This window comes from Bacillus rossius, chromosome 8 (assembly GCF_032445375.1).
Source record: "Bacillus rossius redtenbacheri isolate Brsri chromosome 8, Brsri_v3, whole genome shotgun sequence".
Classification (NCBI taxonomy): domain Eukaryota; kingdom Metazoa; phylum Arthropoda; class Insecta; order Phasmatodea; family Bacillidae; genus Bacillus; species Bacillus rossius.
Window position 1 is genome coordinate 23,197,401 of NC_086336.1, and position 72,089 is coordinate 23,269,489.

Below are 72,089 nucleotides of genomic sequence, written 5' to 3' on the forward strand. Positions count from 1 at the left end.
TGACTCACTTAACGTACTTGGATAATAGTAGTCTTTCAATGTTCCACGAAATGCAGACTGCGCCAAGTAGAAGCCATTATCGTTCACTTGTAATGCTCCGATCACAGTCTTATGTTTATTTTCATGTTCAGATGCCACAGCAATCGGTTGCTGCACATCAGTTTTTTTACTTGTACGCTCACGAGTCACCAATCTAAACTCAGGAGTCGTAATTGCTGCAGGTAGTTCAGCAGTAGGCGCACTGACTTCACCTTTACAGTTTATTGAATGTTGGCGCAAATTATCAATTCGAGTAAACCATTTATGACACTCGTCACAGCGAAACTTCATGCGAGAAGGATTCTTCGTACATTTACTCCTCTCATGCCTCCGTACATCATGTGCAAATGCAAACGTCATGTCGCAGTAGCCACAATGATGCCTAGTTGAAGACAAACCCGAACCAGATGTCGCTGTTACTGCAACTGAATCATTTCCAGGCATACTCTTATGCACATCAATGCATCGTTGTTGTATAGAAACCTTTACTTTCTGCCGCACTGCAGGTCCTTTACATGTCTCCAAGTGATGCTTCAAATTAGCATTTCTTGTAAATTGCTTGCGACACTTAATACAACCAAACATTTTACGATAAAGGTTCTTGGCACATTCTCTCTTCTCGTGTCGACGAGCATTGCTGATGTTTGAGAAAATCTTGTCACAGTAACGACATCGATGTTCGTTAGTTGACGATTCGCCATCCATTGAAGTCTCCATCGAGGGCGAAACAGCGTTCGTCGAGGTTTCCTGTACAGTCAGCACTACCGGCATTAAAGTCTCTTCTGCTGGTGGTATCACATCTGTTGAAATCCCCTCCAATGTTGACGTCATCGTTACCAACGGAATCTGCTCCTTCTCCGTCGTAGCTGTCGATAAGGTTCCCGTAGTCGATGGTACAACCTCCGAGTTCAACGTTAAAGACGGTAAAGATGCCATCGAGTTCGCAAGAACAGGTAATTACGCGATTTATGCACCAGATTAAACAATCTAGGTGATCCTTACACCGCCGTCGTCAGAAACAAACTGAGCGTCCTGCTGTCTAGGACTCGCTTATATACATGCACCGGATGGAATAATACGCTAGTCAAATCAAGAACAATTTATTATAATACTAGAGTCAAAACAACATTAAAAAAATAGAAGCACCATCAAAAAAAAGGAAGCACACTTGGAAGCACCGACAACGAAAAGGCAGCACATTTGGAAGCACCGACAACGAAAAAGGCAGCACCATCATCGAAAAGGCCGCACATTTGTCATTGGCTCCATTATTCATTGGCTCCAAAATTCATTGGTTCCATCAGTCTATTGATTCTATCAGTCTAGTGACTCCAACAGTCATTGACACCAACGGCCTTTTTCTTCATCAGCTCCAATGATATTTGGCTAGAATGCTACGAGTCTAAGAGACCATGAGACTACAATTCTACGAGTGTACAAGACTTCTCCAACTACCTTCAAGTGTATAAAGCTCCAAATGCTCCAACAGCTCCAACACGCAATGTACGCGCAATACATGCAATTTACACGCAATAAATGTAATGATTACACAGTACACACACACAGAAAACGGAACGTACACACAGTACACACAGGAAACGGAACGTACACACAGTACACACAGGAAATGGAACGTACACACAGTACACACACAGGGAACGGAACGTACACACAGTACACACAGGAAACGGAACGTACACACAGTACACACAGGGAACGGAACGTACACACAGTACACACAGGAAACGGAACGTACACACAGTACACACAGGAAACGGAACGTACACACAGTACACACAGGAAACGGAACGAACACGTAATATTCACGCAATTGACACACAGTACACGCAGAGTACACGCAATTTACGCAAAGTACACCCAATGTACGCAATGTACGCAATATATATGTAATGTACACACAATGACTACGCTTCGTTCGCGCAGGACAAGCATTTAATGAAAACGAAGCACGTTTGGACGGAAATTCTATAAAACGAAAGCACATTTAACGAAAAGGAGGCGCATTCTCTCGTTCATTCAACTTGGTAGGATACGATTTTCAATGATAAGTTAGGATATAATCTCTCCAACAGTCTATGAATCCAACAGTTTATATTTCCATTAGCCATCGACTCCAACAGTCATTGACTCCAACAGTCATTGGCTCCAACAGTCATTGCCTCCAACAGACATTGTCTCCAACGGCCTTTTGGTTCATCAGCTCCAATGATATTTGGTTAGAATGCTACGACTCTAAGAGACTATGAGACTTCAATTCTACGAGTGTACAAGACTCCTCCAACTACCTTCAAGCGTACAAAGCTCCAACTACTTCAGCAGCATTATGTTATAATACTACAAGGCTACTTGACTACGAAGCTACAAGTCTACATGGCTCCAATTGCGGCTTCTGTCTTCGTCTGAATTTTCTCTTTGACTCCAACTCCGCCCGCCAGCATCTCTTCGATCTGCACCTCGATTATGTTATAATAGTACAAGGCTACTTGACTACGAAGCTACAAGTCTACATGGCTCCAATTACGGCATCTGTCTTCGGCTGAATTTTCTCTTTGGCTCCAACTGCTACAGCAGCATTATGTTATAATAGTACAAGGCTACTTGACTACGAAGCTACACATCTACAAGGCTCCAATTATCACATCAGTCTTCGTCAGCATTTTCTCTTTTGCTCCCACTGCTCCAACAGCATTATGTTATATGATTCCATGGATACTTTGTTACATAGCTACAGGTCTACGAGGTTCCAATGCATCATGTTTACGAAGCTTCCAGAACACAGGGTTACGAGACTGCGAGGCTACAGGACTACGAAGCTTCCAGGACACGAGGCTACATGGCTACGAGACTACATGACTCTAACTGATTACAATAGCACCACTCAGTGGTGAGAGTTAGGTTATCTCATGCAAAAGTACTTTATGCATGTAGTTCTGCTTTTCAACAACAGATGTCGCCACATGTTGCTTGCAGGTAAATAATATTTAGTTATTTTATGCGGGATGCGGGATGCTCACTAACGATCGCAAAAGAAGGATGGCTTCGTTAGACTCCAAGGAAAAGGAAGTTCGTCTTGCATGTTGGTGCTCCACAGATGTCTCATGGCGTAATATTAATTTGACTGAGTAATGATATTTGTCAATTCCACCTGATAAAAATATTGCAAGTTTTGATTTAGTAGCAGAAATTATCGAATTAAATGTAACTCCAATTAAAATGACATGTCTCAATAGGCAAAAAAAATCCATGCAGAGAGTGGTTCCTCAGAATAGTCAGAAACACTTGAAGAAACCACAGGAATGATTGCAAGAACACGGGAAAAACCATCAAATTATTGACATTAATAATCAGGAGCACACGGAGAAAACCATCATAATATTGGCAAGAAATCAGAAGCACACGGAGAAAACCATCATAATATTGACCAGATTAATCAGAAGTACTCGGAGAAAACCACCACATGTTTTCCTTGATATCATAAAATTACAGGGAAAGAAATATTAAAAAAAAATAAAAATAAATTAATAAAAAAATAAAAAAAATAAAAAAATGCATAAATTTCTGGCTTGTACAAGAACTCTATCTTTGCTCAACAATGATAAGTTTACAAGCTAGCAGAAACTGTTTATGCATTTTTTTATTTTTTTTATTTTTTTATTAATTTATTTTTATTTTTTTTTAAATATTTTTTTCCCTGTAATTTTATGATATCAAGGAAAACATGTGGTGGTTTTCTCCGAGTACTTCTGATTAATCTGGTCAATATTATGATGGTTTTCTCCGTGTGCTTCTGATTTCTTGCCAATATTATGATGGTTTTCTCCGTGTGCTCCTGATTATTAATGTCAATAATTTGATGGTTTTTCCCGTGTTCTTGCAATCATTCCTGTGGTTTCTTCAAGTGTTTCTGACTATTCTGAGGAACCACTCTCTGCATGGATTTTTTTTGCCTATTGAGACATGTCATTTTAATTGGAGTTACATTTAATTCGATAATTTCTGCTACTAAATCAAAACTTGCAATATTTTTATCAGGTGGAATTGACAAATATCATTACTCAGTCAAATTAATATTACGCCATGAGACATCTGTGGAGCACCAACATGCAAGACGAACTTCCTTTTCCTTGGAGTCTAACGAAGCCATCCTTCTTTTGCGATCGTTAGTGAGCATCCCGCATCCCGCATAAAATAACTAAATATTATTTACCTGCAAGCAACATGTGGCGACATCTGTTGTTGAAAAGCAGAACTACATGCATAAAGTACTTTTGCATGAGATAACCTAACTCTCACCACTGAGTGGTGCTATTGTAATCAGTTAGAGTCATGTAGTCTCGTAGCCATGTAGCCTCGTGTCCTGGAAGCTTCGTAGTCCTGTAGCCTCGCAGTCTCGTAACCCTGTGTTCTGGAAGCTTCGTAAACATGATGCATTGGAACCTCGTAGACCTGTAGCTATGTAACAAAGTATCCATGGAATCATATAACATAATGCTGTTGGAGCAGTGGGAGCAAAAGAGAAAATGCTGACGAAGACTGATGTGATAATTGGAGCCTTGTAGATGTGTAGCTTCGTAGTCAAGTAGCCTTGTACTATTATAACATAATGCTGCTGTAGCAGTTGGAGCCAAAGAGAAAATTCAGCCGAAGACAGATGCCGTAATTGGAGCCATGTAGACTTGTAGCTTCGTAGTCAAGTAGCCTTGTACTATTATAACATAATCGAGGTGCAGATCGAAGATATGCTGGCGGGCGGAGTTGGAGTCAAAGAGAAAATTCGGACGAAGACAGAAGCCGCAATTGGAGCCATGTAGACTTGTAGCTTCGTAGTCAAGTAGCCTTGTAGTATTATAACATAATGCTGCTGAAGTAGTTGGAGCTTTGTACGCTTGAAGGTAGTTGGAGGAGTCTTGTACACTCGTAGAATTGAAGTCTCATAGTCTCTTAGAGTCGTAGCATTCTAACCAAATATCATTGGAGCTGATGAACCAAAAGGCCGTTGGAGACAATGTCTGTTGGAGGCAATGACTGTTGGAGCCAATGACTGTTGGAGTCAATGACTGTTGGAGTCGATGGCTAATGGAAATATAAACTGTTGGATTCATAGACTGTTGGAGAGATTATATCCTAACTTATCATTGAAGATCGTATCCTACCAAGTTGAATGAACGAGAGAATGCGCCTCCTTTTCGTTAAATGTGCTTTCGTTTTATAGAATTTCCGTCCAAACGTGCTTCGTTTTCATTAAATGCTTGTCCTGCGCGAACGAAGCGTAGTCATTGTGTGTACATTACATATATATTGCGTACATTGCGTACATTGGGTGTACTTTGTGTAAATTGCGTGTACTCTGCGTGTACTGTGTGTCAATTGCGTGAATATTACGTGTTCGTTCCGTTTCCTGTGTGTACTGTGTGTATGTTCCGTTTCCTGTGTGTACTGTGTGTACGTTCCGTTTCCTGTGTGTACGTTCCGTTCCCTGTGTGTACTGTATGTACGTTCCGTTTCCTGTGTGTACTGTGTGTACGTTCCGTTCCCTGTGTGTGTACTGTGTGTACGTTCCATTTCCTGTGTGTACTGTGTGTACGTTCCGTTTCCTGTGTGTACTGTGTGTACGTTCCGTTTCCTGTGTGTGTGTACTGTGTAATCATTACATTTATTGCGTGTAAATTGCATGTATTGCGCGTACATTGCGTGTTGGAGCTGTTGGAGCATTTGGAGCTTTATACACTTGAAGGTAGTTGGAGAAGTCTTGTACACTCGTAGAATTGTAGTCTCATGGTCTCTTAGACTCGTAGCATTCTAGCCAAATATCATTGGATCTGATGAAGAAAAAGGCCGTTGGTGTCAATGACTGTTGGAGTCACTAGACTGATAGAATCAATAGACTGATGGAACCAATGATTTTTGGAGCCAATGAATAATGGAGCCAATGACAAATGTGCGGCCTTTTCGATGATGGTGCTGCCTTTTTCGTTGTCGGTGCTTCCAAATGTGCTGCCTTTTCGTTGTCGGTGCTTCCAAGTGTGCTTCCTTTTTTTTGATGGTGCTTCTATTTTTTTAATGTTGTTTTGACTCTAGTATTATAATAAATTGTTCTTGATTTGACTAGCGTATTATTCCATCCGGTGCATGTATATAAGCGAGTCCTAGACAGCAGGACGCTCAGTTTGTTTCTGACGACGGCGGTGTAAGGATCACCTAGATTGTTTAATCTGGTGCATAAATCGCGTAATTACCTGTTCTTGCGAACTCGATGGCATCTTTACCGTCTTTAACGTTGAACTCGGAGGTTGTACCATCGACTACGGGAACCTTATCGACAGCTACGACGGAGAAGGAGCAGATTCTGTTGGTAACGATGACGTCAACATTGGAGGGGATTTCAACAGATGTGATACCACCAGCAGAAGAGACTTTAATGCCGGTAGTGCTGACTGTACAGGAAACCTCGACGAACGCTGTTTCGCCCTCGATGGAGACTTCAATGGATGGCGAATCGTCAACTAACGAACATCGATGTCGTTACTGTGACAAGATTTTCTCAAACATCAGCAATGCTCGTCGACACGAGAAGAGAGAATGTGCCAAGAACCCTTATCGTAAAATGTTTGGTTGTATTAAGTGTCGCAAGCAATTTACAAGAAATGCTAATTTGAAGCATCACTTGGAGACATGTAAAGGACCTGCAGTGCGGCAGAAAGTAAAGGTTTCTATACAACAACGATGCATTGATGTGCATAAGAGTATGCCTGGAAATGATTCAGTTGCAGTAACAGCGACATCTGGTTCGGGTTTGTCTTCAACTAGGCATCCTTGTGGCTACTGCGACATGACGTTTGCATTTGCACATGATGTACGGAGGCATGAGAGGAGTAAATGTACGAAGAATCCTTCTCGCATGAATTTTCGCTGTGACGAGTGTCATAAATGGTTTACTCGAATTGATAATTTGCGCCAACATTCAATAAACTGTAAAGGTGAAGTCAGTGCGCCTACTGCTGAACTACCTGCAGCAATTACGACTCCTGAGTTTAGATTGGTGACTCGTGAGCGTACAAGTAAAAAAACTGATGTGCAGCAACCGATTGCTGTGGCATCTGAACATGAAAATAAACATAAGACTGTGATCGGAGCATTACAAGTGAACGATAATGGCTTCTACTTGGCGCAGTCTGCATTTCGTGGAACATTGAAAGACCACTATTATCCAAGTACGTTAAGTGAGTCAAAGGACATTTGTAATTTTCTTGATGATATCAGACAGGACATAATCAATCAGCTTACTGATGATGTAGCAACAAACGGACCTTTGAAATATAACTTGTGGTTGGACTGTATATATGGAAAGCCTTATCCGTTCGATGACGAAGTGAAGAAGTGTGCATTCAAGACATCGGCTGCAGTAATTCACAGTTCTAACGATATCAAGCAAACTGTTAAACAAGGTATCCAGAAACTCTGTCAAGAAGAGGAGGACTATGTCTGTAAAGGATCTGGCTGGACTCTGTCTTGTATAAACCGATTGGAGCTAAGAATTAGTCATTTCACGCCTATGCGGACCTAAATGTTTGTAAGATTGCTAACCTTCGCAGGTGATCCTGTAGTAAAATAGAAATTATGTAATAAATATTATGTTTGTAAGAGAACTTGCAGTGTTTTTATTTTCGAACCTGTTACTATTATGTAAATTGATGTTATATTTCCTTTTTTTTGCATCGTCTTAGATCGTACCAAGGACCTTAGTCGACCTAATCAATCAGTATATAGATTACAAATTTATTTAATGAATTTTGGAATTTTTCCCGAATTTCTAGCTAAATAATTACGGATTTTCAAGATGGCGGCCAAATGACAAGATGTCGGGTGTCACAGCAATAATAAATGATTACTGCACTCTAGCGGATAAGAATTAAACTAACATGGCGTCAGCGCACTCTCGCCGACGATACACTGATGATGGCTTCCAGCAGACGAGGACAAGATGGCGGACATGACGTCATACTACCTGACGATATATATGCTTTGAAAAAAAGTGGTGGGAGTCAGTATGCCTGCAGCCACCGCGGGGGGAAGGATCGGTCGCCATTTTTATTTTTTTTGCACTCGTCGGGTTTGAACCGAGGACTCCGAGCTCCGTGTCGTTAATGTATGATTTTTAAAAAAATTTTATTGAAATTTTATTAAATGAATATTTTTATAATTTTTAAAAAAAAAATTCATTAAAATCGGATAATAAATATAAAAGTTAAAGATGGCGGCCGTAACGGAAATTGCAACGGTGACGTCATAATCCATGATGACGTCGGAGGCTTATCGTAGGCTGTAGACATGGATGCTTAAGCCTACATATGGACATTTCTAGCCGCTGGGATTTTTAAGGACTAAAAACGGGAAATTTTCCCTCGAAACGGGAATTTTTCCCTCGAAAAGAGAAATTTTTAATTTGAGGAATTTTTTGAGATTTTTTGGCGGAAATTTTTTCCACATAAATGGAAATTTTGGCGAATTTTGAGGAATTGTGGGCAAATTTTGCCCAATTTTGGCGGATTTTGAGGGTCAAAGGTCAAGGTCAAGGTCACAACCATCCAAGATGGCCGCCGTGACGTCACAATCCAAGATGGCGGACCGTCTCCTCAGGCTCCTCACCCAGAACCCGTGTCCTCGGAAATACTTTCCTATACTACTTAAATGCCAAAAACGAATCGTAATAATATAAATGTAATGATATGAATGGAAACTTTTCTTTAATGTAACCTCCACTGCAGGTACAGCTGATACAAACAGCCGCCCTGTAGTACACTGAAATCCTACTCCCCTTTTCGGCTTCAGCCCCCCTTGACAGAATGGGAACTTATCTGGTAAAGAAATGTCCTATATTAGTCACCAATGCATGTGGTAGAACCACGAGTTTGCCATGCGTGCACTATTATACAGAGGCTGCACTAGCCCACGTTTCTTTCAGCTGATCGTCTGCACCATGTTTTCTGGACACCAAAAACAATCACCGAAAGTGTTTGCTTTGTGGAAACATGTTAAAAAGACAGGTTACTATGGAAGTGACAATGTTTAAAGATGAAAATTTTAAATATTACTTATTAGTCGGGACCTGAAAAATTTGCGGTTTCGATGACCTTCAGGATTGTATTAACTGTCCCCTGTCTACTCGGGCAAATAACGCCCGTTCATTGGCTGCTGACTTGTGAATAGTCTTAACTGGTTTCCTTGTGATTTAATACTTCATTAGCCCAGAGACGTCTAGATAAAAATTGAGCCAATATAAAATTAAACTTAAAAATAAATGTATTTAAATTTTAGACTATCATAGGATAAATTCGCGAATTTTTCCAGCCTATGATAATTAGCCATCATCAGGCATGGACAAGCACCATTTTTGCCAATCCTTTGGGTAATGAAATATGACATTTGTGGGGTAAGTAATGACGTAATGACCTCAACTACGTCAGAGCATGAACTCATAAAAATAATTCCTTTGTAAATCTGAATGTCACAACAAAAAAGTATCTGGAAATCGAAAAGAACGATTATTTATATCAGGAGTTGAGTCAAGTGTCCGGAAAAGTCCGTTGTTTCGCTCGACTCAATCGTAGGTTGTTTCGACTTCAGACCAGTACAGTTACTGTCATGATTTTTAAATTTCATGATTCTTCCCGCGACAAACAGAGCATGTATTAAATAAGTTGGGGGGAAGAGAGGTTCATCAATCCCTTTAAAATTTTTGTCATGTGTGGAACACTTTTTGATGTGTAACATTTATCTCTCTCTCTGTACATGGTATTTGGTAAGAGTAATTTTGTGAACGTGACGGAAGTCTCATGGCACGGAAATAATTTACCACAATGCTACCATCGGTGGCAGATGGCGCGAAACCAAAATTCATAAAGCCAAGGGAAACATTACAGTGTTACGTGTTTAATAAATTTTAACAAGATGGGCAGTATTAATATGAAATAATTGGTCGAAAATCAGGTCCAAATACACAGTTAAGAATTTTTTTTTTTCACTTTTATCGGAGCCATTTTAATATATTGTTAAAAATTTTATTCTCTAATCTAATGATTCTATAGATCACATTGATGCTCCAGCACTGAAACTACGTGTGATGTACGTCAATAAATGTAGTTTAATTAACAATTAGGGTATATTTAAAACGCTCGGCATTGTTTTCAAAAATTATACATAAAATTTGGTGTTCGAGTTTCGTATCATAAGTATATTTGCAACATGAGAAAACGTGAATTTGCTCGTTACCAAGGTTAGACGTTACAAATATCTGCCAATTACTGAAAGACTCATTCTCTTTTTTTTTTTTTGCGGCTAACAATCAGCTGCGTCTCCGCCTACACTATGTTTGCCTGTATTGTGAACTTTAACAAGATGACAGTATTTTAATATAATTGCTTGTACAAAACAATATCTTAACCCGAGATTAAGGATACATTTAAGTCTTTTTTCGTTTTTATCGAAGCTATTTACCATAGTTAAAAATTTCCGTCAGTTTCGTGCTGCTATCTGCGCATGATGGTGGCAAGCAACGCTTACGATTCTTTCTGCGAATTTTAGTGGTGGTTGCAGAAAGAACGTGTGTGATTGATATCCGGAAATTTTGGTACTTGCCAAGCTAATACTTTATTTATCAGGATGTTTATTACGGTTGGCGTTATTGTAAAAAAATACAAGTCAAAAGCTGTATTCAAATTCGGTATTGTAACTTTATCTGTAACTTGAGAACACACAAATTTGCCCGTTACCGAGGTAAGATGTTTACAAATCACTAGCGAGTACTGAAAAGCTAGCACGAATTTTTTTCTGAGAACTTGCTTCGTTAAAAATATTATTTTACTTGGGGGATAAAATTACTAAATTTCATTGTGCTACAATTGTTTCCACTGTGCCATAAGAACAGATGATTTATTTTATCAGTTATAACAGTTAGAGGTTGCTTAAAGGAATAATATGTGTTTTAATTTGTTAGATAATATCAAATATTAACTATTAAAGACTTTGCAATATAGATGGGCCGAATGGCATACTTCTTAAGAGGCAGTGGCAGGATAGGTATTCGTTGCCTAGGCATATCCTACTGGCTGCACTCCAGGGCTAAAAGGCAAGCTACATCGGAGCAAATGGTACCATCCAGGGTGACCAAGCCATTCTTTCTGGCGCATGGAAAAGCTGAATTTCAAAATTAGTCGAACATTAAATTTAAAACTCACTTCCAAAATATTAAACCAAAACTAACTATGATTTAAGAAATTCGTGTAACATGGTATGAATATAACATAACATACATAAAAATGAAAATAGATGACAGTAACTCTTCCTACAAATATTAAATTTGGATTTTGGGTCGGGGCTAAGGATGTTTTGATGAGTACTGGTTGGTGGACCGTGAGTGATCTGGGTTACTGAACAGGTCTCCTCAAGGTACAGTATGCGGAGAGAAAAGGGGAGTTTCTGTATGACCACGAAGGCGTAGGCCTACTGACGAGTCCAACCTTCGAAAATTCATTACTGTTTTTTTTTAAGGTTCGGTTCTGAAGCTATAAGTGTTAACGCCGACCACAGCAAATTGACTCGGCCTTTGTAGGAAACTAAAATGCTTAATTCACTGAACCATAATTAGAGCTATTATTTTTTGCAGAATCTTAATAGTATATGTGGAGTTATCATGTTCAATAATGTGATGTCTGCCTTAACGAAGACAAAACTCCCATATTAATAGACTAAAAATTTTAATGACATAAAAATATGTTAAGTTTATATGATTTTTTTAATACTATCTGTAATTTCAAGCAATTAATTACCACAATAGAAAAATATGTCTAGAGTAACAAACTTAATTTTCTGGGATACTACTAGTTTTAAATGAAACTCGATTTAAAAAAATTATCCTCGTCAATGGTTATCAAATTACTTTTTGTTGCACTTTAACAAATGTGTTGTTCCGAAGTTGAAAATACGCAGTGCCTAGCGAACGCTATTCTAAAGATTTAAAAATTTAAAATGAAAAAAGTCAAATGACTGGTTTTACTTTTTTAACGGAGAAAGTTTATAGTGTTTGATTTATCGAGCCTACTTTAAGGCATAATATATAAAAATTTATATTTTAATTATGCTTGATATTTTGGGTTATCTGAGTCAACTAATATTGGAAGTTTTAATATCAGAATGCCACCTAAATTAGAAAAAAAAACGAATTCTTTTTCACCTTAGGTTATCGAACATGGTGGTTGCGAAACAAAAATACTGTTATTTTCCCTTTACGCGTAACCGTAGTTGACACAGCGGTGAAAGCGCGTACGAAACACGCGCGAAGGTCGTGCTTAACTGACCCCTTCGTCGCTCTAGCAAACACACACATACACATCCTGACCTACGTGTGTACCCCTTCCTTTTTCAAAATAAAAACAAACAAAATCACACCTCTCCGGCCATTTACAAATTGTTTGGAGTTACACTTCTTTATGCTTGTTGAGAGTGAAATTATGGTTATTGTTTAGCATCATGTATCCAAATTTATTCCATGATCCTGTTTACATTGTGGTTTTATTTTAATATTTAATGAAAAAAGAAGTTTATGCAGCAAAATAACTAAGAACACGCTATTTAGTTTTTTTAAAGTTGAACTACTAACCACAACTACTATTCATATTACAACCTGTTCTTTTAAATGCTAAAACCAGCGAATAAAAACTGTTACAATTTGGTTACCTTAAGTTCATTTATAATGTGTTAGCCGAGGAAATTATCATGATAGATAGTTACCACTTTTCGGTTCTCTTAAATACGGTGAACGCTGCGCAATCTCACCCTTTTGGTCTTAACTGTATGATAATGTTAATATTTTTATCATGTAACTTAAACGCATGTACGCGCCCCTCTTTCCCTCCATTTCCCCTAAAGTGCCAACGTGATGTGAACTGAGTCACCTTAACTCGGTACTAAAAAAAACAAAAAAAAAACAGGGTGGGCTGTGTCGGAACATTGTTGCAAGTATCAAACGTGGATATTTCGTGTAAATGAGTTACGAACTAGGCACGAGGACGTCTGCACGAGGACGTCTGCCATTTTGAGTTTCTTTCTCTCCCTGCAGATTCTGGCCAGCTCGGCACCGGTGAGTGGTATTTTTTTTTGAATCTACACAAGTTTGTTTTTCTTCTAATCGTAGTTTCTTGCAATTAAGATTGTAAAATTCTCCATAATAACCTTGAAAATGTGTTATTTTCGCACTATTCTTCGTAATTTCATCTAAAAGTTTTTACTTCGTATACATTTTTTAAAGACTTTCAATAATCTTTTAAATATTTCACTACTTTCTACACAAAATGTATTCCATTTGATTGAAAATTGGTTAACGTGAGTGTCTAATATCTGTTCTCAAAGTAGTTGGAGTTCCCCCGGCATCGAACAAGCGAGAAACTTGCCTTTTACTCGTAGTGAACTGTGTATATGTATATATATATATATATATATATGACAACTATTTATGACTCACGCGTAATAGTTTAAAGTACTAATGAAAGTTTCAAATATCATCTGTTTATCGTTACTTGATTTTCAGGCTAGCATCAATATTTATAAAGCTGGACTCGCGATGATCCGTCTCATCCGTCCGTCACCCGTCCATCAATCACGAAACTAGCAGCCAATCATATGGCCCAAAAAAAATACCATACATCCGTTTGTCAAACTTTACCAAGCTTGGGCTTTCGATAGATGTTCAGAGGAAATAACCTCCAAAATGTTAGTAAGATACCTTTACTATCTTAAAATGTCTTTATAGTTGCCTCCATTTAATGATTTCACTTAAAATAGAAAACAATTTTAACCACTTAAGAGGCCACTCCAGTGTTTCAGGGGCACTACGCAACCCGCGTTAACCTCATAAGATTCAATGTTATTTTCATTTTGCTTATAACTAATTAACTAATATAGATTTCTTAATGATGCTTGCTTGATATGTAAGACAACGATGCTCTTATCAAAGCCCCTTTCTTCAAAAACGTGCATAAATCATGGTTTGAACCTAGACAATACACTTGTGCATATTAGTACAGATTAGTATAAAACCATAATTTATGCACGTTTTTGAAGAAAGGGGCTTTGATAAGAGCATCGTTGTCTTACATTTCAAGCAAGCATCATTTCGAAATCTATATTAGTAAATAAGTTATAAGCAAAATGAAAATAGCATTGAATCTTATATTGTTAACGCGGGTTGCGTAGTGCCCCTGAAACACTGGAGTGGCCTCTTAAAATATTTAAGCAAATATTAGAGCGACAAAAATGAGTTTAATTATTTATTAATTGCTTAACTTTCTTTGTTGTTAATCAAATATACCGATAAACGATACATATTCACCACTAGCTTTCCAGTCTGTTGGCAGCACCAAATTGGAAAAATATTTGATAGACGTGCGGCTCATTGTGAATCACTCGGCTTGTTACCGGACAGATGAATGGTTGACGGACGGGTGACGGATGTACGCGACGGATCATTGTGAGTTAAACTTACGACGTCTTCACATCAAAAGAATGAATGACGTCGCGACAACCGACACGACAGAGCGAAGCCGCGAGCAGCTAGCTGACCCTTACGTAACTCCAACTGCGTAAGCGAGCCACGCACCTGTAAGTGGTCAGAGGGGTCTAGCAAGCTGGAGGGGGAGGTTTTGAAGTGGTTTTTGGGAAGGGGGGGAGTGACGAGGGGCAGAGATGGTGCAACACTCGCGAGTTGCGTAGTAGCCGCCGAGCAACAAAACCTCCAGCGTCCCGCTGACCTAAATAGTTTCACCGTTAGAAAAATGCAAGAAGGAAAGAAAGTATTTCGCACTGTATATATTGTAAGGAGGGGGGGTGACTGCGGTACCCGTCCACAGCTTTAATGGCGACCGCCTACCAGGGAACAGAAACGCAATTTAAAGCTCATAAAGATTTTAGACTCACGGAACCTGCAGTATACATTTATCTTCATTTCTGCACCATATAATATTATTGTTATCGATCAAATTTCATAGTTGCCCTATGCATGACGAGAAGACTGCACACCAGAGTTCAGAGCCTTGCGCTTAGAGACGATACCGTGCTAGAAGCACCAGCGAGCGTCGCACTTACCATCCCGCCTCACTAACACAAAAAAAATCTTTGAATTGGTGGGCAACTGAATAATTTCGCACCTAAAACAAAAAAAAAATTTAATGCTAACTAACCGAAGTATAGTTACCTATAGGTATATTCGTAAACCTTTGGGTAATGTGGTTTACTTTAAATAAAATAAAATAAACTTATAATTTGAGAGCTGAATTGTATACTCAGGATTTTATATCGAAAGGAAATCTATTTAAGTATAACTTGAAGGTTAAACTAATGGTCTTGTATAAAAAAATATTTTAACCCGGGAAAACCAATTTTAATCATTTTGACCACAAAAAAGTATCTTCACTGAAATTTTGGGGTATGGTAAGGCTGTTATTCACTTCTATAACCTGTCTTGAAAATGTATGAAGAAAACCTTTAAAAACTTATATCTAGATCCATAGTAAACACTTATATATTACTAACTGCAGGACCCGGCTTTGCCTGGGATGAACATGGGGAGATATATTTTCCGCGAGTTAAAGCGAAATGGATATCGCTATATGACAGTGTGGTGGACATATAAAACATTATAATCGATCAATGGGTCATTATAAAAAGCTACATCGTGAAACAACTCCCATTTACTCATTGTAAACGTATGTCTTCTTCCTGTCTGCTGTTCAGCATTTGTAACACATCGTCTTTGGGATTCTTCAGGCATGTCACTCGGCATCTAAAACCGGACGGGCTCGAATATATTCTTAGGTCTCGGCAGATCTTTGGGCTGCGTGACACTAAAGCCTGGCGGACTTGAGTCTGTTCTAAGTTCTCGGCAGCGCTTTGAGTTGCGTGAAGCTCGGCATCTAAAATCTGCCGGGCCCGAGTCTGCTCCTCATATTCTTGGGTTCTAGCTACTTTTGCAGCTCGAGCTTTTCTAGGCACATCGTCACCAGTAGGTACCTTAAAAAGTTAAAAAATAAGCGTAGAAATATTTTTTCCTACGATGAAGCTATCTAACGGTTTACAGAAATCTCTATTCTAAACACTAAATAACAATTTAATAAGAATCAGACAGAAAAATAACTAAGTTCTTTACTTTACCTACAATCCTACTAAGCAATTACATATATGAAAACTACATAAAATGAACAATACTATTTTTTTAAGTTTAACTATGTACTAAAGTCCTGGTCAGGATCACGATATAATCAAAATTTCTAACTTTATAGGTTAAACATACAACATACTTAAAATAACTGTAAATATTGAATTAAGTACATCAATATGAGGCAAAAAAAATGTCAAAATTTCTTACTTTAAAGGTTAATCATACACTTTACTTAAAATAACACTAAATATTGGCTTTCTTTATAGAATTAAAAAAAAGTCAAAATTTCTAACTTTATAGGTTTAACATACAGCAAAAATCCAGAAAACTAAACTAAAAAAATCAAGCTAGGATTATGATTTGTCTCCATGTCAACGGGCGTTTGTAACCCAATGCGATCTATCGGGACTTGAAGAAAACTTACCAAGGACCGTGTAATGGACATAGAGAAAAAATACACATAATACACACTCACTGATAGTATCTCTATTACCTATCTTATATGATTTTCTGTTGTAAATATGAATTTACCTCTTTTTCACTCCCTTAATGATGGAATTTTATAATTATATGTAGCAATTAATTGTCTTACTCCAGAATATGAGCTAAATTTAACTCAAAATATGAAATCACTAATTTCCCACACAATCTTTAACCTCCTATTTAACCCCATTCAAATTTTATTTTCATGAAAATGAATTAGCCTATGTCTGTCTCTAAGGTCAAATCAATTTCTATACTAAAATTCATCAAAATTTGTTAAGTGGTTTAGGCGTGAAAAGGTAACAGACAGACAGAGTTACATTCGCATTTATAATATTAGTATTGATGATCGTTTCATTGTACATTAAGGAATAAAAAATATTAAATAATATCTAGTAATGATAAGGTTGTTTCTAAGAACAAATAAAATAAGGTAAATGTAGTATAATTTGGTATGTTCTGCTATCGGGTTCTGGGTGTGTTGTTGGTGTCGGTGTAAGCAATTTTGGATTCTGACGTCATGAAGTCATCTTGGATGACCTATTTCTCTGACCTTGACTTTCAAACAAAGCCAAAATGACACAAAACTTGCTCAAAATGCGCAAATAATGCAAAATCTTCCAGCTTTCGGGACAACAAATACCACCAAAATTATTTTAAAAATGGAAAATTAAAATTGATCTATTTTGAAGGAAAAATTCCGATTTGAAAAAGAAAATTTCCTGTTTGAGTCCTCGGAAAGAAAGATAAGTTATACCAGGAGTTTTGTCAGCTGTCAGGAAACAGGCGATGTCTCCCCCTACAATATATATGGTGTGATCACTGAATACTTTTTTTTCCCAGCGTAAATTAATCTAAATGTTGGCACGAATGACCCAGATTAGAAGAGGAGCTAAGTGTGCCTCAGTCCGAAGCCTATACACTCTAACATGCGGGGTTGAAACCATGCAGAAAAATGGCACGTCCATCCTGTATTTATTGGGGCTTATTGGCCAGTAATGGTTGACTCCCCTGAGGTCGAAACACTTTCTTTTTCTTGTGCACTTGCGTCCGACATAAAAAACTTAGATAACAATAGCCTAATAACCTATACTGGACAGCTCTACACTGTCAACAATGTTGAGAACTCCAAAAATGCATAAATAAATATTTAATGCATAAATAAATCTACCATTGTGTATTTCAGGAACATACTTGGTAAGAAACACATGGCGAAGAGATCAAATATTATAAATCCAGGCAAGTGTTCCAAGACACAAAAATAAAGTATATGTATTGAATATGCTACACCTGTACCCTAAGCATAGTTTTTGTTCACATTGCCGCACCCATACTCTTAATGCTGTTAAAAATATCTTTATTTAATAGACTTTCAAATCACTAAGAACTATCTCCTTTCTTCTCGGGAGTGGAAAACAATAGTTTTGGTAAGCTCCACAGGTAGTGTCAGCCTTCACCCCTTTCCGTATTCTTTCTGGTTGTTGTCAGTCTAAGACCGAGCCAGGCACCTAGCAGGGTGGAGCTTAGCAACCTTCCTTGGGGATGGCAGAGGGCTCTTGCTGGCCGCAATTCCTATGCTCTGCCCCGGCTCAATCCCTATTTCCGTCGAATTGAACAATTATACACCCAGCAATGTGTGTATCACTTAAAAAAAATTCTATTTTCTCGAAAAAACTCAGTGATGAAAATGAGAGAACCCTGAATAATGTTTTCATATACAGGTTAAATATGCTTTCATAAACAAGTTCAATGAATATATTTAATGTGAACTTGCGCAACCAATAATGATATTCGGCACAGTTATTTTATTAGTATTTTTAAATTATATCTTAACAGTAATTTTATAGCTTGAATTTAAAGTTGTTCCGCTCACTGTTACAACCAAATTAGTTTTTTTCGCCTAGATCCACGAGTCGTTCCCAGCGCAGTATCTGAGATTTAGCTGACCCTTTGCGAGTTTAGTGTCTTGCATCATATTCTCCCCCCCCCCCCCCCCCCCCCCCAACAGTGCACGACCGGCGCCTGAAATTTGGCCTATAAGTGTGATCGGGACTACTATTCCCAGCAGCTTCCCACAGTAGCTCGTTTTTCAGAGCTCGCCTGAGCTGAGCACTTACAGTCATGCCCCATTCTTATGTTCCAGGTCTGTCGAACATATATAGGCACTCCGGGTAAGACATTTCTCACGAGACAGCACCCCAACCCCTCGATCTATTCCACGAATCACCGCCCAGATCATTGACCGGTGCTTAACCCTGGCTAGCGATTGCCTGTATCAAGGACTGGCCACTGGTGTTCGAATGTACCGCATTTGACCTCTAGTGGCGGGGTTGTCAACTACTTCCCCTGGGAGTTCAAATTGTTGCTCAACACACCTGCCCTCTTGTGAATCACACAAAAAATGTTCTCCTGTCTTTCTTTTCCGAGCCACCACAATTCTCCACCAGTCTCCTCCATAAGCCCCTTTCTTTTGAAGTAGTCACATTCGAGATGTGCGAGTCGACTTCGTCTCTGTTTTGACCACTCCCCATTAGATAGTGTTAAGATCAGGCGCCAACTGCAGCATCGAAATCTCAAAGCCTGTCTGTCTCGACCCCTCCCTCGGTCATCATCGGAAACTTACGGCCTTGAAGACGAAGTATTCCCTTTCAAGGCGCAGGGCCGAATTTAATTAAGCGACACCTGTGCCATACCTGTGACTTCTTGGCATGACTTTCGACTAACTCCATTGTTCTCGACCAGCCCTTAGCTAGATTCGCCTTTATTTCTTCAACTAAAATGTAGCTGCCTTGTCATGTTTTTTCAAATCTCGTTTGAAGTTACCTTTTTGTTAACTGTCAGTCAGTGTTATAGTTTTTTTTTCGTTTGATGATATTTAATTAAAAGTGCTTCTGCGTCTACTATGCTAGTTTCGCGCTGAGTTTAGTATGCACCTCGGCAAGACACCTCTTGATTTGAAGGAAAACACCCTGTTTTGGTAAGTTATCGATACCAATTCTCTTTCCCGATAATTTCATTTTTTTGCAGACATTTGTGCCTATTTACGAAATGCGAAATTTAAATACCGTCACATATTTTACAATTACTTAGCTTACAAACAAAAGAGTGTAAATTCATTATATTATGTTAACATTGTTTTTTAATTATGTCTAAATGCATTTGTGTAATCATTTTATGGGCGGCACTATTATATATTTAACCCCATCATAATCTTAAATTTTTTGATTGTTATTATTCTAAAGTTACCTTTTTATAAATTTCACTTCTGAAAGTTATTTTAAAGTTTATTATTACCTTTAAAATGATGTTTATTTTCTTTTGTAACAATTCAGACATATGAAGTAAAATAAATCCATGCTCGCCTACAGACAAAACTGCATTTTTATTTTATTTATTGATAAAACGTTACCGATCCATAGCCTCCAGTATTTACAGGGAGGCATTATCTTTTTCTTAGTTGGCCTTTATTGTAGCGTTTGGGGTTTTCATGTTTTATTAGTCTGTTTCTTTTTTATATCCCAGCCACCTCCAAGGTAAGTAGTTGGAAATAGGGGGTTCAAGCACAGGCGGAGGAGCCAGGAGCCCGCCATCTTGGATGACGTCATCGGCGGCCATCTTGGATGACGTCATCGGCGGCCATCTTGGATGACGTCATCATGACCTTTGACCTTGACCTTTGACCTTGCTAATCTATGCTAATCTATGCCAATCTATGCCAATCTACGCTAATCTATGCCAATATATGCCAATCTATGTCAATTAGTATGCCAATCTATGCTAATCCATATGTTAATCCATGCTAATCCATATGTTAATACATGCTAATCCATCCGCCATTTTATATTTCTAGAAATTTCCACCAACTTCGAATCGTGACGTCACCGTTGCACTTTTCGTCACGGCCGCCATCTTGGATTCGAATTTTTTTTTTTTCGAACTTTTGAAATTCGATGTAATCATCAGCCGCCATCTTGTTTCGTCTGCTGGTGGCCGCCATCTTGTTTTCGTCTGCTGGTGGCCGCCATCTTGTTTCGTCTGCTGCATGCCGCCATCTTGTTTCCGTCTGCTGGAGGCAGCCATCTTGCGACGTCATATAGTTCTGTTGGTCGCCACCAGATAGCAGCAGGGATTATTTTATTTTTTTTCTTTAACTAAAATAATTTCAGTGACGAGGCTGGGATTCGATCCATGGGACGTGAAAACGTCCAGGATGTCGTGGTTACGAGGCGGACACCTTGACCACTAGACCACGAGACCAATTGGGATATGGTGGAATAAATAATCTATATATGCCACGTACTGACGTCAAGTTTTATGATAAAAGGGGGGAGGGTGTCTTTGCCTTCCCAAATGCATGAAATTCAAATTATTATTATACCATCGCCATCTTTAATTTCAGCACAGACTACCAGATGGCGCCAAATTCAAATATTAGTTAGGGAGTCGGCAGGCAGGTGTCGCATGCCGCCATCTTGGTTCTCAAGTTGGCTGGTAGATGTCGCTAGTATCGCGCGCCAAATTCAAAAATTAGTTGCCAGAGGCGTCGCCATCTTGGTTCTCAAGTTGGCTGGTAGATGGCGCCACCGTCGTCATATTTTAGTTCATACAATCGATACCAGATGACGCCACCATCGCCATCTTTAGTTCCTAGTGTTGCTACCAGAGTGTGCCACCGTCGCCATCTTTAATTCCTAAAGTTACCGCCGGAGCGCGCCACCATCGCCATCTTTAATTCATAAAGTCGCTACCGGATGGCACCACTGTCGGCCATCTTTAATTCAAGGTATTGTCGCCGGATGGTGCCAAGTTTGAATTTAAAAACCTACAAGTGTTATGCAATGTGTAACCAGTCGAGATAAGTTTGGAACCTGTAGCCATATTATTATTATTATTTATTAATGTATGTTTATTAAATATGATAGAGTATTTATAAAATATTGGTGTTGTGTAGAGTCTCTCTCTCTTCTCGTAGTGGCGGAAGACATCTCGAAGGTAGTGTTAGAATTTATGTATTAAAGCAATCACTCTAGCTGAGGAGACTAATAACTTATAGTTACAATTCAATAATAGCGGCAATTAAATGTTTTGAAATTAAAGCAAACAACGTAAATGTTAAACACATATTTATTTAAATCTTATTACAAACAGCAAGGGTTAAGAACAATCGATGATTTAAAAGAAGTAAATAACGAGTAATAAAATCACATAATATTCACACACTACACATCATAGTGACAAAGGCAACATTAACTCGAGACCCAATTATACATAGTAGTATGGGTGGTCGAATAGCCAGAATTTAAGTAGCTGAACATTACAATGAGCGCAATGGAATTTGCCATACAGTTTTATACATTTATCCAGGCGGTTTCCATAAGTCTTTAAAAGTTTGGACTACCACTTTAGTGGAGCGATGCTGTGAGACCCCAGAACTCGCTCGAAATATCCTGCACAACACATTCCAAAAACATGACGTAGCCTATGGTTGACGGCACAAACACCCTGAGTGGCTCTGCGTGTTTCCTCCTGCCCGAACACGCGCTGCTATGAAAGCCTCTTCCCGAGCACAGACGTCACTCCCGCAGCAGACAAAACAGGCGTATGCTACAGGAGCTAGAACAATTGAATAGCCAAATATATATTTAGACTACCCAACTTCATAAATGACATGAGATAATTCCTGTGCGATAATCATACTTTAAATGTTGTAATGTATGTATAAACAATAATCATGACTAGTACTTGAAAAAAAAAAAATGTAAGTGAGGTGTTATTCACCTTTAGCGCTTCTCGATTTCTGTATCTGCTACCCACGAATTAAACTGAGACGGGAAACCCCACCATTTCACAAAAGACCGGCCATTTCTTCGTTTGAGAACTTTTTCCACCAAATATGTGTCCGGATACATCGTAGGCTGGATCTCTTCAGCATAGAAGCCACCACGAATAGGCTTGTGGTCCAAGTCTTCGAGGTAGTAGGTCCTGGGTTCCGATTCACGAACATGTGTCACACGGAAAAGTTCAGAACTCCAATTCGCTGTGAAACCTTTCTCAAAGACACCTTTCTGCTTGGAGATTCTCACAATGTCACCAACATTAGCTTTATGCTTGCGTGTATCTTTCTTCTTCGTGTTGGTGAATACAGTCCCAAGCAGACGATCATCCTTTACATCTTTAGGCTTCATTTTCGTGGTAGAATGCACTGTGGAATTATATTCACTTATAAGTTTCGACAAAAGATCCAACAATTTGTAATTACCATTAACTGTGAACTGACGCCACATCTTGGTGCGCAATGTTCTGTTAAACCTTTCTACTACAGAAGCTTTAACATTACTAAATGTGGAGTAGTGATTGATACCATGCTTTTTCATCAAAGCCTTGAAGGCTGCATTGTAAAATTCCTTGCCAAGATCTGTCTGTAGGTGTGACGGTATGCGCCCATCACGCAGAATGTCTGCCATAGCCTTGGTTACATCGGCTGCATTCTTCGATTGTACAGGTCTGGCCCAGGCAAACTTGCTATACACATCGATGACTGTTAGCATGTACTTGAAGCCCTTGTTTATTCGTGAATATGGAATCATCTCAACAAGGTCTGCCTGAAATAAATCATTAAGACCATACACTATAACCTTACGACGTTTGTAGTTCCGTCTTGCAGGAGCATGAAGCTCTCGGGCAATCCCAGCTTTACTCATGATATGTAACCTGCTTCACGCAGTTCTTCCAGAATAGAGAGTATTTCGTTATCGTGACCACTATGTCCGGCTGATTGTGAAGCCAGTAACAAGCGAAGTCGAGAAACTAACTCGTTTGGATCATCCCAGTAAATATAGTCTCTTTTGCGCTTCAAATCAAATGTTTTTTGCACTAGTCCACTACCTTTCCACTGCGACCCGATACCTCCAAACATGTGGTATATAATGCCGAATTTTGGATGTTCCAATGTCTTATACTGTCCAGTCAAAGCATTATTATTTTTAAAATATCCATTCGTGATTTCAAGTAAATGTCTATACTGTTTTAAGGCCATGTCGGAGTATACAGATGGATCTCGTGTGAATAGTAGTTCGTATAAGCCAGGTGCAGCCCGAAAAACTTCATCATTCACACGTACCTCACTTTTTGGGAGAAAGAATATTTCTGAATTTCCTATAAACCATCTGTTTTTGCGACGATATACTCCATATATGACATCATTTACTCTAGGGTTAAAATTACTTAGATATGTTTGTGCTTCATCGGTATTGGATTCATCTGATGTAGTAGGTTCAGAATTCTGATGTTTCCTATACCATAGATTCAGTGGTAAATCATCATCGCTGCTACTAGATGTAGCCTTAGGTTGAGGGTTTTTAAAAGTAGATTGTAAGGGTTCTTGTTTCACAATGGGCACAGGTGCTACCTTTTCAAGTCGGGAAGTAATTGGTTGAAAAATAGCTTCATTGATTTCATTACGCTCTAGGCGAGCTCGTTTTGCTAATAAATATTTAGCACGTACATTCTTAATGACGTGGTCTAGCTTATCTGCCTCGAGCGACATAACTGAAGACAAACGAGATAACTGAAGTCTTATATAGCTCTAAACCCGAACCGATAAAAGTGAGGGCAATCGCACTTGTGTACCCAGCTTTACATCCTACGATGTCTTAGGCTTAGTACGGGGAGCTATTGGTTTAGGAGTCGCAGGCTTCGGTAGAGCTATTGGTTTAGGAGCAGCAGGCTTCGAACCTGTATTGATGAGAGAAAGTAATTTATGTATATCATTCTTCATGCTATCGACAGTGCGAGCCATTTGTGTAAACCGCTGAGTGTTATCTATGCTACTTACACTTATTGTCTGGAAAGCATCTGTTAAGTTTGATGTTAGCACATCTTTAACACTAGTCAAAATCGATTCACGCAACTTTCCTTCAAATGAAAAGAGCTTATTTTCCAACACCGAAGTAAACATGTCACTTAATTTTATTAGCATTTCAGAAAGATTTTTATTCAGTTGATCCACAGAGTGCTGCTTATTCGTTTCCATAGTATGCAAGTAGTTGGTAAGCTCTAATTGTACACTTCTCATGTTAGTGAGTGAGCTATTGAGTCCAGTAAACCATTGCTTCAACTCATCCGAAATGGTTCTTAAGGCATGAGTAATCAATCCGGAAATACCGTCAACATAGTTTTTATTAACAGCATCATCAGGATCTTTAGGTGTAGCCACGCGTTTCAAACGTTTACCATCCGCACTGCATTGTCCATCATATGTAGGAATCAAACACGACTCATACTGACGTTTAAGACTCCCACCACCAAACTTGGAGACGCTATTGTTCATTCTTCAATGATGCACAACTATGAAGTGGTCGAAACCGCAACGATATCGTCCTTTAAGTAGGGGACTGTCCTTTACAATCACCAGAAACCCATGCTCATGTTTCCAGCATAATGAGCACATATCTTTAAAAATATTAAATGCCATGTCTGTGTTTACATGATCATCATAAGCGTGACGTAAATTAAGTTCGTCCATGCGGAAAAGTACTATAAAATTCGCGTTATCGCGGAGCAAATGTTTGGGTATACAGCTATATGTCTGACACAGGTATATGCAGTCTACCTTGGCATGTCTGCCCATGGAAAAGTACTCTTTAATTATGCCTTGCTTCTCGCACGCAACATCGTCGAAAATAATCACCGAATTAGGCTTCGCTTCGTCAGGGGGCACCACATTGGTATTATCGTTAAATGGAAAATACTCCACTCCTTCCACCGAGCGTAGAACATTGGCTAAGCGCAAGTACTTTGGCTGTTGTAGTGATTTCGAGTATATAAAGGATTTCTGTGTGTGACGTCAGTGAGGTCATGGACGAGTCACTAGGGTGGGTTCACACCTGAACGTTCATTTGATGTGTTAGCTATTAAAAAAAATCGAGTAAATTTATACTGGTTTCCAACACAGGTTCTAAAGATGATGACTGTTTATAAATATATATTTTTAAAAACATTAATTTTTTTTTATATGTTCAGTGGTTTAATTTTTAGTATTAATGCATACCAGTAGTTTCATACATTATAAACTAATGGTATGCATTATTGAACTTCCTTTAGACATGCGTATTACAAAATTAATTTCGGATTTGTTGGGTCTGTTCATTACGAAGGACCTCGCATGAAACCACCTTAAGACTGACCCGTCTCCCACAGGCAGTCAACAAAATTCCTTACCCCGGAAATACTTTTTCCGTCCGGTCGCTGGCCTGGCATGCTGCTCCGAACCGTTGACCTCAACCTGCGTTTCAAAGCATGCACTATTTGCTTTAGGGATTTTTACACGAATAAATATTAATTTGAAGTTATACACTTTGGGGGTTTACTTAAATTAAAGTCGAGAAATACATTCATTATTTTTATTACAAGAAAGTCGACATATACTCGTGCAACCACAGATTGCAAATAATAATAATATATTTTTAAAAACAAGCCATTTATAAAACTTTTAAAATTAAATTTCTCGAGTTACAAACATTGTAATTTTAAAACAAAAAATATTCCACTTCATAAGTAAACTGCGTATGGCTCAGAGCATACTGGTGGTACGTGGTTCATTGTATACAGTTGGCGCATGAGTCTTATTTAATATTATAATAATTAGTTTCACGATTATGACGGAAACAATGTCATACAGTTGTACCAACTTTATTGTTGTGCAACACTTTCGTTTTTTTTTTTCAAAAATGGTTCTCTTGCATGTATTTCATAGATGTCACGTGGTACTAACTACCGGGTTCGTACAGAGGCTTAAAACTATGTAGGTTACATTGCAGGTAGTTGCATGAAGCCCACCATACTTGATTACTTTCTTCCTCAATGGTGTGGTGAATAAGCCCGTCACACTGTTCCGTCCAACTGATAACCGCGCCGGTGCTACGCCGCAACTCACACTTCATTGACGCTTGTCCTGGACGCACACGTAACGTTTCGGTTGCTGATGCAGCCTTAAGTATGTCTAAGCTTGTGGGAAATTTACTGTCAGGTCGTATATGATATATAACACAGTTGACCTTACTACATGCTTGATTGCGTACATCTAGGTTGTCCTCGTCACAGTTCGACACCCAGTGATGACCAAAGTTGCAGACCTCCAGCTGGAACTGACCATCAGCTGTCACGAAGAACACACGACGGAATCCAGACGTTACCTCTGCATACTCAGCAGACGGATCAAAAGACATTTTGACCACAGTACACGGGTACTGGATGAGATCTATGATTCAACTAGCTTCTTCAGGATCGTTGTCCTCAAATTTATATCACAGTACAAAATTTCAATATGGCCGCTGGACATGTTATTAATTTGTCAACATTTAATTTTCAAAATATTATTTAACTGTAAAAATTAAATGCAATCATTAAATTAAAGATTTGTCTGTTATCAAAGAAACATGTACAGTATACTTAATGCTCTAAGATGTAGATGTTATATAGAATAAAATAATGTTTAGTTGGATGAAGAATATTTATAAATTGTATTTTATGATTTAATAAAATTTAAACAGTTGATATTAAGAGGTGTATCTTAATTTTTGTAACTTAGTTCTGTATCGGGTGCAGATGGAGAATGAGTGTTTAATTGAGTGTTGATTTTGAATATGAATGTCGAATTAAGTGTCGATTTTTGAAAAATGAGTGGAGAGTATTTATTTCCATACATTACAACATTTAAAGTATGATTATCGCACAGGAATTGTCTCATGTCATTTATGAAGTTGGGTAGTCTAAATATATTTGGTTATTCAATTGTTCTAGCTCCTGTAGCATACGCCTGTTTTGTCTGCTGCGGGAGTGACGTCTGTGCTTGGGAAGAGGCTTTCACAGCAGCGCGTGTTCGGGCAGGAGGAAACACGCAGAGCCACTTAGGGGTGTTTGTGTCGTCAACCATAGGCTGCGCCGGGTTTTTGGAATGTGTTGTGCAGGTTATTTCGATCGAGTTCTGGGGCCTCACAGCATCGCTCCGCTAACGTGGTAGTCTGCTTCTAACCACGCTCTCATCATCATGGCTTCATCCAGCGACAGTGAAATGGATGATAGTAGGGAGCGATCCCGCAGCCCTCTGCATACTTGGGATAATGTAATCGGATGGATGGTTTGTTTGTTACAAACAAATGAAAAGCCATTCCCTTGCATTACTCCTCTGGTTCCATGCTTGCCCGGTGCCAAGTCCGGGTAAAATAGTGGAGGCATAATTTCTAAGTAGTGTCGAGATGTAGTATAGTGGTTCCAAACTGACTACAATTGCTACAACTGTCTGCCACTACGAGAAGAAGAGAGAGAGACTCTACACAACACCAATATTTTATAAATACTCTATCATATTTAATAAACATACATTAATAAATAATAATAATAATAATATGGCTACAGGTTCCAAACTTATCTCGACTGGTTACACATTGCATAACACTTGTAGGTTTTTAAATTCAAACTTGGCACCATCCGGCGACAATACCTTGAATTAAAGATGGCCGACAGTGGTGCCATCCGGTAGCGACTTTAGGAATTAAAGATGGCGATGGTGGCGCGCTCCGGCGGTAACTTTAAGAATTAAAGATGGCGACGGTGGCACACTCTGGTAACAACACTAGGAACTAAAGATGCCGATGGTGGCGTCATCTGGTATCGATTGTATGAACTAAAATATGGTGACGGTGGCGCCATCTACCAGCCAACGTGCAGTGTGTGAATATTATGTACTTTTATTACTCATTATTTAATTCTTTTAAATCAGTGTTTTTTCTTATCCCTTGCTGTTTGTAATAAGATTTAAATAAATATGTGTTTAACATTTAAGTTGTTTGCTTTAATTTCAAACCGTTTAATGGTCCCTCTTATTAAAAATTGTTTTAAATTCAGAGTATTTTTAAAAAAGTTGTAACTATAAGTTATTAACCTCCTCAGCTAGAGTGATTGCTTTAATACATAAATTGTAACACTACCTTCGAGATGTCTTCCGCCACTACGAGAAGAAGAGAGAGAGACTCTACACAACACCAATATTTTATAAATACTCTATCATATTTAATAAACATACATTATTAATTAATAATAATATGGCTGCAGGTTCCAAACTTATCCCGACTTGTCTAGACCTTGGCGCCATCCGGTAGTAACTTTAAGAATTAAAGATGGCGACGGTGGCACACTCTGGTAGCAACACTAGGAACTAAAGATGGCGATGGTGGCGTCATCTGGTATCGATTATATTAACTAAAATATGGCGACGGTGGCGCCATCTACCAACCAACTTGAGAACCAAGATGGCGGCGCCTCTGGCAACTAATTTTTGAATTTGGCGCACGATACTAGCGACATCTACCAGTCAACTTGAGAACCAAGATGGCGGCGCCTCTGGCAACTAATTTTTGAATTTGGCGCGCGATACTAGCGACATCTACCAGCCAACTTGAGAACCAAGATGGCGGTGTCTCTGGCAACTAATTTTTGAATTTGGCGCGCGAACTAGCGACATCTACCAGCCAACTTGAGAACCAAGATGGCGGCATGCGATACCTGCCTGCCGACTCCCTAACTAATATTTGAATTTGGCGCCATCTGGTAGTCTGTGCTGGAATTAAAGATGGCGATGGTATAATAATAATTTGAATTTCATGCATTTGGGAAGGCAAAGACACCCTCCCCCCTTTTATCATAAAACTTGACGTCAGTACGTGGCATATATAGATTATTTATTCCACCATATCCCAATTGGTCTCGTGGTCTAGTGGTCAAGGTGTCCGCCTCGTAACCACGACATCCTGGACGTTTTCACGTCCCATGGATCGAATCCCAGCCTCGGCACTGAAATTATTTTAGTTAAAGAAAAAAAATAAAATAATCCCTGCTGCTATCTGGTGGCGACCAACAGAACTATATGACGTCGCAAGATGGCTGCCTCCAGCAGACGAAACAAGATGGCGGCCACCAGCAGACGAAAACAAGATGGCGGCCACCAGCAGACGAAACAAGATGGCGGCTGATGATTACATCGAATTTCGAAAAGTTGAAGTTTAAAAAAAAAATCGAATCCAAGATGGCGGCCGTGATGAAAAGTGCAACGGTGACGTCACGATTCGAAGTTGGTGGAAAGTTCTAGAAATACAAAATTGCGGATGGATTAGCATGGATTAGCATGGATTAACATATGGATTAGCATAGATTGGCATATGGATTAGCATAGATTGACATACGAATTGGCATAGATTGGCATACGAATTGGCATAGATTGGCATAGATTAGCATAGATTGGCATAGATTAGCGTAGATTGGCATTGATTGGCATAGATTAGCATAGATTAACAAGGTCAAAGGTCAAGGTCAAAGGTCAAGGTCAAAGTTCATGATGACGTCATCCAATATGGCCGCCGATGACGTCATCCAAGATGGCGGCCGGCTCCTGGCTCCTCCGCCTGTGCTTGAACCCCCTATTTCCAACTACTAAGGTATATTATTGTTATTTTTACTAAATATTATAGACCCAAAGACCAGTAAAATTTTAAGCAAACGAGGTTGACTATAGCTTATAAACAGTACTTTCATTATCGAATTAAAGTGATTTCAACATAAAAATTACAAAATTTTTTCCACAATGATAAATTGGAACTTTTTTCTATAAAGTGTGTTTTAGATGTAAAAATTATGAATTATTATGCAAAACATTGAGAAATTTCCGAGACACTGAAATAAAAAATATAACATGGTAACAATGAGATAAATACTATTATGTATGCGAGCTTGTAATCAATGTTTAATGCAAAGTCCCTCCAAATGATATTAATAGTAGGAATTAAATGAAATATTTTCTGACTATAATAGATATGCTTGTAAGTGAAGTGATCTACACATGTCATTTAAAGCGAAAACGGTGTTTATAACTAGCCCACTGCCCAAATTATCTCTTCACAGCACATAAAGTAAAAAGAAGGAGCATTTAACAGCTAAAACACTCAATTTTTGCACCTCAGAGATGAAGAAAGATAAAGTCATCTTCATAAATTACACATCCACCCGGTTTTTATGTAGGAACCACGAAGAGTGAATCTAATTACTCTCCCACCTTCAGTCGCAATTCATCGTCTTTCCGGTTATGTTAACCCAAATGGCTTATTTAATTACTTATTAGTAAGAATTATTCCCTGCAATTTCCCAAGAAAAGTGGAAAATTCTTGTAAATATTTCGTTAGTTGAATCGCATCTACCATATTTCAATGTATTTCCTACGTGCTGTTTTTATGATTACTGTCTTGTACTACATATATATATATATATATATATATATATATATATATATATATATTTAAAGAGAACAGATAGGAAACGAAAAACGTCATTTTCGTTGTAAAATATTTTTGACTAATCCAATTTCTTATCATTAAATTTTTTATATGTTATCATTTAAACTATCGGTATATGGTATTTGGTATGAGGAATTGCGTGAATGGTACGGAAGTCGCATGGAACACGGTGCTGAAGTCGTCAAGATGGCAGACTCATTTGTAGCAACAGAAAACCGTACGTAGTCGTTTTCTTCAATATTAGGGTACATTACAAACGTAGTGATTTGCAGACGAAACTTGTGCTAGTGAAACCACCCTGGAATATATATATATGGTAAACAAAAATATCCATAATAAAATATAATTACTATTTTTTCATTAATGCGAAAACTGGCATTACCCTTATTATAACACTTATTGGAATGACAAATCATAAATGATTATGTATCACAGCGGTAGAATGCGTGCATGTATATCTCAATGGCAAATTTTGACACCGTTCAAATCTCGCCACTGGAGATTTTTCTACATTTATTAATGTTATAATAATATAATAAAATAATAATATTGATCCAGCTAAATTAGGTAAGGTTCTTTTGAATTAAGTTTTTACATACTTATTTCAGTCTTTTAAGTAAATATACAGACGTATACTTATTGTAACAATATATGTTTTAGGTATTTAAAAGTTAATATTTTAATAACACCTTAAAGGGTTACTTATAACAGTAGTATAGGAATGACGGTCCGAGATCTGGGTTCTGGGTGTGGTGTCTGTGGTGGTTTCCGCCATATTGGATTGTGACGTAACGGCGGCCATTTTGGAGGAGTGTAACGGGACATAGCGTAACGGGACAAGTTTGACCTTGACCTTTGACCCTCAAAATTCGCCAAAATTGGGCAAAAATTGCCCAAAATTCCTCAAAAATCGCCAAAATTTACATTTCTTAGGAAAAAAATTCCACCAAAAAATCTCAAAAAATTCCTCAATTCAAAAATTAGAATTTCGAAAATCCTCAAAAGTCGTTTTGTTCTAGAAAGAACCCAAATTCCTAAAAGAGGCTTAAGCATCCTTGTCTACAGCCTCCGATAAGCCTCTGACGTCATCTAGGATTATGACCGCCATCTTGGAGGAGTGTAACGGGACATAGCGTAACGGGACATAACGTAACGGGACAAGTAGATCACGGCGGCCATCTTGGATCCGCCATTTTGGATGACATAATTGTGTTCTCGAAAATTCCGGCACTGTGTTATCCGCCATATTGGATGATGACGTCACCGTTGCAATTTCCGTTACGGTCGCAATCTTTAACTTTTTTATTTATTATCCGATTTTAATGAAATTTTTTTTAAAATTTATAAAAAAATTTAAATAATAAAATTTTAATAAATTATTAATAAAAAATGTACTTTTACGACATGGAGTTCGGAGTCCTCGGTTCGAACCCGACGAGTGCAAAAAAAATTAAAAATGGCGACCGATCCTTCCCCCGTGGTAACTTTTGGCAGACTAACTCCCACCACTTTTCTTAAAGCATATATATCGTCACCTAGTATGACGTCATGTCCGCCATCTTGTCTTCGTCTGCTGGTAGCCATCATCATCTTGTTTTCGTCGGCGAGAGTGCGCTGACGCTATGTTAGTTTAGTTCTTATCCGCTAGAGTGCAGTAATCATTTATTGCTGTGTCACCCGCCATCTTGTCATTTGGCCACCATCTTGGAATCGTGTAATTATTTAGCTAGAAATTCGTAAAAAATTCCAAAATTCATTAAATAAATCACTCATTAATTTACATATTGATTCGATCGATTCCCGTCCTTGGTTCGATACCCGATCGATGCAATAATGTTTAATTTGATGTAAAAAAATAATAATTTCATTATTCCATGTTCAACATTCTTAAAGAGACATTAAAACCTTTACTGTCATCATCCTATAAGCCACCAACACCAACATATTAGTAATTCATAATTTTAATGCTAGAGATTCGGGAAAAAGTTCAGATATCATTAAATAAATTTCCAATCAATGTACTGATTAATTAGATCAACTTAGGTCCTTGGTACGATTCTGGACGATGAAAAAAATATCAATTTAACATAATAGTAACAGGTTCGAGGAATTAAACACCACAAGTTCTTTCACAAACATAATATTTATTACATAATTTCTATTCTACTACAGGATCACTTACGAAAGCCAGCAAATTTACAATCATTTAGTTCCGCAGCGGTGTGAAATGACTAATTCTTAGCTCCAATCGGTTTATACTAGACAGAGTCCAGCCAGAACCTTTACAGACATAGTCCACCTCTTCTTGACAGAGTTTCAGGATACCATTTTTAACAGTTTGCTTCACATCGTTAGAACTGTAAATTACTGCAGCCGATGTCTTGAATGCACACTTCTTCACTTTGTCATCGAACGGATATGGCTTTCCACATATACAGTCCAACCACAAGTTATATTTCAAAGGTCCGTTTGTTGCTACATCATCAGTAAGCTGATTGATTATCTTCTGTCTGATATCGTCAAGAAAATTACAAATGTCCTTCGACTCACCGAACGTATTTAGATAATAGTAGTCTTTCAACGTTCCACGAAATGCAGACTGCGCCAAGTAGAAGCCATTATCGTTCACTTGTAATGCTCCGAACACAGTCTTAGGTTTAGTTCCATGTTCAGACGTCATAACAATCGGTTGCTGGGCATCTGTTCTTTTGGTTGTACGCTTTCGTGTCTCCAATCTAAAGCGAGGAGTCGAAATGTCGGCAGGTAGTTCAACAGTAGGAGCACAGACTCCACCTTTACATTTTTTCGCATGATGTCGCAAACTGTCAATTTTAGTAAACCATTTAAGGCACTCATCACATCGAAACTTCATGCGAGAAGGATTCTTCGTACATTTGCTCCGCTCATGTCTTCGTGCATCATGGGAAAATGCGAACGACGTATCACAGTAGCTGCAAGGATACCGTGGTGATGAAGACGATCCTTTCAGACCTGATCCAGATCCAGACGTTGCAACAGTAGTACCATTTCCAGGCATTCTCTTATGCACATCGATGCATCGTTGTTGCGACGAAACCTTTACTTTCTGCCGCACAGCAGGACCTTTGCATGCCTTCATGTGCGTTTTCATATTATCTTTTCTGGCAAACTGCTTATGACATTTCTCACAAACAAACATTTTACGATATAGGTTCTTGACACATTCGCTCCTCTCGTGTCGTCGAGCATTGCTGCTGTTTGAGAAAATCTTGTCACAGTAACAACACCGATGTTCGTTAGTTGTTGTCGATTCGGCATCCATTGAAGCCTCCATCGAGGGCGAAACGAAGTTCGTCGAGTTTTCCTGCACAGCCAGCACTACCGGCATTAAAGTCTCTTCTGCTGGTGGTATCGCGTCTGATGAAGTCTCCTCCAGTGTTGTCGCCGTGGTTGTCAACGGAATCTGCTCCTTCTCCGTCGTAGCTGTCGTCAAGGTTCCCGTAGTCGACGGTACAACCTCCATCGAGTTCGACGTTAAAGACGGTAAAGATGCCATCGAGGTCTCAAGAACAGATAATTGACACGACTTATGCACCAGAAGAAACAAACTAGACGATCCTTACACCGCCGACGTCAGTAACAAACTGAGCGATCTACTGTCTAGGACTCGCTTATATACATGCACCGTATGGAATAATACGCTAGTCAAATCAAGAACCATGTACAATAATACTAGAGTCAAATCTACAAAATTAAAAAAGAGGATCATTTGATCGAAAAAAAAATTCGATCTCTCCAATATACGCCAGGCTCCAAGAGCTACAATTCACGTCATCAGATCCATCTACATTTTGCTCCTATGCTTCAATTGACCATTAGCTGCAAGTTCTCCAACAGCTCCATCAGCTCCAACACGTAATGTACGCAATGTACGCGCAATACATGCAATTTACGTACAATAAATGTAATGATCACACAGTACACACAGGAAACGGAACGTACACACAGTACACACAGAAAACGGAACGTACACACAGTACACACAGGAAACTGAACGTACACACAGTACACACAGGAAACAGAACGTACACACAGTACACACAGGAAACAGAATGTACACAAAGTACACACAGGAAACGGAACGTACACGCAATTTACGCAAAGTACACGCAATGTACGCAATGTACACAATATATATGCAATGTACACACAATGACTACGCTTCGTTCGCGCAGGACAAGCATTTAATGAAAACGAAGCACGTTTGGACGGAAATTCTATAAAACGAAAGCTCATTTAACGAAAAGGAGGCACATTCTCTCGTTCATTCAACTTGGTAGGATACGATCGTCAATGATAAGTTAGGATATAATCTCTCCAACAGTCTATGAATCCAACAGTTTATATTTCCATTAGCCATCGACTCCAACAGTCATTGGCTCCAACAGTCATTGGCTCCAACAGTCATTGCCTCCAACAGTCATTGGCTCCAACGGCCTTTTGGTTCATCAGCTCCAATGATATTTGGTTAGAATGCTACGACTCTAAGAGACTATGAGACTACAATTCTACGAGTGTACAAGACTCCTCCAACTACCTTCAAGTGTACAAAGCTCCAACTACTTCAGCAGCATTATGTTATAAGATTACATGACTGCTTGTTTACATAGCTACAAGTCAACGAGGCTACTTGGCTACGTAGATACAAGTATACGAGGCTCCAAGCCATCATGACTACGCGACTACGAGCCATGAGGTAACGAGACTACGTGACTACGGGTATTCAAGCTTACGAGACTGCGAGGCTACAGAGCTACGAAGCTTCTAGAACATAAGTTTACGAGACTGCGAGAATACAGGACTACAAGTGTACACGAGTACTTGACTACTTCTTAGCTTCATCAGCTCCAAATGGCTCCAACAGGTCCAACAGCCTCCAAATGCTTAACACAGCTCCAAAAAAAGGCTCCAAATGCTCCAATAGCCTCCAAATGCTTGACAGCTCCAAATGTCTCCAGCAGCTCCAAATGCTCCAACAGCTCCAAAAAAAAGGCTCCAAATGTTTAACACAGCTCCAAATGGCTCCAAATGCTTGACAGCTCCAAATGCATAACACAGCTCCAAATGGCTCCAAATGCTCCAAACGGCCTCCAAATGCATAACACAGCTCCAAATGGCTCCAAATGCTCCAAACGGCCTCCAAATGCTTGACAGCTCCAAATGTCTCCAGCAGCTCCAAATGCTCCAACAGCTCCAAAAAAAGGCTCCAAATGCTCCAACAGCCTCCAAATGCTTAACACAGCTCCAAATGGCTCCAAATGCTTGGCAGCTCCAAATGCTCCAAATAGCTCCAAATGCTCCAAACAGCCTCCAAATGCTTGACAGCTCCAAAAGGCTCCAAATGCTTAACACAGCTCCAAATGCTTCAAAAGGCTCCAATTATCGCATCTGTCTTCGTCGGCATTTTCTCTTTTGCTCCCACTGCTCCAACAGCATTATGTTATATGATTCCATGGATACTTTGTTACGTAGCTACAGGTCTACGAGGTTCCAATGCATCATGTTTACGAAGCTTCCAGAACACAAGGTTACGAGACTGCGAGGCTACAGGACTACGAAGCTTCCAGGACACGAGGCTACATGGCTACGAGACTACATGACTCTAACTGATTACAATAGCACCACTCAGTGGTGAGAGTTAGGTTATCTAATGCAAAGCAAATTGATGCAAGTAGTTCTGGCTGTCATCAACAGATGTAGCCACGTGTTGCTTGCAGGTGAATATTAATTAGTTATTTTATGTGGGATGCGGGATGCTCACTAACGATCGCAAAAGAAGGAGGGCTTCGCTAGACACCAAGGAGAAGGAAGTTCGTCCATCCTGTTAGTGCTTATTAGATTTCTCAGAGATTATTTGACTGAATAATGATATATTTTTTTTTTAAATTTCCACCTGATAAAAATTTACAAGTGCTGATTTATTGGCAGAATTTCAATAATTAAATGCAACCTTGAATAAAAAATGACATGACTCATTAAGTAAAAAATTCTTCATGCAGAGATCAATTCCTCATCAGTAACCAGAAGCACTCGGAGAAAACCATCAGATGTCTAGTCAGGAATAATCAGGAGGACACGGAGAAAACCATCATAAAATTAGCAAGAATAATCAGCAGCACACGGAGAAAACCAACAAAATATTGACAAGAATAATCAGGAGCACACGGAGAAAACCACCAAAATATTGACAAGAATAATCAGGAGCACACGGAGAAAACCGCCGAAAGTTTTCTTTGATATCATAAAATTTCAGGAAAAAATAGTAATAAAAAATTAAAAAAAAATAAAATAAAAAAAATACATAAAATTCTGGCTTGTAGTAGAACTCTATCTTTGTTCAACAATGAGAAGTTCACAAGCTAGCAGAATCTGTTTATGTATTTTTTTTATTTAATTTTTTTTTTAATTTTTTATTACTATTTTTTCCTGAAATTTTATGATATCAAAGAAAACTTTCGGCGGTTTTCTCCGTGTGCTCCTGATTATTCTTGTCAATATTTTGGTGGTTTTCTCCGTGTGCTCCTGATTATTCTTGTCAATATTTTGTTGGTTTTCTCCGTGTGCTGCTGATTATTCTTGCTAATTTTATGATGGTTTTCTCCGTGTCCTCCTGATTATTCCTGACTAGACATCTGATGGTTTTCTCCGAGTGCTTCTGGTTACTGATGAGGAATTGATCTCTGCATGAAGAATTTTTTACTTAATGAGTCATGTCATTTTTTATTCAAGGTTGCATTTAATTATTGAAATTCTGCCAATAAATCAGCACTTGTAAATTTTTATCAGGTGGAAATTTAAAAAAAAAATATATCATTATTCAGTCAAATAATCTCTGAGAAATCTAAGAAGCACTAACAGGATGGACGAACTTCCTTCTCCTTGGTGTCTAGCGAAGCCCTCCTTCTTTTGCGATCGTTAGTGAGCATCCCGCATCCCACATAAAATAACTAATTAATATTCACCTGCAAGCAACACGTGGCTACATCTGTTGATGACAGCCAGAACTACTTGCATCAATTTGCTTTGCATTAGATAACCTAACTCTCACCACTGAGTGGTGCTATTGTAATCAGTTAGAGTCATGTAGTCTCGTAGCCATGTAGCCTCGTGTCCTGGAAGCTTCGTAGTCCTGTAGCCTCGCAGTCTCGTAACCTTGTGTTCTGGAAGCTTCGTAAACATGATGCATTGGAACCTCGTAGACCTGTAGCTACGTAACAAAGTATCCATGGAATCATATAACATAATGCTGTTGGAGCAGTGGGAGCAAAAGAGAAAATGCCGACGAAGACAGATGCGATAATTGGAGCCTTTTGAAGCATTTGGAGCTGTGTTAAGCATTTGGAGCCTTTTGGAGCTGTCAAGCATTTGGAGGCTGTTTGGAGCATTTGGAGCCATTTGGAGCATTTGGAGCTGCCAAGCATTTGGAGCCATTTGGAGCTGTGTTAAGCATTTGGAGGCTGTTGGAGCATTTGGAGCCTTTTTTTGGAGCTGTTGGAGCATTTGGAGCTGCTGGAGACATTTGGAGCTGTCAAGCATTTGGAGGCCGTTTGGAGCATTTGGAGCCATTTGGAGCTGTGTTATGCATTTGGAGGCCGTTTGGAGCATTTGGAGCCATTTGGAGCTGTGTTAAGCATTTGGAGCCTTTTTTTTGGAGCTGTTAGAGCATTTGGAGCTGCTGGAGACATTTGGAGCTGTCAAGCATTTGGAGGCTATTGGAGCATTTGGAGCCTTTTTTTGGAGCTGTGTTAAGCATTTGGAGGCTGTTGGACCTGTTGGAGCCATTTGGAGCTGATGAAGCTAAGAAGTAGTCAAGTACTCGTGTACACTTGTAGTCCTGTATTCTCGCAGTCTCGTAAACTTATGTTCTAGAAGCTTCGTAGCTCTGTAGCCTCGCAGTCTCGTAAGCTTGAATACCCGTAGTCACGTAGTCTCGTTACCTCATGGCTCGTAGTCGCGTAGTCATGATGGCTTGGAGCCTCGTATACTTGTATCTACGTAGCCAAGTAGCCTCGTTGACTTGTAGCTATGTAAACAAGCAGTCATGTAATCTTATAACATAATACTGCTGAAGTAGTTGGAGCTTTGTACACTTGAAGGTAGTTGGAGGAGTCTTGTACACTCGTAGAATTGTAGTCTCATAGTCTCTTAGAGTCGTAGCATTCTAACCAAATATCATTGGAGCTGATGAACCAAAAGGCCGTTGGAGCCAATGACTGTTGGAGGCAATGACTGTTGGAGCCAATGACTGTTGGAGCCAATGACTGTTGGAGTCGATGGCTAATGGAAATATAAACTGTTGGATTCATAGACTGTTGGAGAGATTATATCCTAACTTATCATTGACGATCGTATCCTACCAAGTTGAATGAACGAGAGAATGTGCCTCCTTTTCGTTAAATGAGCTTTCGTTTTATAGAATTTCCGTCCAAACGTGCTTCGTTTTCATTAAATGCTTGTCCTGCGCGAACGAAGCGTAGTCATTGTGTGTACATTGCATATATATTGTGTACATTGCGTACATTGCGTGTACTTTGCGTAAATTGCGTGTACGTTCCGTTTCCTGTGTGTACTGTGTGTACATTCTGTTTCCTGTGTGTACTGTGTGTACGTTCTGTTTCCTGTGTGTACTGTGTGTACGTTCAGTTTCCTGTGTGTACTGTGTGTACGTTCCATTTTCTGTGTGTACTGTGTGTACGTTCCGTTTCCTGTGTGTACTGTGTGATCATTACATTTATTTTACGTAAATTGCATGTATTGCGCGTACATTGCGTACATTACGTGTTGGAGCTGATGGAGCTGTTGGAGAACTTGCAGCTAATGGTCAATTGAAGCATAGGAGCAAAATGTAGATGGATCTGATGACGTGAATTGTAGCTCTTGGAGCCTGGCGTATATTGGAGAGATCGAATTTTTTTTTCGATCAAATGATCCTCTTTTTTAATTTTGTAGATTTGACTCTAGTATTATTGTACATGGTTCTTGATTTGACTAGCGTATTATTCCATACGGTGCATGTATATAAGCGAGTCCTAGACAGTAGATCGCTCAGTTTGTTACTGACGTCGGCGGTGTAAGGATCGTCTAGTTTGTTTCTTCTGGTGCATAAGTCGTGTCAATTATCTGTTCTTGAGACCTCGATGGCATCTTTACCGTCTTTAACGTCGAACTCGATGGAGGTTGTACCGTCGACTACGGGAACCTTGACGACAGCTACGACGGAGAAGGAGCAGATTCCGTTGACAACCACGGCGACAACACTGGAGGAGACTTCATCAGACGCGATACCACCAGCAGAAGAGACTTTAATGCCGGTAGTGCTGGCTGTGCAGGAAATCTCGACGAACTTCGTTTCGCCCTCGATGGAGGCTTCAATGGATACCGAATCGACAACAACTAACGAACATCGGTGTTGTTACTGTGACAAGATTTTCTCAAACAGCAGCAATGCTCGACGACACGAGAGGAGCGAATGTGTCAAGAACCTATATCGTAAAATGTTTGTTTGTGAGAAATGTCATAAGCAGTTTGCCAGAAAAGATAATATGAACGCACATGAAGGCATGCAAAGGTCCTGCTGTGCGGCAGAAAGTAAAGGTTTCGTCGCAACAACGATGCATCGATGTGCATAAGAGAATGCCTGGAAATGGTACTACTGTTGCAACGTCTGGATCTGGATCAGGTCTGAAAGGATCGTCTTCATCACCACGGTATCCTTGCAGCTACTGTGATACGTCGTTCGCATTTTCCCATGATGCACAAAGACATGAGCGGAGCAAATGTACGAAGAATCCTTCTCGCATGAAGTTTCGATGTGATGAGTGCCTTAAATGGTTTACTAAAATTGACAGTTTGCGACATCATGCGAAAAAATGTAAAGGTGGAGTCTGTGCTCCTACTGTTGAACTACCTGCCGACATTTCGACTCCTCGCTTTAGATTGGAGACACGAAAGCGTACAACCAAAAGAACAGATGCCCAGAAACCGATTGTTATGACGTCTGAACATGGAACTAAACCTAAGACTGTGTTCGGAGCATTACAAGTGAACGATAATGGCTTCTACTTGGCGCAGTCTGCATTTCGTGGAACGTTGAAAGACTACTATTATCTAAATACGTTCGGTGAGTCGAAGGACATTTGTAATTTTCTTGACGATATCAGACAGAAGATAATCAATCAGCTTACTGATGATGTAGCAACAAACGGACCTTTGAAATATAACTTGTGGTTGGACTGTATATATGGAAAGCCATATCCGTTCGTTGACAAAGTGAAGAAGTGTGCATTCAAGACATCGGCTGCAGTAATTTACAGTTCTAACGATGTGAAGCAAACTGTTAAAAACGGTATCCAGAAACTCTGTCAAGAAGAGGTGGACTATGTCTGTAATGGTTCTGGCTGGACTCTGTCTAGTATAAACCGATTGGAGCTAAGAATTAGTCATTTCACACCGCTGCGGAACTAAATGATTGTAAATTTGCTGGCTTTCGTAAGTGATCCTGTAGTAGAATAGAAATTATGTAATAAATATTATGTTTGTGAAATAACTTGTGGTGTTTAATTCATCGAACCTGTTACTATTATGTTAAATTGATATTTTTTTCATCGTCAAGAATCGTACCAAGGACCTAAGTTGATCTAATTAATCAGTACATTGATTGGAAATTTATTTAATGATATCTGAACTTTTTCCCGAATCTCTAGCATTAAATTATGAATTACTAATATGTTGGTGTTGGTGGCTTATAGGATGATGACAGTAAAGGTTTTAATGTCTCTTTAAGAATGTTGAACATGGAATAATGAAATTATTATTTTTTTACATCAAATTAAACATTATTGCATCGATCGGGTATCGAACCAAGGACGGGAATCGATCGAATCAATATGTAAATTAATGAGTGATTTATTTAATGAATTTTGGAATTTTTTACGAATTTCTAGCTAAATAATTACACGATTCCAAGATGGTGGCCAAATGACAAGATGGCGGGTGACACAGCAATAAATGATTACTGCACTCTAGCAGATAAGAACTAAACTAACATAGCGTCAGCGCACTCTCGCCGACGAAAACAAGATGATGATGGCTACCAGCAGACGAAGACAAGATGGCGGACATGACGTCATACTAGGTGACGATATATATGCTTTAAGAAAAGTGGTGGGAGTTAGTCTGCCAAAAGTCACCACGGGGGAAGGATCGGTCGCCATTTTTAATTTTTTTTTGCACTCGTCGGGTTCGAACCGAGGACTCCGAACTCCATGTCGTAAAAGTACATTTTTTATTAATAATTTATTTAAATTTTATTATTTAAATTTTTTTATAAATTTTAAAAAAAATTTCATTAAAACGGATAATAAATAAAAAAGTTAAAGATTGCGACCGTAACGGAAATTGCAACGGTGACGTCATCATCCAATATGGCGGATAACACAATGCCGGAATTTTCGAGAACACAATTATGTCATCCAAAATGGCGGATCCAAGATGGCCGCCGTGATCTACTTGTCCCGTTACGTTATGTCCCGTTACGCTATGTCCCGTTACACTCCTCCAAGATGGCGGTCATAATCCTAGATGACGTCAGAGGCTTATCGGAGGCTGTAGACAAGGATGCTTAAGCCTCTTTTAGGAATTTGGGTTCTTTCTAGAACAAAACGACTTTTGAGGATTTTCGAAATTCTAATTTTTGAATTGAGGAATTTTTTGAGATTTTTTGGTGGAATTTTTTTCCTAAGAAATGTAAATTTTGGCGATTTTTGAGGAATTTTGGGCAATTTTTGCCCAATTTTGGCGAATTTTGAGGGTCAAAGGTCAAGGTCAAACTTGTCCCGTTACGCTATGTCCCGTTACACTCCTCCAAAATGGCCGCCGTTACGTCACAATCCAATATGGCGGAAACCACCACAGACACCACACCCAGAACCCAGATCTCGGACCGTATTCCTATACTACTTATAACGTTCCCGGAAATATAATAGTATCTCCGGTTTAGTGAACTGGAGCTTGAGTTCTAGCTCAAGACAGAGTTTTTTCGCACTCGATGGAGTTTTCAAGGGCTGGTGATCCGTCAACCCCAATAGGGCATCGATGTCGTTACTGTGACATAATACTCTCGAACAAAAGTAATGCTAGATTACATCAAGTCTTGCACTCCCATTGCACAAATCTTTCAAAGATAATAGTAATGCTAGATGCCACGAGAAGTATGTGCTAAGAAACTTACGTGCAAAATGTTAAGCTATAAAATGTGTCACAAGCAATTTACCAGAACTGATACATTGAAAAGAAAGTTGAAGGCATGCCAAGGTCTTGTTGAGCGGCAGAAAGTTAAAGTGTTCGTTACAACAGCGATCGATTGATGTGCTTAAGAGTACACCGAAATTGGTAAAACTGCAGCATCATAAGTATCCGATTCGAGTCTGAAAGTATTGTCTTCGTCGGCTAGACAGCCTTGCGGCTACTGCGATATGTTGTTTTATTTGTCCATGAAGCACGAAGACATGAGCGGAGTAAATGCATGAAGAATTCATCTCGTATGAAATTTCGGTAATATTAGTGTCATGTTTGGTTTATTCGTATTGCAAATTTGAGACGACATGTGAAAAACTGTAAAGGTGAAGTTCGTATGACTACTTTTGAACTACCTGCAGAAATTTCGACTCCTCGCTTTATATTGGAGATTCATATGCATAAAAACACAAAAACAGATGTACAGCAACCAATTGCGATAATGCCTGGACATTAATACAAACATGTCTGTGGTTAGCAAAATCTGCATTTCGTGGAAGATTTAAAAAAACCTACCACTATTTATTAACATTTAGTGTGTCAAAAGACATATGTACTTTTTTTGATAATATCACGCTCATCATAATCAATAAGCTTACCGATAAAGTAGCAACATGCATATCTTTAAAATATAACTTGTTGTTGGACTGTGTATATTGCAAACCATATCTGTTCGACCACGAAGTGAAAAAACGTGCAGTCATGATAGTTAATAATCCTATTTATAATTCCAACAATGTAAAGTAGTCTGTTAAACACAGAATCGAGAAAATGTGTCGGCATGAAAAAGATTATGTAGGCAAAGGATCTGGCTGGTTTCTGTATTCGGTAAAACGATTAGATATAATTATTATAAGTTTATCCATTTCAGAATTAAATGTTTATTAGATTGTTATCGTTGGCAATATTTCATGTAGTAGAGTAAAAATTATGTAATAAATGTTATTTTATAAAAAATATTTTTTTTGAGCGTGTTACTTTATGGTATTTTGAATTAAATTTGTATTTTTTGCATTATTTAAAGATTGAACCGAAGAAGGATATCACTCGTATATATCAGTACATAAATGAGTGACTTTTGATGTTTAATGGAATGTTTTTCTTATTTCTGGATCAAATATAATGGCCTTCCAAGATGGCGGTCAATATCTTAGATTCGATTTACTGGAGGCTGGTAGACTAGGAACTTAAGCTGCTATTAGGACTTTCCACCATATTTTATAAAAATAAATTTTATTTTAACCTAAAATAACCTCTTTTTTTTTGTATCAGGCAAGGATCTCGCCTGCACTGTAATTGATCGAATCAACCATTTAAAAAGTGTTATTTTTTTTGGATGAATTTTCGAATTTTTAGGTCAAACAATACAAATATCCAAAATGGTGGCCAAATGTGGAGATGGTAGTCACTCTGGCAATAAATAGCAACTGCACTCTTGCGGGTAAAATATAAATTAATTTGGCAACAGCGCACTCGAGTACACTAAAACAAAATGGCTGTCTCCAGCTGAAGTAAACCAAATGGTAGCCTCCAGCTGACGATAACAATATAGCATCTTTCAGCAGACGAAAAAAAATATATGGTAGCCTCCAGTAGACGAAAATAAGATGTCTGGTGTAACTTCATATTAGATGGCGATATATACCTTGGCATTAGTGAAGGGAAGTCAGCCTGTCGATGGCATCCGTGGAGGAAGGATCTGTCGTCATTTTCATTTTGACCTCTCCTGGTTTAAACTGTAGAATCCATGAGTTTAGTTCGTTTTAAATAAACATTTTATTAAAATTTGTGTAATTAATATTTTTTATCAATTTTAAAAATTGTTTTCCAATATTTTGGGAAAAAAATTACGGGTTTTTAATATGGTGGCAATGACGTAATGACGTCACAATACAAGAGTTGGAATTTTTTATTAAAATTTTAAACAATTCATTTTTATTAATTTTAATAAAAAATTCCAACTCTTGTATTGTGACGTCATTACGTCATTGCCACCATATTAAAAACCCGTAATTTTTTTCCCAAAATATTCCTTCTATAAAGTGTGTTTTATATGTAAAAATTATGAATTATTATGCAAAACATTGAGAAATTTCCGAGACACTGAAATAAAAAATATAACATGGTAACAATGAGATAAATAATATTATGTATGCGAGCTTGTAATCAATGTTTAATGCAAAGTCCCTCCAAATGATATTAATAGTAGGAATTTAATGAAATATTTTCTGACTATAATAGATATGCTTGTAAGTGAAGTGATCTACACATGTCATTTAAAGCGAAAACGGTGTTTATAACTAGCCCACTGCCCAAATTATCACTTCACAGCACATAAAGATGAAAAGGAAATATCAAATTTGGCCTGAGACTGAGCCTTAATAGGTTTTTGCAACCAAACCATTTATGTATTAAAAATATTATATTCTTTGAGGAAGAAATTTTTTTAATTTGAATCATTTTTATTGAATTATCACTAATTTGTATGAATACAAAGAGTGAAATGAAATGTACAATTTAATTAATAAATTTAGTTTTATTTGCATTCATTAATTCAAATATATTGATACTATTGAAATGTTGCGTGCGCCGTATTTTTTACATTTACAAGTACAAAAAAAAATATTGCATCTACCAGGATTCGATCCGACATACTATGGATTGAAAGATTGCAACGCTGACCTTACGGCCACGAAGCCATACTTGATAAACAATAGTTTCAAATCGTATATATATATATAAATAAACTTTTTTCAGGGTAGGGGAATAATATTATTTCGTTTTTATAACAAGATTTTATAACAAATACGCATCCCAAATACACCAAACGTATTTATTATGTGTTACAATATTTTTTAAAACATTGTGCAAAAGATCCCGGGTGTAATTTGAATTATTATGTGTAACTGTAAAACACCATTGTTGGTTCAAAACGTATTTGAATATTCAACATTACTTTTAAATAACCATACCGATTGTGCTGAAAATCGGTGGACGATAGTTAAATTACATAATATTAATTATTCAAACGACGAAAATATGATTAAAAAGTCAAATCGATGGTTGTTCCAATCGAGTGGAAGAGAGATGCCACGCATGCGTACAATGAGCATGAATAGAGATGCCACGCATGCGTACAATCAGCAAACAGGACACATCCGTAGTGGGACACTTTTTCGTGCGTGCAGCCGGCGTTCATCGATGTATTAGACGTTGTCACGTCAAAAATATCACAGCACAAGCTAACACAGTTGACTGACAACGAAGAGATGTTTGTAACAGGAACAAAAAAAAACAGGCAAACAACAACCTTGGAAAACACAGAGAGAATTAGACTAACCCAACGATGAAACAAAAAATGAATTCTGAGCAATACAACGACGACGGGATTGACCAAAATGTTGCTATGTTTATTACAACAGTCTCGTCGTTGTCAGCGCACTGTATTCGCCTGTGCCGTTATATTTTTTCTGACTTATTCATTCCATGGTATTCTAAGCGCTGTCTATTATTTTATAAAATTTTACACCTGTGGATTTTGGCTCTTTTTTCTGACTGTGTATTCATAATGTTTGTGGTTTCTCTGTATCTGTAGAACACTATAAATATAAGGAACAACGTTAGTTTACAAATTATTTAATATTTAGAATGTTGTTGAAATAAGAGTATTGTGAGTTCAAGTGATAAGAAAATACTAGTAGATTAACGATCATAGATTAAAACGTATTTCATAGTATATATATTGAAAAAAGGAATGATATTCTTAACTTTAAAATCTGGTTATTTCTACCCCATGCAGTAATGGTAAGTTTGATAAATATTTATTTTGTCATAAATTTTAGAAATGATTTAGAAAGATAAACAAAAATAAGATTTGATTCGATAGTGTACATGGTAGAGACGTTTAATTCTTATTTTTTTATTCCAAACACTTGCAATAATTGTTTTTATTGCCAAAAATGGTTTTAGGCAAAAGGTTGAAATAAAAATTATAAGATTTACATAAAATTTGAACAGATATGATGATGTGATTACTAAGGGAATTAGGAATTTTTTGTCCTCAGCCCTAGTTTTTTACACCCCTTGCAATTTGGGTAGGTCAAATAAAAAAAAATATTTAGACTAACTTATTTGGTATTACACCTACGAGTTATAACAGTTAAAACGAATGGGATATTGCCCATTAACGAACGCGACCGATATTTTCACGATAATATTTTATGTATCAGTTTGGAAGTGATTTGTGAAACATTTTGGCAGTTATCGTGAGTAGTATAGTTTGGGGGCGCTGGGCACAGGCTTCAGGCTGAGGTGCGAGGTGCCAAGCCACCATCTCTGATTGTGACGTCACGGCGGCCATCATGGATGAGCGTAACGGGACACAGCTTAACGGGACAAGTAGTACCGTGACCTTGACCTTGACCCCGGTGGCCATTTTGGATACGCCATGTTGGATACGCCATCTTGGATGACGTCATTTTGTTTTCTCGAACATTCCGGAGTTTTATCCGCCATTTTGAATTATGACGTCACCGTTTCAATTTCCGTTATGGCCGCCATATTTAAAATCTTTATTAATTATCCGATTTTTATAAAAAATAATTAAAAATTATAAAAAAAATCAATTAATCAATTTTAATAAAAATATTTTGAAAAATATACTTTTACGACACGGAGCTCGGAGTCCTCGGTTCGAACCCGGTGAGCGCAAAAACAATTAAAAATGGCGACCGATCCTTCCCCCGTGGCGCGTGCAGGCAGACTGGCCCCCAACACTTTTTTTTCAAAGCATATTTATCGCCAGTTAGATGACGTCATGCCCGCCATATTGTCCTCGTCTGCTGGAAGCCATCATCATTGTATCGTCTGCTAGAGTGCGCTGACACCATGTTAGTTTAATTCTTAGCCGCTAGAGTGCAGTAAACATTTATTACTGTGACACCCGCCATCTTGAAATGTGGGAGCCATCTTGAAAATCTGTAAGTTTTATGCTAAAAATTCGGGAAAAATTCCAAAATTCATTTAAAAATTAACTCATTAATTTACATATTTATTCGATCGATTCCCGTCCTTGGTTCGATCCCTGGCCGATACAAAACAACTTTAATATTTTAAACAAGTACCACTAAAGTGGCAGGTTTGAGAAAATAAAAACACCGCAAGTTCTTTTAAAAAAAACTCTTATTACATAAATTCTACACTAGTACAAGTACAAAAAAAATACACAGACAAATTACTAAAAACTTGGTTAAGATTTATTTCCGCATTTAATCTTGTGCTGTTCAAGACACTGTATAGCTGTAAGTCCTGATTTTCGAGGTCGATTAGCGAAATACTTAAAGCACATCTTACACATATAAATCTTATGTTGATGATTTGTAACCTGGGGTCTCACAAGTCGGGAGAAGTTTTTGATGTAGCAGTAGTGTGCAGCACCGCTTTCATTTGTCACAAGCAACAAATCGAAATGATTTTTTCTTTCTTGTTTGGTTACCCGAATCGGACACACCTTATTATCCTCATTTAGGGCATACACATTAACTGAAACTTCAGGGTTATTCTTCTCAAAAATTTTTATCTGATTTAATGGTGGCGGATAGTACAGACCATCAAAGTTGTACTTATTCTCTAAAGCATAATACCTCTTATCAACACGGTTTTGATGACTTCCCTCGACAAATCTTGCCAAAATACTTCATTTAAAACAAAACTGGTCCTTCAAGTTTAGGCAATTGACTACTGCTCTTTTGTTGACTATTGCCTCAGGTAAAGCAATAAATGAGGATGTCTGATGGTATGGAAGCATACTAGCACTTGATTCTTTTCCTATGCACATAATCTTGTGACTATCCAGACTGTTGCAATGCGAAAAAACCTTATCGCATTTGTCGCACTTATATGTCTCTCGAGAGATTGTCAGACATACTGCAGGTTATTGATGCACCACAGTATTTGCACTGGCGCAATGATCGCTCTTCATTAATTTAAGTATTCAATGCGGATGATGAAACTTCAGCTGATGATGGAACAGCATGTATTGTTGTCTCCTCTGCAGCAGGTATCGGGATCTCCACCGCTGCCGTGGTCTCCTCTGCAGCCGGTATCGGAATCTCCGACTCCATCATCGTTGCTGTCATCGAGGTCCCCGCCGGTGACGGTAAACAGTCTATCCCGGTCGACATTGGAGCAGTAACTAAATCTCGTGAAACTTACTGAAGAGAGCAGGACTCTACTGCACCGCGGCCAGAGATGAACTGAGGGACCACTCGTCTGATCCTCTCTTATATACCCGCAGTCTACTGGAATACTACATGAGTCAAAATATTGTCTGTATTTAAAAATTAAATTTTTTTACGTACCTAATAATTATAGAAATAAAAAACACACAAGTTCAAGTTTTCCACATTTATTTATGAAAAATTACACAAATACCCATTAGGTTAAGGAATCAAGCATTTTCGCAAGAAAAGTCTTATATGCCGCACGAACTGCCTCGTCGATTCCGGTTCTAACAGGTTCGTTGACTCCGGTTCCAACTGCCTCGTCGACTCCAGTTCCAACTGGTGCGCAGGTCACAGGACCAGGAACACAGGTTTCCAGCCCGTCATCTTCTGCGACGTCGTCAACTCCGGCAAGACATGGTCGATGACGTCTGTGACCACGTCTGTACCTTGGCTTTGTCTCAGTGCTAGTTGAGAGAGATTCACCGCCTGAACTTCGACGACGAGACACACGTCATTTGGACGTCTGCGTAGAAGCATCACAGGTCGCAACATGTTGCAACACGCCCATGTTTGGTGTTGCACGTGCAGACGAGTCAAATACCTCAGCGAATCTAGCAGGAAGGATGGTGGTCTCATGTGATAGACGGCACAGTTTCCAGGTTCGCAACAATCTACCAGCTGCTGAGTCAGTTCGTAGGACACAGGAAAGTGCGCAAACCGCCAATGCTGAGCGCCTCCATCACAGGTTTCTGTATATGTACGTAGATACCCTGAATCCCAGTAGCTGTACTCGACACTGCTGAAGCTAGGTCTTGCGCTCACGTACACGTTAGCAGGATGAAACTTAAACATCTTCTTGCCGGTTAAACGTCAACTGAAGGCACGTAGGTATGTAAGCCATTTATATATGCAGGTTTCTACTAACACTGTGTATGCCATTTCTGCATTAACTGCGAGTTTGTACAGGCACAGACACGTTCAAACTTGTCACGTGGCTGCACGTCGTATATTGCACTAAGCTTGCGCAGGGAAGGACAGCCGTAGTCGGTCTATAGGTCTACAATTTCAACAGGTGCATCACACAACTTGCTCAGCCATTTCTTCTGTTCAGGTCCGGCAACGTAGATTATTTCGTTTTGAACTAGTAAATCTTCAATAGTGTTTTTCACTTGGTGGTACGGAATTTTCCCTTCGTCCCACTCTAGTCCATGATAATATTTACATAGCCATTCATTCGACCGTTTACTTTTTTCGTCTAAGAATTTCCAGGGATAAGGAGGTCGGAAAGTGCGTGTTCGATTCTTGTCTCCGGAGGTGACGCTAATTTCCTTGAGAACGAATCCATTTTTGCTCTGGAAACCTTGCAGGTTGCAGTACATCTTGTCGCTAGCAATGCTCAGTCGTACCTAATTAACATAGAAAACGAAACACTTTTTATGTCAGAATTTTCACAAGTTTGTCTCGACAATTGTACGATGCAAGCCGATCGTGAAGTATCAGACAAAAAGCATAGGTGTTTGGCGGAATATTTCCGCTAGTCGTTATCTCGATCCTACAGTCGATGATGTTTGAATTTATTTGATCATCCTGTTGGGAAATGTCAAACACCATTAACGGAGCCTTGTTCTTGAAACTGTCGGGACTCAGTATCGGTGACTGTCTCCGCCAAATCGTAAGTTTGCTGAAACTTAGCATACATTTGATATGCGTGAAGAAATCTTCCACTTTCAAAGTCCATGTTCATGTCAACGTACGGATAACTTTCGCTGTTTAAAAATATTTTTACATTACGTATTTGACAGTTATCGAATACGGAGCGACTCAATCCTGCTTTGAGCTGTCTTCCGGTCTGAAGCCCGACGATGATGTATCTTGGTTTTTCCGTAGCGAAGCTGGACTTTACTATCCGATTGATACGCTGACTATGAGGCAAGCCAGGATAAGTTTCCAGGCTCCACGATCGGAATGGCACATCGAAGTTCTTGCCATTTTCTATGTTCTTCAACATCTTTACTCGTTCAACGGTGCTCACTTGGATGTGGGGCAGCATCCACTCGATAGACTGTAGTGTTAGCGAGACATCTTGAGGGTTTTCTGCAGCGGCGACAATTGCATTAATGTGCGTGTTGGCTAGAAGCAGTACGAGCACTTGTTTTGAATTAATGATTATATGCTTGTAGTCCTCGGCGAATCCAAGAATATGGACAGAGGAACACAAACTTCGAACTTCCCTTCGGCATAAACAGGAAGCTTATATTCATCCTCGAGAGCCCAAATGGTCATCTTTGCGGCAGACAGTTCATTTGGCGTGAGCTAAAGGTAATTTTTCATAGCAGATGTTATGTCTACATCTCTCGTCTGGTCTACCTCGACACCATTGAGTACATATGTAATGCGCTCGATTAGGTGACGAATACCATTGCAGGATATTGTTGTCGTTGTCGGGTGTGTACCATCCGCTTTTGTCAGCGTGCCTCTTATACGTAGAAATGACTGCGAAGGTAAAGTACAAATATCTTGGTGCTGTACTGCAATGCGTACTTCCGATGGTAGTGCGTACGGTCCTAGCAGGAAAGGCTGGTACTCGTGCAATTCCATTTTCATAATGCTGTCATCAAAAATGACCGGATCTTCCACGTTGAGGATTTCGTCTTCCATATTTACTCGGCACTTGTCCAATACTGAGAAGATACTTTATGCTGTCAGGTGTTAATGCACCGATGTCTGGTAGAGAATTCACGACAATACGATTTCTTTTATAACTGTTCGGTGTTACGAAATTTATCCCCATCGCTTCAAGTGCAGACGTAATGTAATTTCTTCGTCTTGAAAATTCACCAATCGTCCTCGCTGGTCAACGATTCTGACCACGACTTCGTGTGCGCACTTCACGACGACTGGAACGTAAATGATACTTTGCGGTACTTCTACCAGTTTATATCCTGGCGGGACCATCGGCGAAAACTCGTGCAGCATGTTGCTTAGTCTTCCGTTGAGATACGTTCCACTTGCCAAATTACAGTTTATTTTTATGACATAAACAGGCAAATTGTTTACTGCGCGCGTAGATTCGTACGTTATTCCTGTATCATACACCCTTGATTCAAATCCAAGCATCGTACCTATGGTCCCAGGTTTCGTAATGTCGACATTTTCACTGCATGTTAGAATGCTTTTTTGAGTGTTTGAATTTCCACGCAGTTGAAAGTCTACATCCTGTGGTAACATATCTCTGATGTAATTTGCAATTACGTCAATTTCGTAAGAGCCAACAGGTAACCGTATTTTATGTGCGGTCCCATCGCTTTTCAGGAAGCAGATCTTGCAATTTTCTTCGTCGATATTCGGTATGGCATTATACGTTTGAAAATCTACGATTCCGATACACCATTCTCCTTCTAAATCCAGAGGCGGGAAATGAACCGCCCGCAGCTCAGATGCGTATATTGTCAAGGTAAGTGTTATTGACATTATTAATAAATTATCATCGCTGCACAACCTTTAAGTAGCAATTTATATTTGTCAGCTAATTTTTGTTTGTTAAAAAGCGAAGACACAAGTGTCCGCATTTTGTTTGATTAGGTATCTGTTATGTTTCGTAATTGTAAAACAACGTAGTGGACCGGCCCAGGAACTGTCGCAGTTCTGGCGGAGGTCGTATATTTCCAAAACTATCGTAGTACTCGGCCATTTTTCAGACTTTACATAGGCCACCCAGTGCGTGCCGCGACCCGCCGACGTGTCTAAATTAATAATGGCGCACTTTCGTGTTTTTGGCTTGCTTGGCAAAGTGTCTCGCATAAACACACCGCGGAAATTTGGTATTTTCAGTTTTCGAGCGTACTTTATTTAATCTATATTGGTGAGCAGACGTTTTCGGCAAAGAACTTAGGATTTTTTCATTCGTTTCTTCCTCATCCCTCGACCTGATTTGTGAGAGTAGGTAAATATAGCCGGTATGGGGACAGGGGCTGGGGGCTGGGGATTCGGGGATTCGAGGCGGCCATCTTGGATTACGTCACTTCCGGCCGCCATCTTGGATTACGTCACTTCCGGCCGCCATATTGGATTACGTCACTTCCGGTTGCTATCTTGGATTATGTCACTTCCTGTCGCCATCTTGGATTACGTCACTTCCGGTCGCCATCTTTGATTACGTCACTTCCGGCCGTCATCTTGGATTTGACTTTAACCTTTGACCCCGACGACCATTTTGTTTTCTAGAACATTCCACCTTATTATGACGTCATGTCCGCCATCTTGAAAATCCTTATTTATTATCCAATTTTAATTAAGAAAAATAAAAATTAATAATTTAATTTTAATTAAATGTTACAATTATCTAGCACCACACTCCTATACATTACGTTTACATCATCGAGCGCCCCACTCTTCTACATTACGATTACATCATCGAACACCCCACTCATTCCTGTTACAATTTTTCGTTACATCCACCATCTTGGAAAATCATAATTATTAACTTAGAAAATCAGGAAAAAATATATATACCATCGTTGTCTGCTGGAGGCAGCCATCTTATTTATTAAGACTACAATTTTGATTTCATCTGATGGGTGTCGTCATCGGTTGTAGGTTCATAAAGTATGTTAGTGTATGAAAGGTCGAGTTTCAATTCTCTACCAGCATTATTATGACCCTTATAGACAAAAATCCACAAAAATCCACAAAATCCACAAAATCCACAAAAATTCACAAAAATCCACAAAAACCCACAAAAATCCACAAAATCCACAGTCATTTCGTTGTTGTAACCACAATTTTTTCTTAAAGTCTTACCATTTATAGGTTTTAACTAAAATATATGTTATCAATACTATCGTTGTGGATGTTATTGTTAAAGTAATGATAATTTAAAAAAAAACATTTATTACTCCATCTTAGCGAACCAGAAATTTTTCAGAGTCCTAACCCACAAGTAGATAAGTATCTCTTCTAAGTAGGAACATGTTTGCGTACACATGTTTAAAGAGCTGCACAGAAGCAAATATTTTAAATGTTTGGGTATACATCCATCCCCCTCCCCCAAAAATTTTTAATGACAGAAAAAACACAAGCAGCTTTAATCGTTCACGAGAATATTATGCTACAAACAAAAATACCGAATCACATTTGTACAGTATTATATGTTCCCCTATCTTCACGAGAGAGACCACATCCGACACATACATTTTACGTTTCAACTTAATGTCTGATCGCTATAGTGTATATGATGCAGTTACAACACTCGCCTCAGCCATTACCTACTGTCGCTACGAGCAAAGTCATTACCTACTGCCACTACGAGATGCACTTCATATCAAATGAAAATAGTATTTTTTTAAGTCGTGGCAAGAAGTCGAAGTAAATAAAATATAAAAAAAATTTAACATATTTAATAAAAAAAACACACACTCCTTCATACCATCTTCTCCCCCATTGTTAACACAATACCATTCAGAAGGCGTTACCGTCCTCCTTCACAACACCCCGCTCCGCAGTACTTTCCATACTAGCCATCAATTACTCTGCCCACACAACTATACAAGCATCACGCAGCTCCAAAGTCGATATCCCCCCTCCCCTTCACAGCAACAATATCCTCCACAATCAGAGTGGTGGTGTTCACAGGTACATCTGCGATGTTTTCCCTGGACTCTTCGTCTTTATCCATCGCAAGAGCTTCTTCCTGGCCGCTAGCCTCCTGACAGCACGCATAGAACTCATCCTCAACAATCTTCTCATACGTGGCCCGACACATCTTAATAGCTCTGTTGATAACTATGAATGATACATCCTAAGGCTGCAATTGTTCAACTGTCCCCACCCCTCTACCCTTTCTATTGCAGTTCTGTCGTGCGTGCCAAGCACATACGTCACTGAAGCACGGCCTTTGACGTCAGCAGACCCACCCCCTCTCCCCTCACCCTGAACCATCCACACCCCAAATAGCTGAATCATTTATACCTGTCGCCACGCGTCCCCAGAATCCTAATACCATTTTAAGCACCTTCGACGAACATTCCGACCTCTGGTAACTAGTGAAATGTTTCAAACAACACATGAATAAATACATTTTTTATTTATTTTAGACTTGAATTTATTAATATAAAAATTTACTTTTTTACTTTTTACTAATTTCAAAACATTAAAATTTATATGGCATCAGTAGATTTTATCCAACTGATTTTCACATTTATCGAATCCTAGCCACTTCACAAACAAGGCATCATCTTTCTAATCGATCGATTTTTCTACTTAAAAATCGCTTGGGTACTTGGTAGGCTGAATTTATTCCCCATAGAATCTGCCACGTATCACCGAACCTCGTAAATCTTCCAAGTAGTAACATCACGGAATATTTATTACAACCATTTATAAATACATACAAAATATTCAATTTTAGCTCTAAGTTTTATCACGCCTAGTTTATTTGCATCAAAATAAACAGTTTCCAGGAGTGAGTTATCTTTTTACATTAACAGGCACCATGCCAGTTTTTCTGTATTTTCTGTAACTTATAAATCCACATGTATCTCCCTTTTGCTGCGAACTCCCTTCACATGACTTCCTTTAGAGCAGGAATAAATCAATCATCCGCCCATCCTTTATCTCGGTGAACATAGTTGAATTATTTATTTCGAACAAGGCTACAAGACTTCTTGGCTACAAAGCTACAAGCTACAAGGTTACAATCGGCTACGTGTCTACAATACTACCAGGCTACAAGACCACGAGGCTACAAGGATACATCAAACACATAGAAAAAAATCTGGGTATAAAAATACCAACTCAGCAAATTTGAAGCTTACTGTAGAGCCGAAACATCCCTGAAATATGTATTTTATGCTTACTACATGACCAAAGGGTTTTGAACTATTAAATATTCAGCCCTGGCTACAGACTTGACAACAAACATTCAATGAAACGGACACACATTTGGATAAAACATTCAACTCAGTAGGATACGATATCTAGGATACATTAGTTAAAATACTAAAGGAAACGATAGAATCCAGCTCAAGCCGGCTACAATGCCTCCATTCACATTTGGCTCCAAATTATTTTAGTTACAATGTAATACGTACCCGCCACAATTGCCGGAAAGACGTTATTATGACTCTCCATTTTGTTAGTCATTTATTACGAATTTTACATCTTTAAGTTAGAAGTTGTACTACGAGAACCCAACCTTAGCTAGAAATTATATTACAATAAATAAAACAAACTTTTTTATCCAATTTTGTTTTTCACTTTTATACACATGCAGACAAAACAAGTTATTATTGTATGTGGCATGCATTTCTTATTTCACGAAGTATAGACCATATTTGTTTGGTATTGGGTAAATTTTCTTCATTTTTGCGAGGCAAGTAGAAGTCTTAACCTATCTACCTATAGGTTAGAATATTTCCATGTGGCATAATAAATATCTTCGGCTTCTAACATCTTACGTAAATTTTCATTACTAATACTTTTAAGACCTCTAAAGTTCCGTTTTTAATACCAGCCTCAAAGCCATTAAAATTGTAATCGCCCCACTGACCATCATAAGCCTAATCTGAATAATTTAGTTTAATAAGTCGTTTCCATCATTTTGGCCTCAACATTTTATCACAGTATTCGATCTTGTGAGCTTCAAGTTCTTAATCATAGTCTTAGTTCTTGTAAGCTTCAGGTGAATCATAGCAGTCTTCGACCTTTTCAGCTTTAGGCTGTTCTAAAGTGCTCTCAATTTCATGAAGGCGACTAGAACATGGTGTAAATATTTTTAATTCCCCATGAAAATGCTAGGTACTCTCTTCGTTAACTTTTAGTTCCAAATAATTAACAATACCTGGGATAGTACTATTAGAATCATTATCTTCACATTTTTCGTGATCATTATAGTCGTCTAATATTTTGCTACCATTTCACTTCCTTGCTTTTATAGAAACACAATTCTTAACATTAACCAGCCTTGTTTAACCAGACCTCAAGGAGGGAGGGAATAATGTCACAAACGAGTGTTTCTCGGCTGTACTTAGCCTATTTAACGAATGAGTAATGGATATTTTTATTCAAGTACCACCTGATTAAAATGCGGAAATTTCTTATTTGGTGTCAGGAATTCACAATACAAACGGATATCTCTCAATATATTCCAAGACCAATACAAAAAATAAAACTCAAGACAAGATATATGACTCAAGAAAATCTGGAAGCACATCCCATTAAATTAATTTATTAACTCAGATACATTCCTCTAAAAGAATACAGAGGTGTTTTTTTACTAATGTGAACGCACATTTAAAACACTAATACTCATATTTCAAACACAATTCATCATATTTCAAACACATCTCAGTATATTTCAAACAATTATCCACACAATTCACAAAAACAGCATATTTCAATACCAAGAACAGAAGTTTGAAGTGGTGTTCTTTTCTCTTCTATAGCGACTCGTGATGTTACAATCATCTGGTTTTCATCGATGCTATAGATGTTTATGCAGGCATGAGGATTCTGTTTCTCGAACAGAGGGATCTGGCGAAGTGAATTGGGAAACTCGTTGTTAGTGAAGTTGAACTTTCCCTCCAAGTAATTGTAGCACTGATTAACATGCTCAGATGCTCACCCGCATCCAACTTCACCAGAATTGCACACTTAAAACATATGTGCTCATCTAAGTATTTACAGATTGACCACCGCATATTTTTTCTTTGATGCAGGTAGGTATTTCGATGTAGGAGCTAGCTCTAAGTGGATCAAGCTTGTTAATGTGTAGTTGTAGTCGCTTAACACCAGACAAAGACCATCCGGACCCCTTTCATAATTAGTATTCTTCCTCTTTACATATCTTAAAGATGTATTCAGTAATGACATCCTCCACTTCACGAACTGCAAGGAGTGGAACATTCGTGGTTTTGAAGGCCCTCTTGTCTTCACACGTACCCATTGGCTTTTCACAATTGCACTCAAGCACGATGTAATACTTGAGTGGACCATCCTCTTCAATTTCCTCTAGAAGTTGGCTTATTAATTTAACCTTGATAGAGTCCAAGTATGTACATGTGTCCTTGACAGAACTGGTATTATTTTCTACCATACAAGTCTTCAAGTTACCCCAGATTCACACTTCTGCAATGATGAAGTCGTGGATGTTGGCCAAAACCCACCTCTGTCACCAGCAACGTTCAGCTGGTGCTTGGCTTAGGTATGACTACAGGCTTAAGTGCGGCTATTCTCTGCTTCTTAGTTGATAGTGGATCAGGACCCTTACACACTTTGGTATGTCCTTTCAACTTACCAGCCCTGGCGAACACTTTAGCATAGTCCCCACACGAATACATTTTATGGCTAGGGTTGAGACCGCAAGCCGTCTTCTCATGATGTGTGACATGACTGGAGTTTTCGAAGGTTTTGAAGCAGAAGCTACACCAGGTGACTGAAGTCGTGAGGGTAGCACCAGTACATGTTGTTAGATATTACCGCAATTTATCACTGCGAGCAACCATCTTTCCACACAGATGACACTGCTTGAGGTCATGCTGCTGGTTGTCAGCACACTGACGTTCATAACGGTAGCAGTTATTAGCTGCCATAATAGGTAGCAGGGCAGAAACTTCATTTCTGCATGGTTGATGTCATCACAACAATCGGTAGTCTGTGCTCAATGCACGGAACACACGAAGGAAGCGCGACGTACGGAGAACTATAACAGAAGTCTTAAGAAAACAATGTAGCTACCCATTACATGAAAATGTTTGCATACATAACTTCAAACCTACAAACTACAGCTTCACCAAACCAGTCCTTAAGTTAGCACTAACTTACCCCGAAAAAATCTAAAAAAATTACTAAAATGTTAAAGTACTGTAACTGACAAGTTACGCAGAAGTAGTCAAAAAATATTCAAAGTCCTGGTAACTGGTAACTTTAACAAATTTTTAAGTACATAGATGCATTTAGCTGAAAAATATTCAAAGTCCACACAACTCCCTATCCACACAAATGTTTAAGTACAGAGAAGCATTAAACTGAAATATATTCAAAGCCCTATATAGTTACATTTTCAAACAAAAGATTAAGTACACAGAAGCATTTAGCTCAAAAATATTCAAAGTCCACACAACCCCCTCTCCACACAAATGTTTAAGTACAGAGAAGCATTAAACTGAAAAATATTCAAAAGCCCGCACAGCTACATTTTCACACAATAGTTTTAAGTACACAGAAAAATCTAGCAGAAAAAAATGTTCAAAGTTCTGATAGCTAATAAAATTATTTAAAAGATAATATAGATAGCTATCTACAAAAGGAAAAAAAAAATGAATTCACAGCCTCACATCCACTCATTTACACGAAATCCAAAAAATTAAGCCACAAACTACAACTAATCATACTACCCCTCAATATAACAAAGAAGCCCCTTGCTTGAAACCAATCAAACCTTAAAATTGTTTCAATTTTAGCACAAAACGTAGCTCATGTGCAGGTTTTCATAACAACTCCTGAGTTTCGGTAGGTCTGTGATGTGTGAAGGGGTACGGGGTAAAAACATGTAGCAACCATGCAACAAGTATGATTAACCTCTATAGCTTGGACCAAGTACAACCACTATTGGCTTTGCCAATTAGAAATGGAGTCGCGAGGTACTTTCACAATCATGACTCGTCTCTCAAAAATGTCTGAGAGCCTGAGCTATCCAAACAGTCTCAAGCAATTCACGGCATCGTGGACCCATGAGTCCCTCAGCACACAACCATTATCTACACACACAGTTAAACTTCTACATGACAATACTTGACATGGTAAATGTTATAGTTGTGAAAGGAAATAGAAAAATTAAAATCTAATACTTTTTCGGATTCAGAACATACACATACATGTGTGAAACTAAGCATGGGACTTGAGCGAAAACATTCGTTGCTCACGAAACATTTTGTGTAAATAACTTCATACCTACAAACCCACATTAAATCCATAATTCATAGTGATAAATTATCAAACCAACCCACAACACCATCAAATTAATCCGTACATTAGCATTTTGCAGCTACCCCCACCACCCTTTGAATTCAATCTAACATAAATATCACTCAAATAACACCAATGTAAGTAAGTAAGTAAGTCGAAAAATTATGCATGAGTTCAAGTAGGGAGGTGATCTCATCCATATCGGTATAGGCTCCTACACAAAAAGAAACAATTAAATGTACCACCCCGGCCACCAAATCATTTAGACCATCCCAAGACACATACAATATCTCTTATGCTGCCATTATTCTGAAAATCACAAAATTCATTGTTTTTAACACCAGCTACATAGTCATTATCCTCACCATCTTCTCAGATATCATCGACACAGCAATCATCATGATCAACATACTCATCCAGATTACTGTCATATTTCGTAATCTTAGGCGTCGAAGCTTCTTCTTTGTCTTGAAGCATTCTTTATAAGTGTCCATCCATTCTCAAAGTTCGAAGGCTCTGGAGAAATGGGCTGAAACATATTCTCACTATTCACAATAATGATACTTCCACCATCTTCGGTCTTCCTTAAACCTTCAACATCCTAAATTTCAAGTTCTTTGTCGTAATCAGAAGAGCTGCGAACATTCATCCCAAGGAATAACATTCATCAGTGAGCATAACTTTACAAGTCTTGCAATGTCTTTTTAAGCTCTCTCTTAGAACAAAATACCCGTCACACCGATCAAAACTTAACATTTTATATAGTTGGTTTTTGACATGATCATTCCTTCTCAATGTAAAACCCTGTCACAATAACTACACTAGTGACCTTTTCATGACGCTAATAGCACCGATCCAGAATCCATATTAGTTTCTACGACAAATGTCAGAAGCAACCTGAAAGTTCAAACACAAACACTAAACTTAAATATAACATTAAAATAAACTATCAGCGAGAGTTAATTCCGAATTTTAAATAATACATGGTTAAGTAGTTCCGCTTCTAACCAACATATTTTGCAACATGCTGATTCAAAGTATTTAATTATTCATTTCTATTGAAGTAAACCTTATACAAATTACATAATAATAGTTAAGCAAATATAAATTTTACCGACATATGACTACAAATGTTGTCAATTCGGCAGCAAATGTAACCAATTTTCTCCATCTGTCTGCAAATGTAACCCTGTAGCCTATGTATTCCGATCTTCAACCCACTTCGTTTCAGAGTATGATGGGTGTATTCATACTGTTTATAAAGCTATGTTATTATGTAGCATGCAGGATGTATACTTGGTGTTCGCAAGAGAAGTAAGGATTCGATAGGTCTCCAGGGAAAGAAAAACAAATTTGTGTTGTCCTCGTAACAAGCTACCTTTTGCTTATATGTAACAAAATAGTGAATTTTAATCTAGTGTCATCGTTATTTTCATTTGTTTAAACTAACCGAAATTCTCAGCACATAACCAGTCACATGTAGAGACAATCTGACTATGGTGGATTATTACCACAGAATTCACTGAAAAATGCTTTGTGAGAATCAATTTTATTTATAAATAAGGTCACATCCGCCAGTTCTAAGAGTGAACATTATGGAGGATCTATACTTGGTGTTCGCAAGAGAAGTAAGGATTCGATAGGTATCAAGAGAAAATCATCAAATTCTTGTCAGGTAAAAAAGCATAAGCACACGAGAAAAAAAAATTCTGACACAGTAAAGTTGACGAAGTTATTCGCAAATACATTTCGCTACTGGCTCAACAAGTAGAAAGTGTGAAAAACGAATTACTAGATTATCTAGTTGCCATCGACCAGCGTGTGGAAGCTTCGGATTCTCGCATTCGCGAAATGATCGAAGTATCGAATGCACAAAGACGTGACGATCTGAGGACTTTTGAAAGTAGTCTGAAAGCATCACTATCTCACTTGTCAACAAATTCAGATTTAGCCAAACACAAGAAAGAAGTTTCTGCGAACGAATAAAAAAGTATAAAATGAGGTATTGCAATAAGTTTTCAGCCAGTGCAATGTCGGACCTGGCCAGTGACCTTCATCGAGCTATACAGTCTGTTCGTGAAAAATATTTACTTGCTAGACGAACCAGACTTGCACATGAGATGGAAAATGAGGAGATATTTAAACCAATCACTAGTCGCCTCGACGAACTTAAAAACAAGGAAGAACCAGTCATCATTGTGAAGACAGAAGTTGAAGATGAAATGCCAACTGTAAAGAAGAGAAAGTATGAACCAGATCCAGAAGAAGAGGACTTAACAAGTACAGAGTCCATGCACAAGAAGAAAATACCGAAAAAGGGACATCAAGTTAATGCAATGGTCCGACCATACCTGATATTGTTTACGAGCCGGAATAATGACACGACCTACGGAGTGTACAGAAAACATAATAAGTGGTTCCTCGGTGCCAGGAAATATCGTGCGCGTAGAAGCATTCAAAATGCGCGGGACTCCGGGTCTGTACGAATTGCTGTTTCGCAGGGAGCCTAAAGGATATTCTCACAAAGACTTACAAGAGTACAAAAAACTGCTACAGCTAACCAATGCACATTTTCGCGATAACGATCCAGATAGTGGTGTATATAAAGACGAAGATCATGAAAAAATCGACATTCTCGCTAATCTCTTCAGTGAACTAACAATACATGGCGAAGGTTTAAAAAAGCTTTAAAGTGGTCAGATATTTGACTATGTATATTGGGACGACCCCAATGAATTAGTTGATCGCCTTAGAATTCTACATGCTTCGCTTAGTGTAGGAAACTATTCGCACATCAACGAAATAGTCTCCATACTTGAAGAACTGAGGGAAGCCGGCTACATACAATGAGTCGAACCGGAATCGCTCACGAACTTCATGCTCCTGCTAGACGAAAATACCTTCGTCGCAAAGTCATAGTTCGTGGAATTGATGATTTATTCCAGGCGGACCTTGTTGAGATGATACCATATTCCCGATTGAATAAAGGTTTCAAGTACATGTTGACAGTCATCGATGTTTATAGCAAATTCGCTTGGGCTAGATCTGTCAAATCAAAGACTGCAACTCAAGTAGCCAAGGCCATGAACAATATTTTGCGTGATGGACGTGTACCGTCGCACCTGCAAAAGGACTTCGGGATAGAATTCTACAATGCTACCTTCAAGGCTTTGATGAAGAAGTATGGCATCAAACACTACTCTACATTTAGTAACGTCAAAGCCTCCGTTGTCGAACGGTTTAACAGAACTTTGCGTTCCAAGATGTGGCGACAGTTTACGGCTAACGGAAATTACAAGTGGTTGGATATCTTGCCGAAACTAACAAGCGAGTATAATTCCATGGTGCATTCTACCACGAAAATGAAGCCAAATGACGTAACGGACAATCGCCTGCTTTAAACAGTGTTTTCCAACATGAAGAAGAAAGATCCACGAAAGCGTAAAGCTAACGTCGGTGACATTGTGCGAATCTACAAGCAGAAAGGCATCTTCGAGAAAGGTTTCACTGCGAACTGTAGTCCCGAACTTTTCCGTGTGACACATGTTCGTGAATCAGAGCCTAGGACCTACTACCTAGAAGATTTGGACCACAAACCTATCCATGGCGGCTTCTATGCCGAAGAGATTCAGCCTACGTTGTATCCCGATACGTACTTGGTGGAGAAGATTATAAAACGAAGAAATGGACTGTCCTATGTCAAATGATGGGGCTTTCCACCTCGCTTTAATTCGTGGGTGGCGGATGCAGACATCGAAAAATCCACAAAACTTTAGTAATTTGACTGTGTATTTTTTTTGTACTTGTATAGTGTAGAATTTATGTAATTGTATTTTTTTATTTTAAAAGAACTTGCGGGGTTTTTATTTCTCAAACCTGCCACTTTAGTGGTACTTGTTTAAAATATTAAAGTTGTTTTGTATCGGCCAGGGATCGAACCAAGGACGGGAATCGATCGAATAAATATGTAAATGAATGAGTTAATTTTTAAATGAATTTTGGAATTTTTACCGCATTTTTAGTTTAAAAATTACAGATTTTCAAGGTGGCTTCCACATTTCAAGATGGCGGGTGTCACAGTAATAAATGATTACTGCACTCTAGCACTTGCGTAAAAATTAAACTAACATGGTGTCAGCGCACTCTAGCAGACGATACAATGATGATCGCTTCCAGCAGTCGAGGACAATATGGCGGGCATGATGTCATCTAACTGGCGATAAATATGCTTTGAAAAAAAAAGTGGTGGGGGCCAGTCTGCCTGCACCCACCACGGGGGAAGGATCGGTCGCCATTTATAATTTTTTTTGCGCTCACCGGGTTCGAACCGAGGACTTCGAGCTCTGTGTCGTAAAAGTACATTTTTAAAAATATTTTTATTAAAATTTATTAATTGATTTTTTTTCAGAATTTTTAATTTTTTTTCATTAAAATCGGATAATAAATAAAGATTTTAAAGATGGCGGCCGTAACGGAAATTGCAACGGTGACGTCATAATTCAAAATGGCGGATAACACAACTCCGGAATGTTCGAGAAAACAAAATTACGTCATCCAAGATGGCGTATCCAACATGGCGGATCCAAAATGGCCACCGGGGTCAAGGTCACGGTACTACTTGTCCCGTTACGCTGTGTCCCGTTACGCTCATCCATGATGGCCGCCGTGACGTTACAATCAGAGATGGTGGCTCGGCACCTCGCACCTCAGCCTGAAGCCTGTGCCCGGCGCCCCCAAACTATACTACTATCGTGTCCATAAAAATGTCATATATATATACATATATATACACACATTTTTAATTTTTTCAGTGGACGATGGCTTTAGAGTATATGGAACATTTAACCAGTATATATATAATAAATTTCCCATTATCGCACCATGATATCGAATAGGTACAAGAGGTAGTATTCCTTCGAAATCTACATAAATAAATTTATAAAGAGAATTCAACGTTTAATATTCTTTTAACTGAAAGAACATAACGGACTAAATAGGAACTGAAAGAAACTGTATTGATTTAAAATTTTAAATAAATTGAAATTATTATGATTTAATTTTAAAAAAAAATATTTCGTGAAAGTTAATTGGTATGCCTGAAATTAATACTTGCTGGCTACTACAAATAGTTTTCCCTGCGAATACATTGCCAATTTAATATAGGTTTTTTCTTTAGGAATGATTACAACTGTAACAATCATTTCAATGTACACAATATTAAAGTTACCTATATTAATATTTCAACGCGAAATGCAAGCTTTGACGAACGTAAAGTGTCAGTATTAAATGATTTCAAAATATTTGTTAACGTCATGAAAATGTTAAAACCAGTTTGGAGTTTTTGACGTGACAACGTCTTATAAATCGATGAATGCTGGCTGCACGCACGAAAAATCATGACTCATTTTCACTTTCCGCCTGAGCCGAGCGTGAGGAAGCGGCCAACCACCGTGCGAGAAAATCTTCTATAATATCAAACAGGTTAAAGTGGTATTTTTAAAAGCAGCAATTTAAAAAATGTGATTTATCTGTCCAATTTCGTCATTTCAAATTAACAACTTATTGACATTGATTTCATTTCAGTTTACTTCTGTAACTAATTGTTCGTGATTATATTTGAACAAATAAGTTAAATTAAATTTGCAAAATATGTAAATAATATTTTTAAATTAAATGGTATGCAATTTTTCATCAATGTTTTCTTATGACATTACACGTAAAATTATCGTTCGTAAACCGACTTTACAGACAACCCCCTTTTTTTCTCTATAATTCATCGGCAAATTAATGATTAAAACAGTGGTTTTACTTGTGTAAAGGGTACCCTCGTTGAATGATAAGACAGAATAAAGAAACCAATGAGTTCTATCTGTCCGCAGACAGCGTCATGCTCTAGTTGTTTCTCCTGCCGGGTGAATCACGGGAGCCGAAAGAAAATGTAGTAGTTGTGTAACAGAGGAAGAGAATTGCGTGCGTAACAGGTGTATTGCAATGTGCGGAGTTTCACATCTTAAACACCACGCTTGCGTGTCTGAGATAATTAATTATTGCACTGCGGGCACAAAACAACCGGCCATAACTCTTTAACGTCTTTATGTAACGATTGTGTGTGATAATCTTAATGAGACAGCAATATCTTCGTTTGTCTGAATGACCAACTTTATAATTTCTTATTACAATTTATTGAAAGAATCACTTTAAGGTAAAACCACATTGCCAATAAAATATATATGATGAATTACCTCCATAAAAATTATAATTAGGTTAATTATTAATAGTTTCTTAGCAGTAAACATTATTTTAATCACACATCTATCATACTAATCGTTATGTAATTTGGTGTTTATTTTATGACATCATTTTTATAAAAATATTACTAAAAATATGCTTGGCAATGTTTGGTCTGCTTTAATTACGTGGGAGTATATTTGATTATATTTGAGAATTCATATGTTATTAAATCATATATTTAAAACATTTAAAGCCATCAATACCATAAAAATGGAATATTGTTAAAGTGAAACAAAAAAAATTAAAATTAAATATATATATATATATTTAGGAAGGTTTTTAAATTTTATTATTTTGAACTGAGAAAATATAAGTATTAATAAACTGATATAAATTAGTGCTTTCGTTATCCCGTACCATAAATTTCGCAAACCTGGTTGCCTGAAATATCTAATAATGTCATATTATATGAAACTAATGATATGAAGCTCAATTCATGAGCCTAAATAATATAAACGATGAATAGTCTTTTGGAATTGACTTGAATTTATAATACGGCCAAATAAATTGGAAATTTAAGAGATATAAAACACGCAGTTTTAAAGTTCAATATTGAATGCAATGAATTCCAAATTACACTAACAAAATATTCTCGCGCTTACTGCTTTAGGCGTGTAGGTGCTTCCAGGTGCGATTGTATGCAAGTAATAACACCACAAACAGAAAATGTTTATCTTCAGTTAAGTGATCGAGGTTAAATAGTGTTTGTTCGGTTTTGTTTGTTCGAAGGGTTGCAGGAGGGTTGCCAGATTCCTACTAAAAAATTTGCAGTTAGTTCTTTTTCAGATTTTCCAGGTTTTCCAGGTTTTAACCGGTAGAATCAGTCAAATTACTTTTGGTCAAACGACTTTCGATCAAACGAAACCATAATAAATGCTAAAATAATTATATTATTCCCACCAAAAAAGGAAAAAAGTTTAAAAACAAACAAAAGCCCAAGAAATTCTATCAATCATCCCCTCCGGTCAGCGAAATGATATACTACATAAGTTCTTGCTGTCAGTTAAATGACCATTGGCAAAACGACAGTATATTGCCTGTTGGTTAAAGGGACATCGGCAAAATGACTTTCGATATATTGACTGTTGGTCAAAAGAGGTTTATTCTACTGACGGTCAGTTTAATGACTTTGGGCAAAACGATTTTTTGCTGCCTCTTGAAGAAACAATTTTCTATTTATTTCTGTACCACTATTTTCGTATTTAGTAGAAAAGGCATTCGTAACTGGTTGCCGTTGTGCGTGCCCACGTGATTCATCTCCTAAAAAAGTCGTAACTTACTGTCCATGGCTTAATCAGCGTGGTTAAACTAATCAACCTCTTATTTAGTATTTAAGTTATTATTTTTTTTTACTTCCCAAGTAGAACACTTTGTGAACGTTGCTGCAATCCAGTAGTGTTTTCTCTGGGCGTTAACGTTTCTTCCACCCAATTTACATCATGAACATTTCATTACTATCTCATCTCTCTTCACCTTCTCTAGCGCTCCCGATCCCGATGGTACGTTAATGTGGTGTCTTACGCACCATGTAGGTTTTTTAGTTTTCTCGTCATTACTTACAATTATTACGGGCTATTTCTGTTAATTTACAGTAAACACATATTGTATTTGTTGTTCTGTCACAAAATGTTTTCATATATATTCACTAAGTGTAATATAGTTGTTTTGAAAAGGCACGCAAATATAGAAATGAAATTTATTTTATTTCGATCACTATACATCTCCATTTTTTTTTATCAAGTTCGGAATATCACATCAGGCGGATGGTGGCCATCAGCAGCGATGCATTTGTGAAGGTGATTTCGGATCTCTTAGACCGCTTTTTGGCCTTTTTAACACACCTTTTACCCTTTGGCGGCTCTGCAGCTCACACGGCTCGAGTAACAATGGCTAAACTTAGACGTTCCCTGCGCGCCTCATCTCCTTGAGGGTGACGTAGGGCCACGCGCTCACCGGACTTCTTCCTGTGGGGTAACCTCAAAGATAAAGGGGGTCAAATATCGTCCTCACACCTTGGAAGAACTGAAGATGCAAATTCTGGAGAAATTCATCACTATATCCTTCGAAATTTGACGAAAAGCGGTCGAAGAGTTCCGAAATCACCTTCATCATTACATCGCTATTGATGGCCACCATCCTCAGAATGTGATCTTTTGAACTCGATAGAAAAATGGGCATGCATAATGATTGCAATTAAATAAACCCCATTTATGTAAGTTTCTCCGTTTTTTTAATATCCCTTCAAAACCGATACACACTGTTTGACCCACAATGTAATGGCGTGCCTTTTTGATCCTAATTTTTTTACGCTCAGTGAATTTCTGTTGAAAACAAAATTTTCAAAACAATAAACGCAATAGAGATAGAGTGTTAAAATACCAGAAATAACTCTTTAGTAATAGTAATAACAGGAAAATAAAAAAAAACCTACAGGTGCGTGTGACACTCTCGAAAAAGATAAAAATATGTCTCCGAACCGGGACTCCAACTGGATTCTATGGAAAGCGATTTAAGTTTCGCACCAATGCATCGCCTTGCTTATATTTTTCATCCATACAATTTTATCATTATATAGAGAAATATTTTATTGCCATGTTTAAAATAGTTGGAATTAGAATTGTTTTTTGAATTATTTTTTTATTTATGAATCTACTAAATACATGCCTGTTGAATTGAACACATTTCTAGCGAAAATTTGTCTGATTGCCTGTTTGTTTTAGCATCAAGCAAAAACTGCAAGACCGATTTTGATGAAAAATTGTGTTTTTAAAAGTTTATGATTAGAATTACAAAACTTTTATATATATTTAACAACTAAGTACAACAAATTTAAGAAGAGCTCCTATTTATATAAATTTTTCTGTATACCACATACATAATCTAATTTATTTGTTCTATCACATTCAATACATATTTCACAATTGATGATAAAGTTTTTGTTACAGCTATGATGTCATAATTAAAGAAAAAACTCACCGTTTTATTATTTGCACGGGGAAAGACACATGTGTTTTGTTTAGGGTAGGGCTAGAACTAAAAACAGTACGAGCAGTATTAACAAGTATGTCCGATCGCTGGCTTCTGTGGAGCCATGGAGCAGATCGCAATCTTGGATTGTGACGTCTTGGCGGCCATATTGACCTTGACCCTGGCACCATCTAGTATTGGCCATTTTGTTTTCTAGAACTTTCCCACATTTTGAATAATGATGTCACTTTTGCGATTTTCGAAACGGCCGCCAACTCAAAAATAGGCAATTATTATCCCAAAAATAAAAATTTAATTAATTAATTCATAAAATTATTTTTTTTTCAATACGCACTTACGCAATGGATCTTGGAGTCCTCGGTTCGAACCCGATGAGGGCAAAAATAAAAATAATGTCAAAAGATCCTTTCTCCATGGAAGCCGCCGGCATACTAATCTCCCACCACTAATGCCAAAGTATCTATATATCACCAGCCAGTATGAAGTCACGCCAGCCATCACGTTTTCGTCTGCTGGAGCTGCCATCTTGTATTCGTCTGCTAGTGTGCACTGCCACCATGGTAGATTAATTTATTTACTCACTAGAGTGCAGTAAAAAAATATTATTACTGTGAAGCCCACCATCTTGAAGTTTGGACGCCATATTGGAAATTCGTATTTTTTAGGTATAAATTCGGACAAAATTCCTAAATTCATTTTAAAAATCTGCAATATAATTTAGTAATTGATTCTATCGATACCTGTCCTTGGTTCGATACTTGATAATGTAAAATATTATATTAATGTTAATAAATATAGTGGAAAGTCCTTAAATAAGCTTAAAGTCTCCTACAACCAGTCTCTAGTAAGCCGATGATGATATAATGACCGCCATTTGGAAAATGCATAATTATTTACCAAGGTATTCGTGAAAAATTCCAAAAATCATAAAAAAAATTCTAATAATTTACTGATTGAGTTAATAGATTCCTGTCCATGGTGCAAACTTTGTTCAATTAAAAAAAAGTAAAGCAATTAAAGATACCACAAAAAATACAGGTTTGAGAAAAAAACACTGTAGGTTATTTTACAATAAAAATATATAACATTAATTCTACACTACTACATGTACAAAAAAAGAAAATTAATAAAGTTTTTAAGCATTTATTGATTTCTGCACCTGCTACCCACAAATTCAATTGAGTCCTTTACATATATTTAGATGTCTTTTTCAGTTCATCATGTTCCACAGAGTAGAATAATCGATTTTATTAAAAGGACAGCGGTATATTTCATTACATTTTTCACTTGAAATATTTCTAATGTTTTCTTACAGAATTTAGAGTTTGATTGTAATGAATGTCTAACCAGTCCTTTTCAAAACCACATGTGCCTTTTCAGTTTTCCATAGTGTATAAACTGGCTACATCTGTTGCACTGATTTTATCTCGTTCAGAGTTATTATTACAATAGTGTATTACATAATCACATATTTTCAAGTTTTTGTTGTCACAGTACAAACAGTTGGGTGATGAAACACCGTCGGATGCTGCTTCCCTTATCGATGTCACTGGCACTTATGACAATCGTTACACCGCTGAAATGTTAACATCGGAAGTCTTCAAGGTCAGCTCTGTGGAAGATATTGCATGCGTCGCATTCTGATGCTGTTCTGGGAAAGTAGGTGTAAATGTTGACATTGTTGCCATCAGGCTCTGCACTGTTGACGGTAGGCCTTCCATCTAGGTCCATGTTAATAATGGCAATGATGCCATCGAGTTCTCAAGAATAGCCAGATTATGGTCTATTATGTTAGACAAGTATAACTATCCGATCCACACAGCACCGCAGCCAGAGGCGGACTGAGGTTGTCGCCGTCTAAGCCTCATTTATATACTCCCATTGGCTGGTACAATATATGAGTCAAAACATCAACCACTTTCATTATGCTTGCACTTAACTCTCCCGGAGCATTTTTCATAATGTAGATTTAGGTTATCGAGATGTGAAATTAATTTAGTACACCTGTTGCACTGAAACAGTGTTCTTTGGTTATTATTTGGACATCTAATAATTTCATGTCTGTGAGCACTTGAAGAGGCATTGAATGATGCACCACAGTATTTGGACTGGTGCTACGAAAGTTCATCGTTTGATGAAATCTCCAATGTTGCTGGTGAAACTTCAACCGGTAGAACAGCACAATTCGATGCCGGTATC